The 72,089-nt window shown below is 37.7% G+C and overlaps 1 protein-coding gene and 1 non-coding gene across 5 annotated transcripts; one reads left to right on the top strand and one right to left on the bottom strand.

The window, feature by feature from the left end:
* The first annotated feature begins 6,370 nt into the window (after positions 1 to 6,370).
* Positions 6,371 to 6,481, top strand: LOC121974041. The gene has a single exon (XR_006109919.1). It is a non-coding gene; the product is annotated as a small nucleolar RNA R71 (small nucleolar RNA).
* A 25,820-nt stretch (positions 6,482 to 32,301) lies between these two features.
* LOC121969931 lies at positions 32,302 to 61,612 on the bottom strand. Of its 4 annotated transcripts, XM_042520256.1 has the most exons (8): positions 61,326 to 61,612; positions 60,809 to 60,987; positions 60,301 to 60,692; positions 58,276 to 58,334; positions 58,135 to 58,180; positions 44,466 to 45,046; positions 33,404 to 33,789; positions 32,302 to 32,996 (listed from the first exon to the last, which is right to left on the bottom strand). In XM_042520256.1, the coding sequence occupies exons 6-8, from the start codon at positions 44,545 to 44,547 to the stop codon at positions 32,547 to 32,549; spliced, it is 918 nt and encodes a 305-aa protein (XP_042376190.1). In that variant the 5' UTR covers positions 44,548 to 45,046; positions 58,135 to 58,180; positions 58,276 to 58,334; positions 60,301 to 60,692; positions 60,809 to 60,987; positions 61,326 to 61,612; the 3' UTR covers positions 32,302 to 32,546. The 4 variants fall into 4 exon arrangements, with proteins under 4 accessions (XP_042376190.1, XP_042376189.1, XP_042376191.1 ...); XM_042520255.1 differs by lacking the exon at positions 58,135 to 58,180; XM_042520257.1 differs by lacking the exons at positions 58,135 to 58,180; positions 58,276 to 58,334 and having other exon boundaries at positions 44,466 to 44,663; positions 44,749 to 45,046.
* Between the last annotated feature and the right edge of the window lie 10,477 nt (positions 61,613 to 72,089).

The raw sequence follows: 72,089 nt of genomic DNA, 5'->3' as shown, positions 1-72,089 counted from the left end.
TCTTGGAAGCAAAGGAATAATCTTGGGTGGATTTCATCTTGGAAGATCGTCGCCCACACGATGTCCAAGAGAAGGAGAGGAATACAGCAAAAGATCAAGAGGTCTATAAGCTACAAAAGGTATAACTAGTTATTAATTTCCATATCATAACTAGTTCATCTTTTGTATAGATCTTGAAAAACCAAACACAAGAGGTTATCGGTTTTAAGTTATCATTTTTTGTTATCGATTTTATTTTTTGATTTCATGTTTTGATAATGTGTTTCTAATGAGGTCTTTGTAGTTAAACCTAGTTTACTATAAGAAGTTAAATATCTGATTTCTTTGAAAGGCTTTGTCTAGGAAGTGGTGGATGATCCCATACCAAGAAGGTCTAGTGTCTTGCCATGTTTAACCTGGAAGCCGATCTTTGAAATAGATATTTGATAACTTCTGTAATATGGTTTAACTTAGGAAGATCACATCGATTAAACTTGGAGTAAAAATGTTAAGTATCGTTTCCAATCCAAGTTTAACTTCTGAAGGACAATTTGGATTAATAATGTTAAGCATCGTTTGCAATCCAAATTTAATTTCAGTAGAGCACATGGGTAGTTAGGATAGTTTTATGCTTGTACAAAATTTTTGTACAGGGGAACTAGAACGGTATTCCGAGTAGCAACCAACAACAACTAGCGAGAAGGTCGGTACGGGGTGCGACCGAGGGACGAAGACTGCAGATGAGTACGTTGGCGGACTAAAAGGAAGCACACAACGATTCCGAGGGACGAGAAGCCAGAGCGGAAGCCTGCTCGAGAAGGCCTAGAGTTGGGTTCGGGTGAACCCTATTCCGGATGGTAGAGATCACCCAAGCGAACGGAGCCGGAGCGGAAGACCCGGACTGAGGCGAACGGAGCCGAAGCAGAAGACCCAAGCTAAAAAAGTCCCATCCGAGGCGCCCGGAACTGTCCGACGCACCCGGAACTACCCGGGGCGGTCGAAACCATTCCAGGCACCCGGAAGTTGACTTTTGACCAGATCGCGTCAAGCGCGATCCGTTGCGTTGGGGATAAAGTTTTATCTCCCCAGGGCGCCTGGAACCCTTCGGGGCGCGCCCAGAACTGCCCGGGGCGGTCGGAACCATTCCAAGCGTCTGAAAGTTGACTTTTGACCAGATCACGTCAAGCATGATCCATTGCGTTGGGGATGAAGTTTTATCCCCCCAGGACGCCTGGAACCTTCGGGGTGCCCCAACCAAGGCTATAAATATAGCCTTATTCCAGAAGATTTCAATCAATACAAGCAATTCATTTTCCAACACTTGTACGCTTCAGTTTAGTTAGCTTCTTTCTTTTTTCGCTTCATCGTTGTAAGAGGTTTCTCAACCTGAAGGAGATACTAGTGTGACATCTTCCTTGGATTAACAACCTACCCAGTTGTAACCAAGTAAATCTCTGTGTGCCTCTTCTTTTCTTTTAGTTTTCTTTTATCATTTATGCAAGTGTTATTCTGTTGGAAAGTCGAGAAGGGTTTCGTTTTATTTTTGCAGGCTATTCAACCCCCCTTATAGTTGGCCGCCACAATCCAACAGTTGGGAACCATATAAGGAAGTCCTAGGTGAAGAAAGTCCAAGAGAGTCAGCTGGAGTTGAGGTCTTGATAATAAGTCAAGAAAGTCAACTAGGAGTTGAGGTCTTAGTAACTAAGTTTCGATAGATCAACTGGTAGTTGAACATCTAGCAAAGGTACGTAAATCACTTATAATACTACTACTTATACTTATTAATGTTTATCGTGCAAGGAGTTACTCGACAATTCTTGGCAACCAAATGGAGTTTTGGGCGACTAGCTAGGGACTCAACTAATGGAGTCAAGAGGTTCTAGGTGACCAAAGAGAGGAGTTGGGTGACCTAGGCATCTAGGGGACCGAAGATGGCTTCCAAGAAACTAGAGATAACATTATCCAGTGATCCAAAGGAGACAATCAAGATCGTTTTACCATAGTCCAAGAGCCTGGAGGGAGTCCAGCCAATCAGAGACCGCGGAAACATTATTATTATGAAGCTGCAAGTGCACGACCACATTGTTAGTAATAAAAAGATACTAAACCATAGGGACTATTGATTAAGCACTAGAGATTTTGTACGGTGGATTATCTAGACAATCATAGGTTAGGAAGATGATTTAATAAGGGGGAGAGAGAGAGAGAGAGAGAGAGAGAGATCATCTTGAGAGGGGATGAGCTTAGGGAGATGATTTCTAGGATTTCAATTTCATTATGATACTGATTAATGTCCCTAGTACATGTTCACTTCCTTACCTTCATGTCTATAAACATGTAGGAATTCTAACCTAATTACTAGTAAGCTACAATTTTTTCAACATCATTTAGTAAAGAAATAATTCTAGAAAATCTTATTAAAGGGATACCCTCTATCACTAAGGGCTCCCTGGTTGTACAATCTCTAAAGTTATCTCAGTTACTTCCTAATAAGGATTAAAGGTACCACCTGAGTGTTGACATCATTCTCATTAAATGTTACTAAGTAGAAGAGGTAATATAGAAAGTCCAGTTAAAGGGATACCTTCTGTCACTAAGGGTCCTTCGGTCATACAATCACTATACTATACAAGTCATTTCCTAACATTAAATTAGTGTAAACCTATTAACTCTTAGTTAGCCAATCCCTTGTGGAGGATTAGCTCCTAAATACTCTAGAAAGTCCAGTTAAAGAAATACTCTCTATCATTGGGCCCTCCAGTCATCTGATCCAAAGTATCTCCTCTACATGATAACTAATCCCTCACATGTACATGTTTACACCATTCACACATTTCATCAAATACTTACAAGGCACAACATACAAAGAACATGGCATAAATGTTTTATTGAACAACGAAATGACATATACATAGTTTATACATCAATAAAAATATCATAATTACTTCCTACTCCTAGAATCTAGAGGTCTACTCCATGGAGAAGGAATAACAAACTAAAGACATGAATAACATTCTTACAACCCAAATATAAGAAATGAGGAAAAGAAATGCTTAGCGATGCGTTGTCGATGTCTTCATAGTGTCTCTTTGCTCTGGAGGTGGACGAATCATTGATGCCTCGAACATGAAGGCTCTAGGGTTTTCCTTAGAGGGAAAAATCCTTCCCCAAGGAGAGGGGTGGAACCCAAAACCCAAAATAATTGAAAAGGGGGAGCGAATCCCCTTTTATAGGCAGGGGTCATGCCCCCTCATTTTCTCCGCCACATGACTGTGCTAGGGGGTATGACCGTGGCATGTGTGTTGTGGCCCAAGGCAAGCACGGTTGTGCCTACTAGCATGGCCTACCCATGGGTGTTGCTGGAGAAATAAGGCACGACTGTGCCTTTTGGCAAGCCCACCCGTGTCTTTATCTAGAATAAGAGGCACGGTCGTGCCTCAAGGCATGGTCGGACCATGTATTGCTCTAGAGGCCAGGCACGACCTGCCTGTGGTTCTTTCTAGAAGAGGTACATGGTCGTTCCAAGGGGAAAGGCCTAGGTTACAGATTTTCTCCGATGCCCAATTCACTCCATTTTGAGCTCCAATTTCTATCATGTCAATCAAAACAAGCAAGTCACAGATCTCCAAACAAAAAGAGTAAAAGTATGACAATATAATGAAATAGAGTGCAATAAACATAGATTATACTCATGAAATACAAGTAGATGTATGTCAAAGAATGCCTAGAACATATATAACCTACGCACATCATACCTCCAGACTTAAACTTTTGCTTGTCCTCAAGTAAAAACTACAATCTAAACTCCTGTAATTAAATAATGTTTCATAATCTCTAGTGAATCAGTCTAATCCTTTCAAATAATTTCACTGGTGAGCAAGATACAAAAGTTATTTGTGTACGACCTAAGGAATAATTTTCTGTGCTTAGTGCAATAGTGGCCTAAGTTTATCAAGTTTCAATCCCTAAGCCTAGTCAAGTTGTCATATCTCTATGTTCCTTATGCTCCCAGCGATAGGCACTTACCTACCACATACACGATTCATATCTCTAAAACTATACAAGATCTCAAAGGATTACTTGGAATCAAAAGAAACATAACGTTTATTTCCCCAATAACATAACTCGGTCTCAAAAAGGTAAATTATTAGTTTCTACTCATGACAACTCTTTTTATATCCCTTATTAAAATGATTTTGTATTATTTTAAATTTTTTTTGGGTGATTTAAAGGTATAGCACTAACATAAATGCAAATATATAAATACAAATACAGGAATTTTAATTTTTTTCAAGTGAGTTGCCCTAATCTAAGATCATCCAATAACCAAAATATAATTGAGAAGTCACCTTAGAAATACAAATACTAGCCCAGTTCTATGAATCATGACTATTTTTTAAGTTATTTACCATCTAAACTAGGCCAAGTGTAAAGAGATCCTAAAATAAGGTCAACACTAAAACTGCTAATGTAAAAATATTGCTTACTTCATACTATCATGGATAGAAAAAGATAGATCACTTATCACCATAAGTCAACAATAAACCACATGAAATCTAAAATAAGCATGCTAGCATTTTGATATTAATGAACAAATAATCATGATGTGATGAATGATACAACTAGAAATATTTTATTATTTAAAAAGAAATATGACGAAAATTAAACTAAACCCAACATATACACATCCAATAGACTTAAATCTTTCATTGCCCCAATAAAAACTAGAAATATAATATGGAGGTTTTGAAGTAAGAGAAGTTACCAAGTGATTAGCTCCAAGTGGATGAGACATTCAAGTGCTTGAAAATACTCTTCTATTTGATGTTCACATTCTTCCATAACTTTGAATCCTACTAAAAGAAATTATACAAGAACAATTAAGTAGAGGGATTTGGGTTATTATGAAGAAAGAAAAGAAACTAGAAAGAAACTAAAGCTTAAATGAAAATAAGAAGGAACTTGGGTTGTCTCCCAAGAAGCGTTTGTTTTAGGTTATTAGCTCGACCCTTATTTAGGCTTTTCAAAATCTTACTCTGGCCGAAGTGAGAAACTTCCAGACTTTTCTTCTAATCACCCGTTTTATTATGAAGAGAGAAGTTGTCATATGATCAATATATTGTAGCACTGCTCTCTCCATCTTCGTCTCCTTGCGAGTTCTTTTTGGGAGATCGAAGACGGCTCAGATTGAGCTTCCAATTATAGGCCTTATAAAAATTGCACACCCAAAGAAAAAGAACACCTCCTACATGCATGTTAAATAAGTAAGAACTAGATCCATATCAAGTTTAGTTGAGCACTTATCATAAATGGAATCATATCCAACAAAATCTAACCTAGGTACCTCTATGATATTTTCTAAAAGATCACAAGAAATACTTACCTCAAAGTGATTAAAGGAACATGAAAGTTCCAAACAAGTGGATGTGATTTCTTCTTGATCAAGTAAGGTCTCTAGCTCTAGCATTGGTGGTGATGCTTCAAAAGGTCATGATTCGTGGGGCTTTGTTTTTCCTACACAAGTACCTACACTTTAATCTTCAACAATTTCGATCATTGCAACTCAGGAAATCATGAGAAGTGATTCTAGGGGCATTGCTTGTATAGCGCAAGTCCCTACACTTTTCTCCACAATATCATCACTAGTAGAGAAGAGTACATTGATATCAATGTCATCCACAGGAAAGTTATTATCTTCATTGGTGGTTTTAAATTGATTATCCTCATCAAAATCATCATCTGAAAACTCTATCTCACCATTAACAAATATAATCCCCAGAGGGAAATCCAAAAATTTACAAGACACCACATCTCCATCACCATCATCATCACAGAATTTACCAATTTCTTGATCGTTCATGGTTTCCACCAACTTTTGTGAAAAAGAAATTTGTGGTGCATGAGTCCTTAGTGGAGGCATTGGGATGAAGCCATTTTCATTGATAACTTGAGGCAAATGAATCACACGCTGAGGAAACTATGCTTGTGGTGTATAAATCCCTATTAGAGTGGTGGGTGAGTGGAGTTTTCTTGAGGGTTGTAGTGGAGGTCCAATGCATTGTGAAGTCACTCTATCTGACTTAGCTTCTAACTATCTGAAGCTCTCATTTTGCTTGATTATAACTTCTACATGGTTTTCAAGACTCTTGGGGGCTTGCAACGGCTCTTGTTCATCATTCACATTTGCATTCATGGTTTGCACTTCTAAGATTGTTTGGGAAGGTTCCATCCAATTTTGATTTAACCACTGTTGGAGGTTATGTGTCACTTGATCAATTAACTCATATGCTTCGTTCAAACTTTTATTCATCAATGAACCTCCTGTAATAGAATCCAATAAAGTCTTGTTTAAGAACAAATCCCCACATAGAATAGGTGCAGCCATTTCTCCACCCTAAGATGAGGACACTACTTCAATAAACTTTTGAATCTCTCCCATGCTTTGAACAGTTATTCTTCATATATTTGAGCAAAGTTCATGATTTGGTTTTTCATTAATGTTGTCCTACTTGGTGGGAAAAAGTAATTTAGAAGTGTTACACCAATTGTTCCCAACTCGTTATGCTTTATAGAAGAAAGGAATTCAACCAAGTCTTTGCTCTACCCCTAAGGTTGAATGGAAATGCCAAGACTTGAATAGCATTTTCTAAGACTCCTTCACACTTCATTGTACAACAATATTCTTAAAATACCTCAAGGTGTAAGTATGGATTTTCAAAAAAAATCCTCCAAATTTGTAACCTTGAATCATGGAAATCAGTGTTGGGTTAAGTTGGAAGTTGATAGCATCAATCTATAGTCTTACAATAGGATCGAGTCCTATTGCAGATATTGGTATGAAAAATTTTCTTAAAGGCCTACTTGACATATTAGTGTTCATAGAAAAAACAAAAGTGCTTAATTAAAAAAAAATAAGAAAGAGAATGAAAAGATATGAAAAAGAAATTGTAAGATAGAAACAAAATAAGAGAATGTAAAATTTTAAAAAGAAAAAAATATCTAGAGTAATTCATTTGCTAATCAACTAATGTTAATCAAAAATAGTCCCCGGCAATGACACCAAAAACTTATTACAAAGCCGCAAGTGCATAACCACATTATCAGTAATAAAAAGATATCAGACCATAGGGACTGTTGATTAAGCACTGGAGATTTCATATGGTAAATTATCTAGACAATTGAAAGTTGGTTGAAAGCTCATGAACAAGAGAGAATGAGAGAGAGAGAGAGAGAGAGAGAAAGAGAGATGATCTTGAGAGGGGATGAGCTTAGGGAGATGATTTCTAAGATTTTGGTTCTATTATGATGCTTGGTTTTATTATGATGTTGATTAATGTCCCTAGTACATATTCACTTCCTTACCCTCCGTATCTATAATCATGTAGGGATTCTAATCTAATTATCAATAAACTACAATAATTTCAATATCATTTAGTAAAAAAGTAACTCTAGAAAATCTAGTTAAAGAGATATTCTGTCTCACTAAGGGCCCCCAGGTCATACAATCACTAGTGTTATCTCAGTTATTTTTTAATGAGGATTAAAATCTACACCAGAGTGTTTGCACCATTCTCATTCAATTACTAAGTAGAAGAGGTAACATAGAAAAAGTCTGGTTAAAGTGGATACCCTTTGTCACTAAGGGCCCCCCCCCCCCCCGATCATACAATCGCTATATTATGCAAGTCTAACATTAAATTAGTGTAAACCCATTAAGCTCTTAGTTAGCCAATCCCTTGAGGAGGATTAGCCCCCAATTCAAGTTGATATTCTGAAAAATCCGGTTAAAGGAATACCCTCTGTCACCAAGCCCCCGGTCATATGATCCAAAGTATCTCCTCTACATGGTGACTAATCCCTTAAATCTACATGTTTACACCATTCACACATTTCATCAAACACTTACAAGTCACAACACACATAAAATATGACATAAACACTTTATTGAACAAGGAAATATCATATACATAGTTCATACATCAATCAAAATATCATAATTACTCCCTACTCCTAAAATCCATAGGTCTACTTGATGGAGAAGGAATATAAAATCAAAGACATGAATAATAGTATTCTTACAACTTAAATATAAGAAGCGAGGAGAAGAAATACTTAGCGATGTATTATCAATGTCTTCAGAGTGTTTCCTTGCTCCGGAGGTGGACGGATCATTGACGATATGAGGATGGAGGCTTTAGTGTTTCCTCTAGAGGGAAAAAATCTTTCCCCAAGGAGAGGGGTGGAACCCCAAACCCAAGATAAGTGAAAAAGGGGAGCAAATCCCCTTTTATAGGCAAGGGTTGTGCCCCCTCATTTTCTCCGTCACACGGTCGTGGTGTATGTGTAGCGCAAGGCAGGCATGATCGTACCTCCGGGCAAGGATTGCCCGTGGGTGTTACTAGAGAAATAAGGCACTGTCAGGTCATATCTTTGTCTAGGATGAGAGGCATGGTCGTGCCTCAAGGCATGGTCGGGTCGTGTTTTAATCTGGAGACCAAGAACGGCCATGCCTTAAAGGCACGACCTACCCACATTTCTTTTTCGAAGGGACACACGATCATGCTAAGGGGCACAGCTTGGGTTACAAATTTTCTTCGACACCCAATTCACTTCATTTTATGCTCCAATTTACATTTTTTCAATCAAAACAATTAAGGAGCAAATCTCTTAACAAGAGGAGTAGAAGTATGACAATATAATGAAATAGGGTATAATAAACATAGATTGTACTCATGAAATATAAGTAGATATCTGTCAAAGAATGCCTTGAAACATATATAATCTACGCACATCAATTATCAATGGAATAAAGTTTCCAGCCATGACAGTGTGTTTTAGGCAACTGAAAGGGGCTTCCAATCAATCGGAATATGTGTCATGTCATCATCGATAGGATTCTATAAATAGAGGCTCAAGGTAGTGCTTTCAAAAAATCAATCAATCAATCAATTCTCTTGTCTCGATACTCTATTCATTGTCTTTTGCATCTGTGTGCCGACGTGTTGCTCATGCTTAAAGATCAATGACAACTTTGATCTTGTAATTCTTACCTTTCATGTTTCTGGTTTTTTGTGATTTAAATTCATGCTTAATTTTTATGTTCTTGTTAAGAGTTTTCTCCACCTCTAGAGACTTTTTGAGAAGGATAAATTTTAATAAGACTCAATTTTTTATTAACTTAGATCTTGCACATTGATCTTATTTAATCTTCTAATAAATCTTGCATGCTTAAAAACTTATTGAATCTTACAAGTTAGTTTGTTCAAGTGTTCTTTAAATTTCATTTCTAATTCAAATCAAAAGGGTGTACCTTTTCTAACGAATCATTAAAGGGATGTCCTATGTTGATTTATTATCGAAACGGTATCTCACCCATTGTAAAGTGACACAACTGTCCTCCATTATAAATTAGTAGACTATTCTCATTATTATATCTCTCTTATTTTTTTCCCTCCTAAATTGGCATGTCGTAGTAGCTATGAATCCATAGTTACTACACAATTGTAGCAACAATAATATCATAACTGCTATAACATATAAAAAAAATTAAGATTAAAATTGTTTGGAGCCTTCAAAAAAATTTAAATAATTTTTTTAGCTTGAAACCTGCCCATTACAAGTTTCACTTTTTAACAAGTTGTAGATATCTGAACGGGTTTCGATTTGATATATTGTGCATCTCGTGATTCAACCTGAGTTAAAAGCTATGACCACTCAAAATTTAAGATTTAATATTCATGTTGTAACAGCTATAATTTCGTAGCTGCTACAACTAAACTGTCATGCAATTGTAGCAGTTATAATTTTGTAGTTGTTACAACATGAATATCAAACCTAAAACTTTGAGAGGTCATAACTTTTAACTTAGGTTGAACTATAGGATGCATAATATATCAAAATTGAAGATTTATGAATAAGATTCGATTTGATATATTATGTGTCCTATGGTTCAACCTGAGTCAAAAGTTATGACCTCTTAAAATTTACTTACCATACACATTATAGCAACTACGAAACTATAGATACTACAATTATAAGTTCAACTTTAAGATGTCATAATTTTTTTATTTGGGTTGAATTATGAGATTCACAATATATCAAATTAAAGCTCATTTAGAGATCTTCAATTTTATATATTGTATGTCTTATGATTTAATCTAGGTCAAAAGTTATGACCTCTCAAAATTTATCTAGTATACATGTTTTGCAGCTACAAAACCGTAGTTGCTACAACTACAAGTTATAACTTTAAGAAGTCATAACACTTGATTCAGATTAAACCAAGGGACGCATAATATGTCAAATTAAAGATCTCTAAATGAGTTTTGATTTGATATATTATACGTCTTGTGGTTCAATACAAATCAAAAGTTATGATCTCTCAAAGTTTAGGGTTTAATAATCACATTTTGGTAACTATAAAATTGTAGCTACTACAACTACACGACAATACAATTGTAGCAAGTATTTAAACTATAACTGCTACAACTACATGACATCTCAATTGTAGCAGCTATGAAACTGTAGCTACTACAACGTGAATGTTAAACCTTAAACTTTGTGAGGTCAAAACTTTTGACTTAGGTTGAACCATCTAATGCTCAATAAATTAAATCAAAGCTCATTCAGATATTTACTTCTTATTGGGTGGATCTTGTAACAACCAGGTCTCATGCTCAAAAAACATTATTTAAATCCTTTTCGGAGGCTCCAAAAAATTTTAGTCTTAAAATTTTTTTCATGTTGTAGCAACTACGAAATCATAACTACAACAACTGTGTGATAACTCATTTATAGCAGCTACAGGTTAGTAGTTGCTACAACGCATTGATTTAAGTGAGGAAAAATAGAAGAGAAATAATAATGAGAATAAGATACTACTTTATAGTAAAGGACAGTTGTGTCATTTACAAGGATGAGTCGCCCTTTTCATAATAAATCAACATGGAGGCCCTTTGATGATTCATTAAAAAAAGGCACCCTTTTGATTTTTGCCTTTGATTTTTTATCAAAAGGGTGCCCCACCCCCTTTAAAATGATACAAATACCCTTTGACACATACACTCCCACTTATATTCCCATCTAAATCTATCGTGTTGTAGCAGCTATGAAACCATAGCTGCTATAACTATGCAACATCTTAGTTGTAGTAACTACGAAAGCATAGCTTCTACAATTATAAGTTCAACTTTAAGAGGTCATAACTTTTGATTCCGGTTTAACTATGGGGCAAATAATATATCAAATTGAAACTCATTTAGAGATCTTCGATTTGATATATTGTGCATTATGTGATTCAACCCTAATCAAAAAATTATGACCTCTCAAAGTTTACCCAACATATACATTGTAACAACTATGAAATCGTAGCTATTACAATTGTATAATAACTTAGTTGTAGCATCTACAAAACTATAGCTACTACAACTACAAGTTCAACTTTAAGAGGTCATAATTTTGATTTAGGTTGAATCGCGAAACCCACAATATATCAAATCGAAGATCTCTGAATGATATTTGATTTGATATATTGTATGTCTAGTTCAACCTAAGTCAAAAGTTATGACCTCTCAAAATTTACATAACATACACATTGTAGCAGCTACGAAACTATGGCTGCTAATATATTGTACGTCTCATGATTCAACCCAAGTCAAAAATTATGACCTCTCAAAGTTTTCCTATCATCATGTTGTAGCAGCTATGAAACCATAGCTGCTACAACTATGTGGCAACTCAGTTGTAACAGCTATAAAATCATAACTGCTGCATAATTGTTGCAGCTATGAAACTGTAGCTGTTACAACATGATCCGATTTAGGTGGAAATATATGCAGGAGTACACGTGTTAGAAGCATGCAGTATGTCAAAGGGTATTTATATCATTTTACAAGGGGTGGGGCATTCTTTTGATAAAAAATCAAAGTAGGGATACCCCTTTGACGATTTGATAAAAAAAGATGCTCTTTTGACTTTTGCCCAATTAGTTTTGGTTTTGGTTTTGGTTTTGGTTAATCAAGTTAGTTTTATTTTTCTGCTACTTACTTTGTGTTATGTTTAAAATTTGTATCTATTACTTCGTAAAATTATAAATACTATTTGCCCCTCCCCCTCTAGCATCAATTAGATCCTACACTCACGATTGAGACATATGTGGAGTAGGGACATAAGGGTTGCCAAACCACTTTAAAAGTTGGTATTCTTTCTTGTTTTGTTTTATTCTTTATTATTCCGTATTACTAACACTATGATAGAAAATAAAGATGAGAAAAAGTAATACGCTATTCACCTCACCTCCCCTCTAGCATTAATCATATCCTACACTGCAATCCCTCGGATGCCTCATATCATTTTTCTATAATCTCTATAGATCTCGAGCTAATGAATAATCACCAACCTTGGGCATGCCAAATCGTATTTATGTGTATCCATCGAGTCCTTGCACTTTACCATGCAAATGGCACTCAAGTGAAAGTTTCATGGTGTGGGTTGGTTTGGCCATATTTGGAGAAAATATAATTGAAGCCTATTTAATAACAAAATTTAGAGGACTTACAACTTAACATGTATAAACTAGCTTAATTTGCAACAATGCTAAAAGTTATACTAAGATTTCAAATTTCAAATTTGCCTTTATCCATATGTAAGTGCTTCAAATTCATAGCTATCTTTTCAAATGACATAGAGGAGCTTGAATCTTCAATTTATTAATTATTTACTGTCAGCATTACTTATTATTATTTCGTTGATATAATCTCTTTAATTTTTATCTCCTGCATATTCCTTTTATTAGTATAGTTTGGGTTGATTACAGCTAGGCCGTCGTGTCAAAGAGCCACTGCAAATTAGGAGAAAGGCTGCCCACCTATAAGATTTGTCAGGCCAATGGTCGGGATTCCTAGACTAACAACAAAAACAAATGACGAGTATAGTCCTACAAAACTAATGTCCATCTCTCATTAAGTTTGTCAAATATGGGAGATTATTACTAAAATTTATTGTATAAGTAGACTTCATTAAAATATGATCATTGAGTTAGTTAAGGATTGCACGTAGATTCTAATGTGTTAATTGTTCTAGTTTCTAAAAGCTTGGACAAAATTGAAGGTTCAAGTCAAGCAGTTTGATATTCTCTTTTACTGTAGCCCCTAGTCAAAGCAATTGAAGATGTTTAGAGCTAATCATTCACTGTTATGTTTGTCCTAATTCTCTAAAGTCATTGTAAACTTCAACCTCAAATTCTACTCCTTTGAAAAATTGAAAGAAGTGTCTTAATTCTCCAATATAAATGGCTTTTAGGAGTGTAACGCCCCGCCTCCTACTAACTAAGCTGTAAGGCCGGGGGTTACATTATACTGTTGCTAACTACTCTTAGTGTGCGGAAAACTGAGTTAATTAAAAATTTTGCTAACTAATACAATTTCCTCTGCTAATTGCTATTAGATCTGAAAATTCATGTTTAAACTACATCTTGAATGTTGTTCCTATGCTAACGGAGGTCATCTAGGCTTCACATATGATCAAGGGTTGAAATGAGGGGTCTCCAGCTGTTATCAGGTCTCCCAATCGATCATTGGATCGATTGGAGTGGTCTGATCGATCCACTGATCGATTCAGATTGCTACTGTGCACGGGGTAAATTCTGGATCTGTAACGACCCACCTTCTACTAACAAGGCTGTAAGGCTGATCGTCACGTTATGCTGTGCTAAACTATTCCCTGACCATTACTAAATCTAAATGCGGAAGCTGTACTAGTTAAAATTTTACTAACTACTGACATTTCTTGGTTCTATACATGCTAAGGGAGGTAAACTGACTACTCATAACATGTTTTACCTTCCCCATGGCCAAGGAACTGAACTTAGACACTTCCCCGCTGATACCAGACTTCCCAATCGATCCACGGATCGATTGGAATAGTCGGATCGATCCAGTGATCGATCCAGCCGGCTACTGTATGCGGGACATAGGTTGGATCGATCCAGTGATCGATCCAGCACGCTACCGTGCTCGGGCAATAATCTGGATCGATCGACTGATCGATCCAGGTTGGTCAATCGATCCAGTGATCGATCCCAGGGCCTTCTGTTCACGATAGAAATGGCTGGATCGATCGGCTGATCGATCCAGACGCCTGCTGTTCGCGATCCGAATTGCCCAGTCGATCAGTTGATCGATTGGAGACCCTCGAATCGATCCGAGTTTCTGATTTCGACAAAAGGTCTGATTTCAGCACTTGTTCGTGCCAAAATCACCTACAACAATTCTAAACCTCATACCAAACGTTCTAACAACATTTAAATGACATTCTAAGCATGGTTACTAACAATCTAGACAGGTCTTTCATAATTCATGCATTAAAACAACTAAAAATGCGGAATTCAAGATGATATAAATCTCAAGTGTTAGTTTGCTAGTTTCTCCAAGATCTCTACTCCAGGTTCCTTCCACACACATCTTCATCATGGCATTGACCTCCAGCCTCCGCTAGTCCATCTTTCCTTTACCTTTATCTGCAGTATAAGGAAAAGAAGTATCTATAAGCTTTCGCTTAGTAAGAAACCATCTACCTCACAAAAACATGCACACGATGCATTTATGCTTTTAAAAACATGCTATTAAACAGATGCTGAACTTGCTAAAACATGGTATACTGAAATCACTGAATATGAACGCTAAAGCATGGAATACAAAGCTAATCATAAACAATCATATGCATCAATAAAGGAAAAGCTGAACTGAACATGAACTGATTTAAACTGGAGCTGAATTCAAACTCAACTAACTTAACTAACCTTTGTGAGTTTTGAAAAGCTAATAACGTACTAGATCAAAATACATAATCATACTGCTAATGGGCCCGGCAACTGTACATGCTATGTGCGCATCCTTAACTAGACCCGGGGTTGCAAGTCCCGAATTTAGTAAGGTTTACTAGGTTATCTAAACCTAGGGACCGACTATGGGAGCCCGGCCCAATGGATATCTAATCCTGTACAGTGCCACTGAAAGGTAAAATACTGAACACTAGCTAATAAATATTGATCTTGATCTTACTAGGTTGTCTAAACCCAGAACTAGGTTATCTAAACCTAGAGGCGACTGTGGGACCCCACCCATTGGACATCTAGTCCGGTAAAAGCTGAAGCAAGACTACTAAATAATCGGTAAAAATGCTTCTATTGCATTTATCCAAGCTACTAAAATGCCTAAGTTGCATTTTACTGCGATAAACAATTTAATCGAACACTTGGTGTGCGCTAATTCACATCCCTTGTGTCGAAAGTCTATGTACTGCTAAACTAAAACATAAAATCCACACGGAAGCTACTTATACTACAGGTGAGGGGTTTCTTACCTCGTACACTAGTTTCCTTACGGTTCTAGTCGCTAGGTTTCCGGTGAAGACAATCCTTTCGATAGTCTTCTTGCGCCAACACGTTCCTCTCGCGGGGGGGAACGTCCTTGTGTCGGAGTTGCTGCCGGAAGATGTCCCTGGGCCCTAGGCTTGGTGCGCCAAGAGAGAAAGAGGAAGGGAGGTGGGCGGCGGTGGTGAGGGTTTGAGGGAGAGGAAAAGTTACGTTCAAATAACTCTTCACCTATTAATTCCCTATTTATATTAAGTGGTTAATTCCGCCCAACTATAATATAAATTTAATTGTTTCCGTTTCCTTTCAGCACGGCCCTGCTGGGTTCAACTGGTTACTAGAATTATCCGTAAACCATAGGTCTCGGGTTCAATTCCCGCTTTGGCCGTTTTCGTTTTCTATTTGTTTTTGCTACTTCCGCTACTCTAAAAATTCAGTAAAAATATCCTAAAATTCCAGAAAAATCATAGAATATTTCTAAAGAAATTCTAAGAATTTTCAAGCATTACAGGATCGATCGGCTGATCGATCCAAACTTGCCAATCGATCCAATGATCGATTCCAAAGCTCTCTGTTCACGAGAGTTAATTCCCCGATCGATCGGTTGATCGATCCATTAACTCTCTGTTCGCGACAGAACTCTACCGGATCGATCGGCTGATCGATCCAGGAGCTTACTATTCACGGAACGAGTTGCCCAATCGATCGGCTGATCGATTGGGGAGCCTCCAATCGATCGGCTGATCGATTGGGGTTTCTGATTTCGTATCAGAAGTTTGAATTCAGCATTGTTTCATGCTCAAATCACATATGTCAACTCTATAAGCAAAAACAAAGCCACTAGACCTATCATTACTCATGGCTAGCTAACTAAGATCATGACAATCAGTAATCTAAACATAACTATCGCAATTCAAGACACTTAATTAACTAGAAGTGCAGAAAAGTAACACTACAAGAAATACTAAGTTCTTAAGTTGCTAGTTTCTCCAAAGATCTTTATTCCAAGTTCCTATCCACACACATCTTCATTGCATTGTCCTCCAGCCTCTGCTAATCCATCCTTCCTTTACCTTTATCTGCAGTATAAGGAAAAGAAGTATCTATAAGCTTGGGAGCTTAGTAAGAAACCATCTACCTCACAAAACATGCATACGATGCAATTTATTCTTTTAAAACATGCTATTTGAAATATGTACTGAACATGTTAGAGCATGGCAAGGCATACTATCATACAAAACATAGAAATCGAAAGCTGATCATGACAATATCTTCTAGTGTCAACAAGATAGAACTAAAATGATACAATAGTTAACTAAAATAATGCTAAGCTGATACAAATTCTGAACTTTAATCACATTACTAAATTGTGAAGTTTTGAAAAACTATTTATCATAAATAGATAAGAATACTAATCATGTTGCTGATGGGTCCGGCAACTGTACTTGCTATGCGCGCATCCCTAACTAGACCCGAGGTAGCAAGTCCCGAATCTAGTAGGGTTTACTAGGTTATCTAAACCTAGAGACGACTATGGGAGCCCAACCCAAGGACAACTGAAGTCCAGTACAGTGCTACTGATAAAAGTAAAATACTGTTTTATAACTGAATTATCTTATCTTGCTATTTCAAGGTTATCTGAATCTAGAGCTAGGTTATCTGAACCTAGATGCGACTGTGGGAGCCCACCCATTGGACCGTAGTCCCATATAAGCTGTAGCAAGACTAAATATGCTATTTTAAATGCTTCTACTGCATGTACTGAATTATTAAAATGCCTACTGTAGCATTTTACTGAGCTAAACATTTTATCAAGCAGTTTGTGTGCACTAGAACACACCCTACGTACTGAAAATCTTCATACTACTAAACTAATGCATAAAACACACGAATAGCTACTTATACTGTAGGTGAGGGGTTTCTTACATCCTGCGCTAGTTTTCCGTACGATCTGATCGCTAGATTTCTAATGGAGAAGATCCCTTCGTCGATCTCCTCGCGTCTACGTGCTCTTCTCTCGGAGAGGAGAGTTCTCGTGCCGGAGTTGTTGCCGGAAGGTACTCCTATGGCCCTAGGGATGGAACCCTAGGTTCTTCCTTTGGACTTGGGCGCCGAGAGGTGAGGAAGGGAGAGGGGTCGACGGGTGAGGGTTTGAGGGAGAGAAAACTATCGATCAAAATAATCCATCCCCACTTAAATCTCCTATTTATATTAAGTGATTAATTTCACTCCAACTCAATCATAAATATTATTGTTCTTCTCTTCTTTCAGCACACCCCTGCTGGGGCCACATGATTACTAAAGCTATCTATAAGTCGTAGGGTTCGCTAGGTCTCGGGTTCGATTCCCGCTTAAGCTGTTTTACGTTTTTATTTATTTTTGCTACTTCTGCTACTCCAAAAATTCCATAAAAGTATCCTAAAATACAAAAAAATCATAGAATATTTCTAAAATTAATTTGAGAATTTTTGGGCGTTACAATCCCCCATACCTTATAAAAAGTTCGTCCTCGAACTTAGAATAATTTTGGGTACTTCTGTCTCATACTGGCTTCTGTCTCCCAAGTTGCCTTTTCTGCTGTGTGACTTTGCCAAATAACTTTTACTAATGGTACTTCCTTATTCCGTAATTTCTTAACTACTCGGTTTATTATCTGAATAGGCCGACTGTCATAGCTGAGGTCTTCGCGGACTTGTACCGACTGGGGCTCAATCACCTGGGTAGCATCTGGGATATGCTTCTTCAGCATAGAGACATGAAATACATTATGGATAGCTGACATCTCCTGAGGTAGCTCTAACTCATATGCTACCTGGCCTACTCTTCTAGTGATAAGGTATGGTCCCACATATCTAGGACTCAGTTTGCCCTTCTTCCCAAAACGCATCACTCCCTTCATGGGAGCTACTCTGAGAAATACTGTATCCCCAACTGAAAACTCTAAGGGCCTGCGCCGTGTATCAGCATAGCTTTTCTGGCGGCTCTGAGCTATCTCTATCCTCTGGCGGATCTGCTGTATAGCTGCTGTGGTATCTGCTACTAGATCTGTCTGAAGTCCTAGCTCTTTCTGTTCACCACTCTCATACCAGCAGATTGGAGATCTACACCTCCGCCCATAGAGAGCCTCATAAGGTGCCATACCGATAGTGGCCTGATAGCTATTGTTGTATGCAAATTCTGCTAAACTCAGATATTTGCACCAACTTCCTTTGAAGTTTAGGGCACATGCTCGGAGCATATCCTCGAGTACCTGATTTACTCGCTCCGTTTGACCATCTGTCTGAGGATGGAAGGTTGTGCTAAACTTTAACTTGGTGCCCAATGCTGACTGTACACACTCCCAGAAGTGTGATGTGAATATATTGTCCCTGTCTGATATGATGGTTCGTGGGACTCCATACAGTCTGACAATTTCCTTGAGATACAACTGGGCTAGCTGCTCCATGGAGTAGGATATCCTGATAGCTAAGAAGTGGGCTGATTTAGTCAATCTGTCGACTATTACCCAGATGGCATCAAAACCATTCGTGGTTCTGGGTAATCCCACTATGAAATCCATGGAAATATCCTCCCACTTCCATTCTGGAATCTGAATAGGCTACAGAACTCCTCCTGGTCTCTGGTGTTCTGCTTTGACCCTCTGGCAGGTCAGACAGGTACTAACATACCTGGCGATGTCTCTCTTCATCCCAGGCCACCAAAAACGTTTCTTTAGGTCTTGGTACATTTTGGTGGAGCCAGGATGCATCGCATAAGGAGTCCTATGAGCCTCATCTAGGATTTTCCTCCGTAGTTCCTCCTAATCCGGAACATATAGTCTGTCACCAAAATATAATACCCCACTATCGGATACTCTGAACTCTTCACTTTCTGATTCTGCTAACCCTTGCTTGATTTTCTGAGTTTCAGGGTCCTGATCCTGAGCTGTCTGGATGTCACCAAGTAGGGTAGAGGCTAATGTCATAGCAGAGAGTTGTCCAACTATGAGCTCGAGTCTGAAATTTGCAATCTCCTTTTATAGGGGTGGTGACATAGCTGATAGGGATAATAAGGTAGTGCTGGACTTCCTGCTAAGTGCGTCTACCACCTTATTGGCCTTTCCTGGATGGTGGAGGATGTCTATGTCGTAGTCTTTGACCAGCTCGAGCCATCTGCGCTGTCGCATATTCAGATCTTTCTGAGTGAAAAAGTACTTCAGACTCTGATGATCTGTATATACTCTGCACTGAGCTCCATACAAATAGTGTCTCTAAATTTTGAGGGCGAATACAACTGCTGCAAGCTCAAGGTCATGAGTAGGGTAGTTCCTCTCATAGTCCTTGAGTTGTCTGGAGGCATAGGCGATCACCTTACCTTCTTGCATCAGTACTGCTCCTAGTCCCAATTTAGAGGCGTCACTGTAAATATCAAAGCTGTCTGTGTTTTCTGGCAGAGTCAGAATGGGAGCACTGGTCAATCTTCTTTTGAGCTCCGTGAAACTATTCTCATAGTCCTCTGTCCACTAAAATTTCTGTTCTTCCTGGTGAGAGCTGTCAGTAGGGAGGCTATCCTGGAGAAGTCCTCTACAAATTTTCTGTAATAGCCTGCTAGTCCCAAAAAGCTCCTGATTTCGCTGGCATTCTTAGGTCTTTTCCAGTTACTCACAGCTTCTATCTTACTGGGGTCTACCATAATACCATCCTTGGAGATGATGTGACCCAGAAAGGATACCTGATCAAGCCAAAATTCACATTTCGTGAACTTGGCGTATAGCTGGTTCTGCTGGAGGATCTGTAGTACTATCTTCAGATGCTCCGCATGTCCTTCCTGAGTTTTGGAATAAATAAGAATGTCGTTGATGAACACGATGACAAACTTATCTAAGCATTCCCTGAATACTCTGTTCATGAGGTCAATGAAAGTAGTTGGAGCATTCGTCACGCCAAAGGGCATGACTACGAACTCATAATGTCCGTATCTGGTCCTGAAAGCGGTCTTTGGTATATTACATTCTTTAACTCTCACTTGGTGATATCCCGATCTGAGGTCTATTTTAGAGAACATTGTTGCTCCCTTTAACTGATCGAACAGGTCATCTATCCTGGGAAGAGGATACCTGTTCTTAATCGTGACTTGGTTTAGTGCTCGGTAGTCTATACACAGGCGCATGCTCCCGTCCTTTTTCTTCACGAACAATACAGGTGCTCCCCATGGTGAGTGAATAGAGCGTATGAAGCCCTTGTCAAGCAGCTCCTGTAGTTGCTCCTGAAGTTCCTTCAGTTCTGCTGGAGCCATGCGATAGGGTGCTTTGGAGATGGGATTTGTACCGGGGACGAGTTCTATCCCAAATTCAATTTCCCTGTCTGGTGCTAGGCATGGTAACTCCTCAGGGAAAACTGTTGGGTAGTCACATACAACTCGGACCTCTTCTAGCTTTTGGTCCCTGTTCTGACTGGTATTGACTACATGCGCTAAGAACCCCATACATCCTGAATCCAATAATTTCTGTGCTTTCAGAGCTGAGAGAAACTTCTTAGCCTTTCTCTTTGGTTCTCCGGTGTACCCAAATTGTACTCCTGCTTCAGGTTGGAATACAACTCTCTGTTTACGGCACTCTATAGAGGCACCGTACTTGATCAGAAAGTCCATTCCTAAGATGATGTCGTAGTCAGTCATATCTAGCACTATCATATCACCAAAAAGCTCTCTGTCTGCTATGATGACTGGTACTGCTCAGAGCCAGTGCGTGGATGCCATAATTTCTCCTGACGGTAGTGTCGTCAGAAATTGGCCACTGAGTACATCTGGAGGTATTGCTAACCTTTCGGCAAATGCCCTGGATATATATGAATGGGTTGCCCCAGTATCGAATAAGACAGTTGCACTTTGTTGTAAAATACTAATCTGACTTGTAACAACTGTCGAGGCATTCGCCACGTCCTCTCTGGTGAGTGAGTAGATCCTCGCGTTCGTCGTGGCTGAGGGGGCTTCTAGTCTGCCCTGACTAATGTGGGGACCATCTAAAGCAGCCTGCATCTGATGTAACTGTGCTGGGTTAACTCTGTACTGGATCGACTGTGGTGGAGGGAGGCTGGTCTTGTTTGGACATTGTTTAGCCATATGTCCTTCCTGGCAACATTCAAAGCATCCTCGTGTGCCCTTGCGACAAACTCCAGGGTGGAATTTCCCACAAGTAGCACACTTGGGATAACTAGGTTGTTTGCTGGCTGGTCCCCCTTTTGGGTAACTCCCTGACTTTCGTTTGTTACTGGAGTTCCCTTTCCAGTTAGAGTTGTGGCCCTGTTGTTTCTGAGTACCTAAGCCTCCTTGACCTTTAGACTCTGAGATAGCTTGTTTCTGCTGCTTGATGCTGTTCTGGTAGTGTTCGGTGGTCAGAGCACTACTTATCAATTCTTCTGTGGTTTGCGGCCTATGAACACTGCTAGCCACATTCATTGCTATTTCCGGCCTTAGCATTTTGAGCATCAACCGGACTCGTTCTCTTTCAGTCCTGACTAATTCAGGGCATAGACGAGCCAATCTGTTGAATTTCTTCACGGCCTCCTCAACTGAAAGATTGCCTTGGCGAAATTCAGTAAACTCGTCGTAGTGGCGATTTGTGACCCGCATGTGAAAGAACTCCTCAAAGAATTCTCTCTCGAAGTCAGCCCATGTCATCTGGTTCACGGGACGCTTCGCTTTAATTCGCTCCCACCACATACGTGCATCCCCTGTCAGGCAGAAAGAGACGCACTTCACTTTCTCATGTTCTAGCCAGTCCAGAAGCTCCATCGTACTCTCCAGTGTTTTGAACCAGGCTTGGGCATCCCATGGTTCACTGATGCCTGAGAAATTCTCTGGCTTGATTTTCTTCCACTGGATCAGATAGGCTTCTCTCTTTACCCCTGCTGCTGGGGCTACTGGTGCTGCAGGTTAGACTGGTGGAACCTCTATCACTACTGGGGTTGCTAAATTCGGTTCTGGAGTGACAGTGGGAGTGTTCTGTTGATTAGCCCTTAGGGTGGTTATCTCCTGTTGCTGTTCAGCTAGTTGTTTCTGTAACTGAGCCACTACTGCTACAAGGTCTGGAGGAGGCACTGAGCTGCCTGCCTCATGCTAGGGCTCAGTAGCTGGTGCCTTTCTAGCTGGGCGTCCTCGTACCATTTTCTAGAGAAATAGAGGACATACATAACTAATACAATCATAGGTATATAACTACTGTTATCATATATGAACAAACTCTAGTATCTATAAACATGAAAGCAAACAAAGAATAAATAAAGTGAGAGGTATTATTACTTGGAAGCTGAAGGTTCAATGCTGATGTGTGTGTGAGGAAGTATGGAACTTGCTCTGATACCACTCTGTAACGTCCTGCCTCCTACTAACTAACCTGTAAGGCCGAGGGTTACATTATACTGTTGCTAACTATTCTTAGTGTGCGGAAAACTGAGTTAATTAAAAATTTTACTAACTAATACAATTTCCTTTGCTAATTGCTATAAGATCTGAAAATTCATGTTTAAACTACATCTTGAATGTTGTTCCTATGCTAACGGAGGTAATCTAGGCTTCACATATGATCAAGGGTTGAAATGAGGGGTCTCCAGCTGTTATCAGGCCTCCCAATCGATCGTTGGATCGATTGGAGTGGTCTGATCGATCCACTAATCGATTCAGATTGCTACTGTGCACAGGGTAATTCTAGATCGATCGGCTGATCGATCCAAACTTGCCAATCGATCCAGTGATCGATTCCAAAGCTCTCTGTTCGCGAGAGCTAATTCCCCGATCGATCGGTTGATCGATCCATTAACTCTCTGTTCGCGACAGAACTCTACCGGATCGATCGGCTGATCGATCCAGGAGCTTACTGTTCGCGGAACGAGTTGCCCAATCGATAGGCTGATCGATTGGGGAGCCTCCAATTGATCGGCTGATCGATTGGGGGTTCTGATTTTGTATCAGAAGTCTGATTTCAGCACTGTTTCGTGCTCAAATCACATATATCAACTCTATAAGCAAAAACAAAGCTACTAGACCTATCATTACTCATGGCTAGCTAACTAAGATCATGACAATCAGTAATCTAAGCATAACTATCGCAATTCAAGACACTTAATTAACTAGAAGTGCAGAAAAGTAATACTACAAGAAATACTAAGTTCTTAAGTTGCTAGTTTCTCCAAAGATCTTTATTCCAAGTTCCTATCCACACACATCTTCATTGCATTGTCCTCCAGCCTCCGCTAATCCATCCTTCCTTTACCTTTATCTGCAGTATAAGGAAAAGAAGTATCTGTAAGCTTGGGAGCTTAGTAAGAAATCATCTACCTCACAAAACATGCATACGATGCAATTTATGCTTTTAAAACATGTTATTTGAAATATGTACTGAACATGTTAGAGCATGGAATGGCATACTATCATACAAAACATAGAAATCGAAAGCTGATCATGACAATATCTTCTAGTGTCAATAAGATAGAACTAAAATGATACAATAGTTAACTAAACTAATGCTAAGCTGATACAAATTCTGAACTGTAATCACATTACTAAATTGTGAAGCTTTGAAAAATTATTTATCATAAATAGATAAAAATACTAATCATGCTGCTGATGGGCCCGGCAACTGTACTTGCTATGTGCGCATCCCTAACTAGACCCGAGGTAGCAAGTCCCGAATCTAGTAGGGTTTACTAGGTTATCTAAACCTAGGGACGACTATGAGAGCCCAACCCAAGGACAACTGAAGTCCAGTACAGTGCCACTGATAAAAGTAAAATACTGTTTTATAATTGAATTATCTTATCTTGCTATTTCAAGGTTATCTGAACCTAGAGCTAGGTTATCTGAACCTAGATGCGACTGTGGGAGCCCACCCATTGGACCGTAGTCCCATATAAGTTGTAGCAAGACTAAATATGCTATTTTAAATGCTTCTACTACATTTACTGAACTATTAAAATGCCTACTGTAGCATTTTACTGAGCTAAACATTTTATCAAGCACTTTGTGTGCACTAGAACACACCCTACGTACTGAAAATCTGCATACTACTAAACTAATGCATAAAACACACGAATAGCTACTTATACTGCAGGTGAGAGGTTTCTTACATCCTGCGCTAGTTTTCCTTACGATCTGATCGCTAGATTTCTGATGGAGAAGATCCCTTCGTCGATCTCCTCGCGTCTACGTGCTCTTCTCTTGGAGAGGAGCGTTCTCATGCCGGAGTTGTTGCCGGAAGGTACTCCTATGGTCCTAGGGATGGAACCCTAGGTTTTTCCTTGGACTTGGGCGCCGAGAGGTGAGGAAGGGAGAGGGGTCGGCGGGTGAGGGTTTGAGGGAGAGAAAACTATCGATCAAAATAATCTATCCCCACTTAAATCTCCTATTTATATTAAGTGATTAATTTCACTCCAACTCAATCATAAATATTATGGTTCTTCTCTTCTTTCAGCACACCCCTACTGGGGCCACATGGTTACTAAAGCTATCTATAAGTCGTAGTGTTCGCTAGGTCTCGGGTTCGGTTCCCACTTAAGCTGTTTTACGTTTTTATTTATTTTTGCTACTTCTGCTACTCCAAAAATTTCATAAAAATATCCTAAAATTTCAGAAAAATCATAGAATATTTCTAAAATTAATTTGAGAATTTTTGGGCGTTACAAGGAGTAAACCAAGTAAATACACATGTTAGATAAGAATTTACATATTTAAGAAATAGACTCTTCTTATTTAAAACCTCAAACATTAATGATTTTAGTAAGGCGCACTTGAATGTCTTGCAAAGATAAGGATCTTAAATAGACAAGAAAGAGAACCGGGTGCTCATTGGGCCCCATCATCAAGATGCCTTCTTATCTAATTAAAGACGGATATCACGAGGTGTCTTCTTTACTGGTCAAAGATGCTTATCTTAGCACCTTTTAGTAAAGCAAGATAAGATTCCTTACTTTACTTTACAACACACACATAAAATTATAGCTACTTTATTTTACAGTACACGTAGACTGGACATAAAGTAATGATTTTACATAAAGTAAAGGATGTGATAAGATTCATCCCGTGACTCAACGCTTATACTCTGAAATTATTCATTCATCGTTCGGCATCATTGAGTAAGTCTGCTGATAGTTCCAACTAGTGGTCCACCTGTCTTGTGATAGAGAGCCATCCTGACCACCAATTATCCTTGGTACTAATTGAATGGCACTCTCGTAGTTTAAGGGAGTGCAAGATTCATAGCTGTTGTAAAGCATTTGTTGCTTGTACTGCGGCTTGTTGTTGTAGTCAGTGTAGCTCATCCCTGATTTTGTTATCATCATCCAGGGATATAGGGTATTGCCTTTGGAGTAGTCTTTGGTACTGCTCAGCTAGGTACAAAAGTGATGGAGTGTCTTTAGAAGCTCTGTTTTTGCTTCCTTGCTAGGGTGTTGTTGAACTTCCTCCAGTGCCATTAGGACCAACTCCAGTCCACTGAGAATTTGCATTGGCCATTCTGAAATAGTAAGACAAGTAATTAGTCAAGATAATGCATCAGCAAGTTGATTGTCCTTTTCGTCAATATGTTCGAAATGAATAGGAACGTCTGTTCCGATTATATAATCGGTGAAGGCCAGCCATCTGATTCTAGAAGGTTTATTTGAAGCTATTTTTTCGAAAAAAACTAATTATTGCCTGATAGTCAATTCTAATAAGTAACTCCCATTTATCAAGATAATATATTTTCAAGGCCTCCAAAGTATTCATAACTACGTATATTTCAGCGTCATTGGTTTATTTAGGGGGGGGACTTGCCACTTGCATAAGCATAGACCCTTTCTGAAGATTTTGGGTCAAACTTGCAGTTTTCCCATTTGCAAACCCCACCCCATCCCTCGAGACATCCATCTGTTTCAAGAATAATAAAGCAGTCTTCAAGAGGTATCTCTAGTTAGGGAGGTTTCTGACTATTTCTTTTATTTTTTTTTAACCAAGGCCCAATCCTAGAAATTCATCCGTTTATCACCTTTTGGGCTGGTCTTCGCATATAAAGGGCTTTGTAATTTGCCAAGATTAGGAATATAATTTCGAGCATAATTTAAAATTCCTAACCATGATCTCATGCCTTTCTTCATCATTAAGTCTTCGTCCTAGAATTCTGTAATCTTGGTGATGATATGTAATTGTAATTTTATCCTCCAGTTGCCAAGTATCGCACCAAGGAATTCTATTTCCGGAAGTGCAATCTTTAGTTTTGTGGGACTTAGGATAAGCCCGTGTTGCTGACAAATACTAAGCATTATCTTTAAGTGTTTGGCGTGTTCTGCTTCATTCTTAGAGAAGACAAGAATATCATCAATGTATACGGCAACAAATTCTTTAGTGCCTCTGAAGCAATTGTCCATTTTTCTTTGAAAAATGGCAAGTGCGTTTTTGAGGCCAAATGTCATTACTAGCCATTCAAATAATTCATCAGACACCCAAAATGTTGTCCATTTAATGGATTCAGGGTGCATAGCAATTTGATGAAAACCACTTTTGAGGTCAAACTTTGAATAAATAGAACTTGAACTGACCTTTTGGAGAATTGTATTTATCCTTGGTAGACTGTATTGGTCTTTATTTGTTAAATCATTGAGACATTTGTAATTAAAGATCATACATTCCTTTCCTTTGACCTCCTTTCTTGTAACTAGGTCAATTGTTGTGCCGGAATTGACAATTATTGTTGTTGTCCGATGGCGGCTTTTGCTGGGTCTAATAACCTTTATTTTGAGGAGAGCTTCAATATGGTTCGTGAATGAGGTCTTCTGATTTGGAGTCCGATGTTTTATTGGTCTATCCTCAATAATAAAATCAGGATTTTTTATATCAAGATAATAGAGAATCTTGCTTTTGGACCAATGCTGTAGAGGGTTTTCTCCTATAAACCCTTGTTGTTCCAATTCTTTTAATAAAGGACCAAATTGCTCTATGAAAGTTGGAGAGGATCCACCAATAGTGTAAGATATGATCTCTTTGATTTGTAAATATTCTTCTTCTTCGAGATCAAGCTCCTGTATGGCTGCTGTTGCATTGGCTGAGGGGAGGGTACTAATGGTGGTTAGATTCTTGTAAAAGATAACAACATTTCCTTCAATTCTTACCCCACCATCCATTGCTCGAATAAAGTTGTAGCATATTATCATTTGAATTTTGTCGCCAAGGACCATAGAAAGTTGTATGTGTATGGGATTCGAAAATTATTATCTCCAATGGTCATCCTTCCGGGCCGGAGCTTTAATTTTGTTGTTTGCTGGGAATTTATACCACTGAAATGGACAATAAATGAGCTTTCTTCCAACGCTTCACTTGGTAATGAGCGTTGATCAACGCAACAAGTGGTTGCTCCAGTGTCCAATATGGCTTTTAAAGAGAATCTCGGAATGTCTGGGATATCAATTTCCACTTGTAAATTATATAGCATATTTTTGACAAGTTTTGGGCACTTGCCTTCATGAATTGCTGATATATTCTCTATCTTTTCAGAAAATAACATGTGTGTGACTTCTTCCTTAGATATATCATGTCTTGTTAGATTTTCATAATCTGATCGTAGCTCGCCTTCTAATAGAAGTTGATCATAAAGACTTTTATAATAACAAACTTCCTTTTGAAGCCTCTCTATTTCCACTTCACACCAAGAAATATATTTCTACTGTTCCTGCAATAGTTTATTAGGAAAGAAAGGAGCAGGAGTAGCAGGTAAAACAGGTACCTATTTGCCAAAATAATATGGTCCACAAAGATTACATGAGGTTATAAGGCATTTAGGGCAATGAATCCTGGCCCTCTTTAACGTTTCCCTCTTGCACCCGGTGCATTTTAAAGGTTGGGGAGGGAAAGTATCACTGTTGGTTTGCCACTCATGTTGCCATGTATATTGTTCATCAAAACTTTAATTTGTGGTTTGTATCCTCCGTCAATTTGTCCTAACATAAATAAATGCTCAGAAAGAGTAAGGGTTTGAATTGACCTTTGTAGATCTCCTGTATCCTCTTCTCCTTCTGAAATACTGAAGATAGCATCACTTTGATTTTCTCCTTCCTTGACTGATAATATATCGCAGTCTTCAGAGATATCTAACTGCTCGAACATTGCTATCCTCTTTGTACTTCGCTTGTCATTTGGGCATTCTCTGGCAAAATGTCCCTCTTGCCCACAAAGGTAGCACATGCACTTCTTGTTTTTGAGGAGATGCTTTCGTTTTTCAATCCGCGCATGAGTATCATACGGCTTCCCTTTGTAAGTTTTACTTTTTCGAAGGCCATACCTTTTCTGTCCTTGTCCTTTGTAATATCCGGGTATGGGAATTTGACTGCAAAATCAAAGATCCTTTAAAGATCTTTTGAATGCAGCATCTTTGCATTCTTGTTCCAGGAATTTATAAGCAAATAAGACTCTTGGAAAGACACCTATTGTGAGACTTGAATATTTTTCCTCAAAGGCTGCCTTAATTCTGGCACCAAGATCTCTTGGCATTTTAAACCAAAATTTTTCGGATAATTCCGGTCCTGTATAAAGTCTTCCAGTTTTTTAGGCAAGTTTCATATAATCATTCATATATTGAACGATATTTTTGACATTATCACAGGAAAATTTTTCAAGGTTTCTGTATGCTTCATCTTGAATAACTGTGGAGCCCTGAGTTGGGTCTTCAGAAGAAAATACCCTTCTCATTTGAGAAATAATGTTTTGGGTTCCTTTTCTTCCATCTGCAGCTTGGATAAGGGCCTCATATTCAGTGGGATAGGTCATCCTCCACTGAATCCAGGCTAATTTTTCAATTTCACCCAGTAGATTCTCCATATATTCAATCTTTTCTGCTAGATCAATAAATCCTTGAGTTGCAACATGATTTAAAATAATCAACTCCCATCTTGAGAAGGCGTCATGGAACAGCCCCAGTTGTTCAGGGATTACAAAGATGGCCCCTCCTTGTTGTTGGGCCAGAGGTAGACTCCACATTTCATTATTGAGGCCTCCATGGAATTTAGTTCTTTCTTTTGGAAAGGTTGGTTGGATTGGCCGAGATGGTCCTGGTTCTTTGAGGACTGGTGGGTAACCAGGTGGCCCCATTGTTGTATCATTGGGTGGTTGATATGGTGATACTACTATGCTGGTGGAGTATACTTGTTGTTCTACTGGTTCTGGTAATGCATTAACCAGCTACTTTAGTATAGGATACTCCATTTCATGACCAACTGCGATTAATTGTTGTGCTTTATAGGGAGTATAAAAAGGATTTATCCAGTCTTTTACGAGATTTTCATTGTCTTCATATTCATCCCAGATGGTTTCTTTAGGAGTATTTAATGCTACCAAATATTGGATATAAGAAAATTCATCATCTTCTTATGTAGGATTCTCATCTTCCTCTATAAGAGTCTCAAGGGTAGAATCTATGGGCTGAAGTACAGTGACCCCTGGGCTTGTAGCTCCAACATAGTTTATCCCTAGATCTTCCTGTAGATGCCAGATGAGGGTTTCCTCTTCAGCAAATGCAGAAATTATTTTCTTTTCTTTGGATAAAAGGACGTCCCAATTTGGTTTATACATTGTTGAATGTGGTTCAGGATTACTTGATGATGCACCATCATCCGTAGAGCCAAAGCCGCCTGAGCTTCTAGCAGTTACTACCAGTTGTGGAACTTCATAGACAATATTGGAATGGATTATTTTTTTCAAAAATAATTTAAGCAACTGTCATCCCTTGTGTAATAATAATGTGTTGGTCGGAGTGGTTAAAAACCATTATCTTGATTTCACCCCTAAAATCAGAATCAATAACACAGGCCCCTACATCAAGGCCTAAGTTCCACGCTGCACTTGATCGGGTTGCTATGCGACCATATGTTCCCCAAGGAATTTTCAGGCTCAGCCCAGTAGAAATTAGGGTTCGCCCTCTGAGCTCTATGACAGTAGGTCTGTCAGCTGCTAAATCAAAACCGGCAGCTCCTGATGATTTTTGTTGTAGCATCACTACATGATTAGTTAGTTTATGAACTAGAATAAAAGGGAATTCTTCCTTATCTGCTGTTGTCGTGATTAGGTTGTAATTATCTTCATATCCTAAACATATATCAATGCCAGGATGCTTCTCCGTAAGGACAGTAATAAGTTCATTTTCCTCATTCTCGTCTTGAGGAGGATCCCTTGTTGCAGTGTAATTAGAAAAACTGATAGATATTCTTCCATCTATAAGGTTTCGCTGCTTACCTCTATTGGTTGTGACGAAAGGCAAATTTGAGTTGGGTGTATAACCCAATCTAACTCAAGTAGTGGTGTTGTTGGATAACGATGTCCTGGTAGAACTCGTACTCCATGACTTGTTAAATAATCCACCACGCCTTGAACTTCATATGCAAACCCAACATTCGAGGTATTAGATAGTCATCTAACCATGCCTCTTGTAATTAGTAGGTTAGTTTCTCCGTTTCGCCACTGGTCATATCACCTTATAAGGATGGATATCTGTATATTCCTGAAGAAATCATTAATAGTCATCATAATATCAGGTATAACACAAATCATTTGACTTCCTCGTGTTAAGTCAACTTCTATGATAGCCAATATAGCTTGATCACCCATCCACTGGTTGTCTCTGAAAATAACTAGTGCTAGAACACCTTCTTCTTGTCGGTGGAGTGTTTGTATTCTTACTAGGAGAATTCCAATATGAATGTACTACATCCGGCTTCTTTGAAGTCGATGAAAACTTTCTTCTTGTATAAAGTTTCGGTCTACCTGGTTAGAATTGATTACCAATAATGGTTCTTCTGATCTATGAACATAGACCCGATGATGCTCATCGTCTCTTCTGGAATGGTAAAGTACTTCCGCCGGAACTATTGAGGCCCATTCATTCATGGATGCTTGAAGTTGGACTTGTAGATCCAACTGTTGCTCAAGTGTATATACCGGAGGAGCTCTTCCCGTGATTCTCCTACCGATGCGTTGTGCAGCTCTTCGAGTATTATGCAGCTTTCGTTGATTCTATCTGTATTCTCATATTTGATCTTCAAAAAAAGGGGTTGGGGCAGAAGTTATGGTTTGACTTACTTATCGTTGTTCCGCCATTACTTCTTGAGCTTCGCTTGCTCCTATTTTAGTAATTGATATGGGTCTTGGAAGACTCTTAATTTTCCTCTTACCTCTTTAGGTTTTTCAGTTTTGACAAGGATTAAGTTTTGTAATTTTGAGATTAAGTCCTCAGGTAATGTTGTGGACAGAGGTGCCTCCTTGATAATCACTTGATTTGGCAAAGCCTACTGCTGGTGTTTCTATGGGATCGGTTGCTTGGATGGCCTCACGGTAGGGTAGAGTATTTTTGGTGATAACATAATTGCTCATAAGATTAAACGTCTAGAGGATAGTATTGATCCTGAAACTGATTATCGTTAAAAAGGATAGTTCCTTACCAAGCTAGACTCACACAAGCATTTGCTTGGACTTATAAGGTCGTTTGCCTGTGATGTCAAGTAAGACTTATTCTTTTGTTAGCTTAGTTTGCATAATATCAACATTTTAACAAAATAGTTCATGAAAAGAACTAACCTTGTTCTGATACCAAAAAGAGAACACTTGCGAAAAGAGAAGAAAAGCTTGGAATATAGATAGCTGTGGATCAAGTAACAGGTAATAAATAAGAAATAAGATTTAAGAAACAGACTCTTCTTATTTAAAACCTCATGTTGTGGAATTTTTATGTGTAGATTTTTCGAGGATAGCGTTTAGGCTTGTTTGAATGTTTCCTTCAACAATTTAAACAAGAAGCTGAATTTGGGTATTATTTTACTTAATGATAGTTGATAATGCAGAGGATCAAAGAACTAAGTTCTTATCTCATCTTTGTTTTAATTCCACTGCATATTTTATTTTGCATGTTAATATAGCAAAAATCACTAATAGCCCCTCTCTATCAAAGAAAATGACCTACAGGATTGTGGGAATGACTCTTGCCACCATATTCAATTGTTACAACTACAAACGACTGTATGATACCTGACACGAGACTGTTGGGGAATGGAACCCCAGGAATAACCAAGGGTAGTCGTATCATACAACTTTTGTTCAGTTAATGAATGTACAGTCGAGTCAATGGATGTACAGTCGAACACTAACTTGTGTTTTTTTTTGCCAGTCGGTCTTGGCACGTAGCCTCAAGGGACCTGATGTCTCAACACACTCATGTCTTCTTGCCAGCCAATCTTCGCAGCTTAAGCCTCTCACTCCTCCAGAGTTTAGGGCTTGAAGCCAGAAGCTTCTCAGTCTTGGAAGGACCACGAGTATGAGCCCTGCTGCTCCTTGAAGAACTAGATACATGAAGCTTCTTACTCTTTGGTTGAGGCAGAGCAGCAACCAAACGGGCTTGCCTCTTTTTTTTCTTGGGCTTTCGTCCTCTCCTTTTACCGGTGTAGCAGGGCTTCAGAACTGTTTGCGATGGCGTTTCAATATTAGTTTCTGGTTGACTTGCTTCTCGCACTGGCACCATCGGTGCAGTACTTTCGTTGCCGGAATGGATCTCGCTGTTTGACTTTTCCATATCCTCAAGCTTATCAGTTTCATGACTGGCATTCTCAAAGTTCTGATATTCTTCCTCAGCTACTTGGTTATCAATCAGCACATCTTCTTCATTCTGCACCCACACAAGATAGAAACCAATCAAAAGATATTCTTGATAATATATATTCAATAAATAGAAGAATAATTGACATTTTAATACCTAGTTTATTCCTAATACTCTGATTACATAAACATGGTCCAAGCACTAAACCTCTCCTCAGGTTGATAAATAAATGATTTTCAGAGCAGTAGCTATGACCAACAGTTTTCTAAAACAATATTGGGTAGGACACTGGAAGCCCTGTGGGTTCCCAGTTTTCCTGTTGAAGTGCTTCTATAAATAGAATTGGGCCAGTTTGACCTCTAGCCGGATGACCTCTAGCCAGTTCCAGTTCAACCAGTCGAACATGCTGATCTGGCACAGGTTTGAAAACACACAAGGAAGCAAAAAATACAAAGAGCAGAGAGCAGACTTCTTACGTCTTTGCACAAGTCTCTCTTGTGGTGCTGATCGAGGGTTACATCACCAGCAGACAACAAGCAATAGCTTGAGCCTTCACTCACAGGCATAACCGCCTCCGTCTCACATTCAGATTCATGGTGTGGTGGTGTACCTGGCAACCGAGTTGACAATGTACCTCCACCAGTAACATTTTGCAGAAAACTCACGGGTGGATCTCCCAGAAATAAATTGACATCTGATCGAGCTCTTACATCTCTGCCCATTACATTGTTGAGCTGAGTCTTCAACGTCACAATTCGAGATTGAACAGATTCAATGTTCAAAAGAACTTGTTCAAGGGAACCATCGCCGCCTTTCAAGCCAAGCAACCACTCATTATCATCATTGCCTATGATGTTGTCATCTGATGCAATCATTCATGATAAACGTGGTCAAAAGATGTCACAATGAATAATATAAACAATCTTGTATTTCTATACAAAAAAACCTAAATTCTTAAGAGTTAAGCAAAAATGTCTTAGAAAATTTTTAATTTTGAATTTCTGAAATACGTTATTGTCTCAAAATAAAAGATATCCGTGAAAGTAAATCTCAAGAAATAGTTATCTTACAGGTAGAATATGTTTTCACTAACTGAATTGTCTTAGGCATAACTAGTGCTCCTAGGAAGAAATGACACAAAAGCACTTTTTTTTCCACAGCGTTCCTCTCAGATAATTTCCAAAGCTAGTTATCATTCTATTCACTGGAATTGTATAAGCATGTGAAGCAAAAAGAAGAAAGACTATTTAAGGAACTAGATTAGGAGTGGAAAGAAAGCAACACCCATATTCTTCTTTTTCAGGTCCACTATATGTTGGATATTGGGGCCTTAAATGGACCAAAACGATTTAGAGGAAGGAAGCCATCAATTGTTGAAAGTCGTAATTGACTTCAAAATTGAAATCTACGATTCGCGTAGATAGATTTAGACTATTAATTTGCTCAAAACCGATTAAGGGTGAATGAGAAATTAATGTTTAAAGTCAACCCAAAATAACATTTGTTATTCATTAATAAAGTGCATAGGAGAATAGTCCCACATCGGAAATTCTCGATGTGTATTCTCTACTTATTAATGAAGATGTGTTAATGGAGTTAACACAAAAAAAATAAAAGGACAGGTGACCCCTTAGCCCAGGGCGAGCAGGTGCTCGCACCTGTGAGCCCGCCACGTGCGCACGTGCGCAATGGGCGCTTTGTAGGCGCACTTTGCACTTCAGATCGTCGCGAGGAGCATTGAGGAGCTTAAATTTATGCTCCAGGTGACATTGCAGTGCCTGCGTGGCACTCGGGTGACGTGTCAGGCTCTTACCTGACGTGGCAGTGCCTATGCGGCATCCTCGTGGGCAAAGGGAGATGACTGGACAGTTGACTTAGGGAATGGATGGCTACCGTTGATCAACGTTGATCAAATAGATATGATGGATCGCTTGTGATGCGATCTAGAGCGTTGGATCGCAAAGAGTAACGATCTGACGGCCTGGGATGAGGCTTGATCTGAAGCATCGAATCAATGGATCCAGATCCGATGGCTGATGACAATAGGCGGGATCTGAGGGTCACAACTCCTCAGATCTGATGGATGAGATTGAAGTGGGCTTGGTGAAGGGTTACAACCCTTCAGAATAGATGATCTAGATCGATCCAGCCCAAGGAACACATCCACTCACCCAAAGGACACTCAACCTCTTCGTTCAGTATAAATAGAACCCTCCAGATGATGGAATACTCACTCAATCTTCTCTTCTCTTCCTCAAGCATTCATCTCATCTTGTGCATTCAAGAGTCCAAGAAGTCTACTAAAAGGTTCGCTGGTCTCGGAAGTCGGAGTGCTACGATTCCGAGACGTTCGTCGTCGTTGTATCTTGGGAACGAATTGCAACAATCCGTTAAGCACCGTAGCGGAGCAATATCGTTTACGGAGATAGTGTCGAACACTAGCCTCGACGATCAGTTTGCATACTCCAGAAGCTACCAGAGGAATTATTTCCTGCAAACTGATATGGCTACCAACGACATTCCGACGGTCGTTCCGACCGCCATTCCGACAACCATTCCGCACGGAGAAAAGCCAGAGAAATTCACCGGAACCGACTTCAAAAGATGGCAACAGAAGATGTTGTTTTATCTAACAACGCTAAACCTTGTACGGTTTTTGCACGAAGACACGCCAGCCGCTACGGAAGGAAGTAAGGCTGCTAGCGATGCGTGGTCTCATGGAGATTTTCTGTGCCGCAATTATATACTCAACGCCTTGGACAACACGTTATATAACGTATATTGTTCTCTGGAGACGGCAAAATCTTTGTGGGAATCCCTTGAGAAGAAATACAAGACCGAAAATGCTGGATTGAAGAAATTCATCGTCGGTCGATTTCTGGATTTCAAGATGGTGGACTCAAAAAGCGTCTCATCTCAAGTCCAAGATATGCAATTAATACTGCATGATCTGGACGCCGAAGGCATGAAGCTGAACGAGACATTCGCAGTTGCTGCGGTAATTGAGAAGCTCCCTCCGTCATGGAAGGATTTCAAGAATTACCTAAAGCACAAGCAAAAGGAAATAGGGCTGCAAGACCTGATCCTGAGGCTACGAATAGAAGAGGATAATCGAAAGTTATCCGACTCGGAGGAACAGCGGACTATAGGCGAAATGTCCAACCTGGTCGAGCGAGCCAAAAAGCCGGCGGTTCAAAAGGAAGGCTCAGCAAAGAAGTTGAGCTCTCTGTTGTGGAAAGGCGGGACATATCCAAGGCGAGACGCCCAAAGAAGCCAACGAGGGCGAAGGATGTTGCGAATCATGTCGCATGACCTCTCTTGAGGACTTGGATCTCACTGCGGTTGTATTTGAAGCCAACTTGGTGGATACCAACCCGAAGCAGTGGTTCATTGATACTGGAGCAACTCGTCATATCTGTTCCGATAAAGCGATGTTCTCCAAGTATACTCCAATAAATGGCAGGAAGCTCTATATGGGTAATTCCACGACGTCGCCAATTATTGGACTCGGAAAGGTTGTTCTGAAGATGACGTCCGGAAAGGAGCTAACACTCATTGATGTACTCCATGTTCCCGACATCAGTAAGAACCTAGTTTCTGGAGCGGCATTGGTCAAGGCCGGATTTAGGCTAGTGTTCCAGTCAAACAACTTTGTACTTACGAAGAATGGTGTCTTCGTAGGAAAGGGGTACCTAGAAAAGGGTCTATTCAAAATGGTTGTAATGCCTGTACTCCGAAATTTTGATGGTAATAAAATAAATGCTTCCAGCTATGTTGTTGAGTGTTTTAATTTATGGCATGATCGACTCGGACATGTGAATAATAATACTCTCAAACGTCTCGTCAAATTAAATTTATTACCAAACGTCAATGTTGACGGAACACTCAAATGTGAAGTGTGCGTGGAAGCGAAAATGACGAAACTACCTTTTCATTCGGTGGAAAGGACGACAACTCCTCTAGAGTTAATACATAGTGATCTATGTGACTTGAAATTTGTGCAAACTAGAGGAGGTAAAAAATATTTTATTACTTTTATCGATGACTGCACAAAGTTCTGTTATGTCTTTCTTTTAAGAAGTAAAGGCGAAGCCCTAGAGGCGTTCAGAACCTATAAAACAGAAGTTAAAAACCAACTTGACAAACGAATTAAAATAATTCGAAGCGATAGAGGTGGAGAATATGGTGCACCGTTTGATGAATTTTGTACAGAATCTGGCATTATCCATCAAACAACGGCACCTTACTCACCTCAATCAAACGGTGTTGCCGAACGTAAAAATCGGACACTAAAAGAAATGATGAATGCCTTGTTGATAAATTCAGGCTTACCTCAAAACTTGTGGGGGAAAGCAATATTATCGACAAATCACATTCTCAACAGAATCCCTCATAAGAAAAATGATAAAACTCCATATGAACTATGGAAAGGCCGCGAGTCATCGTACAAATACCTGAAAGTGTGGGGGTACTTGGCAAAGGTCGAAGTACCTAAACCAAAGCAAGAAAAGATCGGACCTAAAACGTTCGATGCGATATTTGTCGGATATGCCCATAATAGTAGTGCATATCGTTTCCTAGTTCACAAATCAGATATTCCTAATATACATGTGGGAACAACCATAGAATCTCGAAATGCGATATTCTTTGAAAACGTATTCCCAAATAAAATGGGAAACGTTGAAAGTGATAACAACGGAAGTTCAAACAAAAATGACGTTACCGAACTTAGCTGTTATAAAAGGACTATTGACGATCAAAGTGAAGAGCCACGTCGTAGCAAACAGGCGAGTTGAGAAATCGTTGGGCGGATTTCATGACTTCATGTCGGAAATGGAACCAAGAACATCAGTGAAGCTCTCTCTAACCCGATGCTCGATGTGGAAAGAAGTTGTCAATAGTGAAATTGAGTCTATCGTGAATAATCATACTTGGGAATTAGTAGACCTTCCTTCCGGTAATAAACCATTAGGTTGTAAGTGGATACTAAAGCGTAAGTATAAAGGCGATGGATCGATTGACAAGTATAAGGCAGACTTGTAGCCAAGGGGTACAAGCAAGAGGAAGGCCTTAATTACTTCGATACATACTCACCGGTGACAAGGATTACGTCCATACGAGTGCTAATAGCCATTGCAGCATTGTATGACCTTGAAATACATCAAATGGATGTTAAGACTGCATTCTTAAATGGTGAGTTGGAAGAAGAAATTTATATGGAGCAACCGAGGGGTTCATGGCTCTGGAAATGAGAAAAAGGTGTGTCGACTTGTTAAGTCGTTGTACGGACTTAAACAAGCGCCAAAACAATGGCACGAAAAATTTGACAAAGTAATGTTGTCAAACGAATTGAGAATAAATGAATGTGACAAATGCGTTTATGTCAAAACACACTGAAGGCTATGTAATTGTCTGTCTATACGTAGACGACATGCTAATAATGGGCGATAATCATGATGTAATCATGACTACTAAGAAAATGTTGACGAATAATTTTGATATGAAAGATATGGGTCAGCAGATGTTATATTGGAATTAAAATTCTCGGGACATCGAAGGGATAATTTTAACACAATCCCATTATGTAGAATCAGTATTGAAAAATTCAATGCGTACGATCTCTCTACTGTGAAAACACCTATGGATCTAAGTCAACACTTAGCGAAAAACCATGGTGAGACCATATCGCAGTTGGAATATTCTCGGATAATAGGCGGTTTGATGTATCTCACAAACTGCACACGTCCGGATATTGCTGTACGGTCAACAATGAGTCGTTTTAGAGTAATCCAAACGACACCCATTGGAAAGCATTGATGCGAGTTCTCAGATATTTGAAATATACTATGAACTATGGATTACATTATGGAAAATATCCCGCTGTATTGGAAGGATATTGTGATGCTAATTGGATATCAGATACAAAAGACTCCAAATCCACTAGTGGATATGTATTCACGATCGGTGGGGGAGCAGTATCTTGGAAATCCACTAAGCAGACTTGCATTGCTCGGTCAACTATGGAATCCGAATTTATAGCACTAGACAAAGCAGCTGAGGAAGTTGAATGGCTGTGGAATTTCTTGGAAGATATTCCTAGTGGGTGAAACCTGTGTCTGCCGTACTAATCTACTGTGATAGTCAATCGGCGATTGGAAGGGCACAGAGTAATATGTATAATGGGAAGTCACGACATATACGTCGTAGACATAATACCATTAGGCAGTTGATCTCGAATGGAGTGATTGCAATCGACTATGTTAAGTCCAAAGATAATTTGGCAGATCCTCTAACGAAGGGGTTGAGTCGAGATCAAGTATAATGCTCATCAAGAGGAATGGGATTAAAAACGACTGTAGCGGTAACCCAACCTTGTTGACTGGAGATCCCAAGATCTTGGTTCATGGGACAACGAGTTCTGAAGTTGTGGTCCAGCACATTAGATAGTTTATCTCTATCCCAATCCTAGGATGAATTTGTGCTATCCTACCTCATGTAGTGAGGTTAAGCTTATGCTTTTAGTGACTTCTATACCTATAAGGTGGAGTATGGTAGGATACTCTTGATAGAAGTGTCACTATGTGAGTGTGAAGACAGGTCGCTTCAATGAAACACTCGTGAATCCAAGATGGTATCCATGGCGAAAAGGAACCAACCATGAGAACCTAAAGTAGGTGAGATAGATCTCTGTGTGGGTGTTATTGTCTAAGTATACACCAACAGCTGAGCAGTTCAAGACATCACGTTCACTGCGCAGCCTAGTATACTCGATAGCATTTCACTACGGAAGGTTCAAAGCCACAAGCTACCTCTCCCGATGCAGTGACTTATCGATTGGACTCTTGTAAAATGTCAGCATGCATACACGCATTGCATTAATTTCCATTCATGTGGGGGATTGTTGGATATTGGGGCCTTAAATGGACCAAAACGATTTAGAGGAAGGAAGCCATCAATTGTTGAAAGTCGTAATTGACTTCAAAATTGAAATCTACGATTCGCGTAGATAGATTTAGACTATTAATTTGCTCAAAACCGATTAAGGGTGAATGAGAAATTAATGTTTAAAGTCAACCCAAAATAACATTTGTTATTCATTAATAAAGTGCATAGGAGAATAGTCCCACATCGGAAATTCTCGATGTGTATTCTCTACTTATTAATGAAGATGTGTTAATGGAGTTAACACAAAAAATAAAAGGACAGGTGACCCCTTAGCCCAGGGCGAGCAGGTGCTCGCACCTGTGAGCCCGCCACGTGCGCACGTGAGCAATGGGCGCTTGAGGCGCACTTTGCACTTCATCGTCGCGAGGAGCGGAGCTTAAATTTATGCTCCAGGTGACATTGCAGTGCCTGCGTGGCACTCGGGTGACGTGTCAGGCTCTTACCTGACGTGGCGGTGCCTATGCGGCATCCTCGTGGGCAAAGGGAGATGACTGGACAGTTGACTTAGGGAATGGATGGCTACCGTTGATCAACGTTGATCAAATAGGTATGATGGATCGCTTGTGATGCGATCTAGAGCGTTGGATCGCAAAGAGTAACGATCTGACGGCCTGGGATGAGACTTGATCTGAAGCATCGAATCAATGGATCCAGATCCGATGGCCGATGACAATAGGCGGGATCTGAGGGTCACAACTCCTCAGATCCGATGGATGAGATTGAAGTGGGCTTGGTGAAGGGTTACAACCCTTCAGAATAGATGATCTAGATCGATCCAGCCCAAGGAACACATCCACTCACCCAAAGGACACTCAACCTCTTCGTTCAGTATAAATAGAACCCTCCAGATGATGGAATACTCACTCAATCTTCTCTTCTCTTCCTCAAGCATTCATCTCATCTCTTGCTTCGAAGAGTCCAAAAAGTCTACTAAAGGTTCACTGGTCTCGAAGTCTGAGTGCTACGATTCCGAGACGTTCGTCGTCGTTGTATCTTGGGAACGAATTGCAACAATCCGTTAAGCACCGTAGCGGAGCAATATCGTTTACGGAGATAGTGTCGAACACTAGCCTCGACGATCAGTTTGCATACTCCAGAAGCTACCCGGAGACAACAGTCGTAAACGATATTTCCTGCAAACTGATATGGCTACCAACGACATTCCGACGGCCGTTCCAACCATCGTTCCGACCGCCATTCCGACAACCATTCCGCACGGAGAAAAGCCGGAGAAATTCACCGGAACCGACTTCAAAAGATGGCAACAGAAGATGTTGTTTTATCTAACAACGCTAAACCTTGTACGGTTTTTGCACGAAGACACGCCAGCCGCTACGGAAGGAAGTAAGGCTGCTAGCGATGCGTGGTCTCATGGAGAGGTTTTCTCCCCTTTGTTTCAGAGGGATGTTCTAATCTAGGGTTAGGGGCTCCGCCCCTTTCCTTAGAGAAGGGTTCTCCCCTTGGGAGAACCCTAGAGCCTCCTTCACCGATTTCAACGATCTGTCTACCTCTGGAGCAAGGATTGCAAGCAAGAAGACCGACGACGCATAGATAAGCATTCTCCTCTCTTTATCTCGTGTATTGAGTTGTAGATTGTTATTCTTCTTGTCTCTTGCTTGTTATCCCTTCGCAATGGAGTAGATTCTCCAAATCTAGGATGTACGTAGTTGTGGTGTAATGTTGATACATGAACTATGTATTTGGTCGTTTTCTTGTTCAATGATATATTTTATATACTTGTTCTTATGTGTTGTGTCTTGTATATGTTTAACGAAATATGTGTGAGGTTGAGACATTTAGATGTAGAGTTTGGTCACCATGTAGAGGAAGTGTTTTAGATTGTATGACCAGGGAGCCCTGTGACAGTGGATATCCTTACTTCTAAGGCATTCTCTTAAAACGGAAATCAATTCTCTATAAGGGAAACTAATTAGAGTTTGAGGAGTTTTTTCAAAATTAATGTTAGGAAGTGACTGCATAATCTAGCGATTATATGACCGAGAGCCTGTGACAAAGGATATCCCTTAACCGAACTTTCTAGGTTACCTCTTCTACTTAATTGCATTAATCTACTGTCAGAAAGTAAGCCGGATAACTCTAGGGTATCCCGTTAATTGAACTTTCTAGAATTACTTATTTACTTAATGGTGTTAGAACTTGGATAAACTCTTCGGTGTGATCTTCATGGAGTTGTGTCGAACTTTAATTAAAAGTCCTGCAAGAATATAAGCATGGAATTAGATAGACGAACAATGCATAGGAACATTAACTAGCATCATATTGAAATTGAAATCCTAGATTCATCCCCAAATCCAACTTCACCTTAACTCACGTTCACACTCTCTCTCTCTCTACTCTCTACTCTCTCTCTCTCTCTCTCTCCCTCTCTTCTCTCAATTTCTTCTCAAACATTCATGATAAACCACCTTCTGATTGTCTAGATAATTCATCGTGTGAAATCAACTAGTGTATATCGATATTTTATTACTTGATAACTATGCACTTGCGGTTGTACAACAATAGGTACTCTTTGGATTTCCACATACGAAGACGGATGGATTTTCTCCAATAAGCATTTTGTTATTCCAAGAAGTTGTTTGTCCAATTTGCTAGAGTAATATTGGCCGTGTTTAACAAACAAATTTATCTAAGATATCAAGAGTATCTTTAACCTAAGTTATATTTGTGTGAATTGTGGAAATTAGAACTGAAGGATTGTATTTCTTTTATATAGCATAAGAAGTTAGTTCACTTAGATTGATCTCAGGTCTAGTTATTTAAAATTAATTTCTCATCTCGTGTTTCAGACTTGTTTGGCATAGTTCTGGATAGTGATAAGAGAACGGATTGGAATTTCATGCCATGCTAGGTGAACCAAGATTTGCCATTCAATGTGGGGAACAATACCTAACATAAGTTGGCACAGGTAATCTAGGTGGATCACATCCTGTGATTTCTGTTGCCAACACCCCACTCACAAAGATTGCTCATCCCATGAGTTCTGTCTTGATTTTAATTGTTGGCCATGGGTGGGAAGAAAAGAATATATAATAATAAAAAGGAAGGGATGAAGGTAGTGACGTACTGGAGGAAGTGGCAGTGACGAAGATATCACGGACACACATAAAGACATGGAAAAGAGGAGGCACTAAGTGATCTAATCAGGTGAAAGGGATCAAGTGCAGTCATGAGGGTCTACTGACAGTGTGATGTGCTGTGTTAAATTAATTGGGATGTTAACTAATTGATTAATTATATGATTTTTAACTTCAAATACACATTTAAAATTATAGAAACAAATTGATTAATCACTAGTTATATGTCTATGGGGGTGGCATTTAATAATTCAGAAAACATATTTGTAAATTATACTAATTATAATGCATATTTAATGTAGGATATATTAATAGCGTTTATATTTAATTAAGATGTATATTTATAAAAATTATTGTATTATAATAATTAATTAATTCTTAATTTGTAGTCATTCATAATTTATGATTTTGATGGGTTATATTTACAATTGAGTAACTGATTAGTTATTAATTATAGCTGCTTCAACAGTATATGCTTAATACTTCTTTTGCTTCTAATAAGGTATAATTGTTACTTAGATGCTTGTTTGTAACTTGTTTATTTAAAATTTCAATTCAAATAGCTTTCTAATTATTATAGCCATATTTTTGAAAGTAAACAAGCCAAGTGCAAGAATATTTAGGATTAAAAGTCATCTCAGAATGCTTAGAAACATGTGGAGTGCTGACACAATGCTGTGAACGGGAATCAAAACTCCAGCAAGAAGCTCTTCTATTCTACATATTTTTAATTAATTTGTTATATACTCAAAAGTCAGTTAATCAACAAAATTGAATACATTGAATATGTTTTAGTATGCCAATATTCTTTAAAAAAAATTGGTGTTTCAAGTGAGAAGTTTCTTAGTTTTTGAAAATTTAGAATTTTTAATATGATATTACAATACACGCAATCTATATTATGCATTCTCTAGGGACCTGCTTCAACACAACATGATCTCTACTAACGGCATGTGTCAAAAATTCAGGTTCCCTTTACCCTATGTTTTGACTTGAGAACATGATATGTTCAACACCTAGATTCGTACTGGGGTTCAATGCTCCTATACAAGTGACCATAAGATAGAATCCATTAGAAAAAAATTGAATCTAGAGTTCCACTATTAAAGTAACCAATTACAGTCCTTTAAAGTTTCATCTAGGCATGAAAATGTTTGTCCTAACATAGTATATCATGTCTTCATACTACTAATCTAACATGTCTCCTCTGCCAGTGACTTTCTCTTCCAATGTTCCACTCTTGCTCGCATCAATTTTCCTAAAGTTACTCAGCACCCTCAAGGCACATATATGACAGAGATCTAGAATAGTCTCCTTTATTTTAGCTCCTCATAACTTCTAGCCAATGACTTGATTCAATCAGAGTCTATAGTCCCAAAAAAGGGGGGAAAAAAGTAGATACAGTGGCATAGTTACAGATAAAATAATCGTATAAAAAAAAGAAAAATGAAAAAGTAAACACTTAAAAAAAATGATGATTGTGTCTGCAAAAGCTTACCTAAAATCCCTATTAAGCGCATCCAATCCAGTGGGATCCCCATTTGAAGGAGCAAACGGTGAATCAACTTCCATATCCCCATTCTCCTGCTTCATCTCACTCTTTAAGCCTGAGAAAGTGTCCCCAAAAGAGCTCGAATACTCAGTTGCATCTGGGTCATCAAAATTCACTGTCTTGCTATCAATGCCTTCTGTGCAACTGAGAATGTCAATTTGCTGATCCACGTCATTGTCAACCTTATTCAAGGAAGTAGAGGATCCAACACAATAATCAACGTCTTCACCTTTGTTTGTACACAACAATCCTGATGCATCTTTGTCATCCACCAACACCAATTTCTCAGATTTTAAAATGTGGTTCAGTTTTCTTTCGTCCAGGACATCTACATCCCTGGCTGTGTCTTTCAAGGAACCATCACAGAGTATGCCATCTTCACCATTATCTGAACAAAAACCTACAGCCTCTTTTGTGTCTGCAAAATCCTTGTTCTCTGATTTTACTGACACATCAGATTTACCTTGTTCATTGGCATCAGACAAAGATTGAGCAGGGGCCATGGTACCATAAATCTCTTGGACAGCCTGAAATACCATCATGATAGGGATATGAACATGTCTAAAAAAACATGTAAATAAGTCTCAAGGCAAAAATAAATATGTTTCCACAAAAAAGACAACAACTAAAGAAAATTCTCACCCACAAAAGATTATATCGAAGTCACAATCATCAAGAATTCCAAACTCCATCTATAAAGGAACATTCCACAACCAAAGCTTGTTGGAAAAGTGAACCAAAATGATTGAGAGAATAGTCCCACATTAGGAGTTTCATGGTAACAAAGCTAGTTTATATTGAATCACAGCCAAAGATGTTGTGAGAAATATGGGTGAGAGACTCTTATGCGCGTGCTTATAGGAGGTTGCAAATTGAGTGCTCAGATTACATTAAATTCGATTAAGCCTATAGAAGGTTGGCTTGTCTATGAGCATGACCTGTGATTTACCAAGCAACCCAACCTAGATCAAGAAAAAAATTGCCCAAGTAGTCCATCCAAACGTTTTGCCACTCAAGATTTTCATGTCACCTCAAACCTGAAATGGGTGCACTAAGGGTCAGTCATTGCAGTGTAAGGAAATATGTTGCTAAACATACAAACGCGCAGTGGAAAAACATATTTCCTCCAGAAGATCCATGCGAAGGGAAACAAAATTATACTAAGTTTATATCTAAGAACATGATAGAGTATATCTTTGTAGCGTGCACACGATCTCCCGACAGCTCGGATCTCAGCATGATCAAGCGTCCGTGCCTCTTTCGGTATCCACACGAACAAGTGTTCCTCCGTTTGTCTCACAAACTCACAAAGATGGAGAAGAAAAACACTTATGGTTGTGCTAGCAACCAAGAATAATTTCAGCCAAGAGAGGAAGAAGAAGAGGAAGGATAATGAAAAGTGAGAAAAAATGATAATAAAATGGCTTAAGCATTTTTCATGCAATGAAAACACTTAATGTCATTAATTCCATTAATGAGCCTTAATGAGTATTCACTCTCCATTAAGGGCCATTTTGAAACTCCTCATTTTTTCATTCAATTTCGAAAATTGAATATAATGATTCATTGAATTTCGAAAATTCAATAAATGTCTTCTCATTTATCCTCACTTATGTCTTAAGTATAACTCACTTGAGTCTAACTCAAGTTTAACTCATTTGAGTCTAACTCAAGTCTAATTCAATTGAATCTTACTCAATTAATTCTCATGCAATTTAAATTCAATGAATCACTATTTCATTAATTTGAATTGACTTCTTCAAATCTAGTTTGAATTGGACTTGATCCAATAATTAAATCCAATTGAGTCTAACTCAATAAATCCAATTCGAATTAGACTTAATCCAATGATTCATCATATGAACTCATTTCCAAATCTACTTGTTCTTTGTGTGTGACCCAATAGGTTCTCTAACGTTGGCAATGTACCCAAATCAACATTTAGATACATAAGCAATGAATGGCATCTAGCAAGGCATCATTGCTACCCAAGTGACGAGAAAGTCGAGATCCGACCTAACCTGTCCATGACTATTATCTTGAATGACTTGATCTCTCTATCCTTGATATCTAGATTGATCAATGAGGCATAGACCGTGTCATCCTCTTATCAACCTTTGTGTTTCTTGATCTCTAAGTAGACGCACTCAATCAAATAAGTTCAATATCTCATATTGACTCATTTGCGCATGGTCATGCTTTCTTCATGGCCCTTAATGGAGAGTGAATACTCATTAAGGCTCATTAATGGAATTAATGACATTAAGTGTTTTCATTGGATGAAAAATACTTAAGCCATTTTACTATCAATTTTTTCTCACTTTTCATTATCCTTCCTCTTCTTCTTCCTCTCTTGGCCGAAATCACACTTGGTTGCTAGCACAACCATAAGTGGTTTTCTTCTCCATCTTTTTGAGTTTGTGAGACAAACGGAGGAACACTTGTTCGTGTGGATATCAAAAGAGGCACGGACACTTGATCGTGCTGAGATCCGAGCTGTCGAGAGATCATGTGCACGCTACAAAGGTATACTCTATCATGTTCTTAGATATAAACTTAGTATAATTTTGTTTCCCTTCGCATGGATCTTCTGGAGGAAATATGTTTTTCCACTACGCGTTTGCGTGTTTAGCAACATATTTCCTTACAGTGGCTTCAGAGCCACTTGCGAAGGGATATACTAAGTTATTAGCAATTTTATATGTGATATAAAAAAGCATGATAGGTTTATTATGATCTTCAAAATTATGAGTTTCGGCCAAAAATTAGTGTTTTGTTGAGAACGAAACATAGTTGGTATGTGACCAGCAAGGTCTCGGCCAAAGGTGTTTTGTTCGGAACGAAACATAGTCGGTCTTAAGGGTAGTAGGGTCTCGGGCATAGCAGCAACTCATAAACGAGTATGCAAAATTAATTTTGTTTCGGAGGTGCTGCCCCCTAACCCCGCAAGGGGTGCTGCCCCCTAACCCCGCAAGGGGCGCTGCCCCTTGACCTCGCCCACTAACCGGCTAACGGGACCGCCGTGGCGTTGCGACTCATAATTTGTAGTTGCAATCATAGTAAATGGCGTTGCGGCTCATAATTTGTAGTTGCAATCATAGTAAATTTATGTCGTAGGTATATTGTGAATATATATGACATGGTGCATGGTTATGGCCCTTGAACCTCTTATGTGGTTGTGTGTGTTGTTGTAATTCATAATACGGCATGTGTGTTGTGCCTTCATCCCTTTCATTCTAGTTGTAATTTTAGACTATACTCGAATGTAAATCGAGTTTCTTTAAATTTTGTAATGTACAAATTAGAAAAGAGTTAGTCTACTAGAAGATGGGTGAAAAGGAAGGAAGGAAGGACAACAACACACGGCGACAAAAGGAGCGCTTAGCGAAGCTGCTTTGACCTAGGTGGACTCATCGCTCTTCTCATTGGCTTGAGAAGATTGTAGTTTATAGGGATCATAACTGTGTCACGTTTTGATTTATGCATATATGTGTGATGTGTGCTTTATGATGTATTCGATACATGTTTAATATATATAATTAGGTCCTTTTAGAATATGCCTACCAAAAGTTTAATACTCACATCTAGCTCGATCAATTGTAATCAGATTTTGCCAAAGCAAAGTGACTCAATTTATCTTGCTAGAGTGCGACAGGACAATTGTGATGTCCGACTATTAAACTTGGATGCGACTTAACTAAGTTGTCTCATTTAGAAGGAGAGCTTAGAGGCATATCCCATAAGATGGAATTCAAATTGTACTAGTCTTAGGCGATTAGCCAAAGCTAACTCAAGATGAGCTATAATATGAATTTCATAAGATGGGCAAATAAACAAATAATATTGTTCATCTAGCTATACAAGAGTTGCATTTGATGCAATTGGTATAAGATGCCTACCTATATTAAACGAGTCTTGGGCGATTAGCCAAACCTAACTCAAGATGAGGTACAATATGAATCTTGTCCCACATGAATATTATCGCAATTGGAATTGGAGCTAGTAGTGTGGGTAAAACCACAACCATGACTCGCTCCTACCAAGCTTTACAATTCTGTGGGAGAATCATTTAATTAAAGGCCTAATTAAATGATCGATATATGATACTACGTTCTGCATTATGTTGTTGTAGATAATCATGTCATCAAATACGTCGAACACTCTCTCTCTCTGCGATCTGTCCTTGATAAGGACAACCTCAATGGAGCTAACTTCCTGGACTAGTACAGAAACTTGAGAATAGTTCTCAAGCAATAATGAAAACTGTACGTCCTAGAACAGCCCATTCCTGAGGCACCCCTCGCTACTACCACTAGAGCTGATAGGGATGCTTACAAGAAGCATCAAGATGATGCATTAGATGTATCATGCCTTATGTTCGCCACCATAAACTCTGAACTTCAGAAGCAACATGAGAACATGGATACTTATGATATGGTTGAACACCTTAGACAACTATATCAAGGACAAGCAAGGCATGAGAGATTTGAGATCTCTAAAGCGCTGTTTCAATGCAAAATGCAAGAAGGAAGTCCCGTAGGACCATATGTACTCAAAATGATTGTGTATGTAGAAAACCTACAGCGATTGAGATTTCCACTAGGCCAAGAATTGACCACTGATCTTATCTTGCAGTCATTGCCCGATGGCTATAATCAATTTGTCATGAACTACAACATGAATGAAATTGACAAACCACTGCCTGATATGTTGAGCATGTTGAGAACTGCTAAACTCAACATTAAGAAGGCAAAGCCTAGTTCTATTTTAATGGTGTCTAAGGGCAAAGGCAAGTGGAAGCCTAAAGGTAAGGGTAAGACCCAAACCAAAGGCAAGGGCAAGACTCATGCACTGAAACCCAAAGGTGGGGTTGCTAAGGAAGGAACCTGCTTCCACTGTGGTGAGAACGGACACTGGAAGAGGAACTGCAAGGTATACCTAGCGGAACTAAAACAAAAGAGAAGTGAGACTTCTGCCTTAGGTATATATGTTATAGAAGTCAATTTATCTATTCCTTCTTCATGGGTATTAGATACCGGATGTGCATCTCACATTTGTACTAATGTGTAGGGGCTGAGAAATAGTAGAGCGTTGACAAAGGGCGAAGTGGACCTACGAGTAGGCAATGGTGCAAGAGTTGTTGCTGTCGCTGTAGGAACATATTCTTTAACTTGCCCACTGGGCTTGTTTTAGAACTAGAAGAGTGTTGTTATGTGCCCGCTTTGACAAAGAACATTATCTCTGTTTCTTGTTTGGACAAGAAAGGCTTTTCATTTGTAATAAAGGACAAATTTTGTTCCGTTTATTTCAATGATATGTTATATTGTAGTGCACCTCTTATGAATGGCCTCTATGTTCTAGACTTTGAAAACCTAATCTATAACATAAATACCAAACGGTTCAAGTCTAATGATTTGAACCAAACATATCTCTGGCATTGTCGCCTAGGTCACATAAATGAGAGTCGCATATCCCAATTCCATAAGGATGGACTTTTAGACTCATTTGATTTTGAATCATATGAGGCATATGAATCTTGTCTTTAAGGCAAGATGACAAAGACTCCATTTAGTGGACACGACGAAAAGGCTAATGATCTGTTAGGACTCATACATACAGATGTATGTGGCCCTTTCAGAATAGCTGCTAGAGGAGGCTATTATTACTTCATTACCTTCACTGATGATTTCAGTAGATACGGCTGTGTATCTGATGAGATACAAGTCAGAATCTTTTGAAAAATTCAAAGAATTCAAGAATGAAGTACAAAACCAACTTGGTAAGAGTATTAAAATGCTTCGATCAGATCGAGGTGGGGAATACCTTAGCCAAGAGTTTCATGACCATCTCATTAAGTATAGGATCATATCTCAGTTCACTCCACCTGAAACACCACAATGAAAGGTGTATCAGAAAGGAGAAATCGCACCTTATTAAATATGGTACGATCAATGATGAGTCATACAGATCTTCCTACTTCCTTCTAGAGGCATGCTCTAGAGACGGCCGCTTTCACACTTAACCGAGTTTCATCTAAGGTCGTCATAAAGACACCATATACGATATGGACTGGGAAGAGTCCCAAGATGTCTTTTATGAAGATTTGGGGTTGTGAGGCTTACGTTCGACGACAAGTCTCAGATAAACTTGGACCCAAGTCAGACAAGTGTTATTTTGTAGGATATCCCAAGAAAACAAAGGGATATTACTTTTATAATCCCACAGAAGGCAAGGTGTTTGTTGCCAGAACTGGTGTCTTTCTAGAAAGGGAATTTATTTCTAGAAAGACTAGTGGGAGTGAAGTCGATCTTGAAGAAATTCAAGATACACAAACTAGCACTGATACCTTGATGGAAATTGAACAAACACCACAAGAAGTTGTAGAGCAACAACATGTTCAAGTAGCACACACTCTACGCAGATCTGATAGGACCCGTCGTCAACTTAAGAGATATTCATTTCTCTTGTCTGACCACGGTGATGTAGAGCTTATTGGCCTTGATGAGCCTACATCTTATCAGGAAACTGTACAAGGCCCAGATTCTGAGAAATGGCTAGAGGTCATGAGATCCGAAATGGAATCCATGTACACTAACCAAGTATGGACTTTGGTTGATCCACCTGAAGAGATCAAACTCATTATGTGTAAGTGGGTCTTCAAAGTGAAGACTGACATGGATTGACATAAGCATACCTATAAAGGTAGATTGGTAGCTAAAGGTTTCAAGCAAATTCATAGTATAGACTATGATGAAACTTTTTCACCAATTGTGATGCTTAAATCTATTCGAATTTTACTTGTTATTGCAGCTTACTATGATTATGAGATCTGGCAGATGGATGTCAAAACCGCATTTCTTAACGGAAATCTACTCGAGGATGTGTACATGACACAACCTGAGGGTTTTGTAGATCCAAAACATGTTGGAAAGGTTTGTAAGTTGCAAAGATCCATTTATGGATTAAAGCAAGCTTCTAGAAGTTGGAATCTTCGATTCGATGATGCGATCAAAACATTTGGTTTCATTAAGAATGAAGATAAACCTTGTGTATACAAGAAGGTTAGTGGAAGCACAGTCATCTTTCTCATATTGTATGTAGATGACATACTACTCATTGGAAATGATATTCCTACTCTTCAATCAATGAAAACTTGGCTTGGGAATTATTTTTCAATGAAAGGCTTAGGTGAAGCAGCCTATATTTTAGGCCTTAAGATCTATAGAGATAGATCTAAAAGATTGTTTAGCCTAAGTCAAAGTACATACATTGACAAGGTGCTTAAACGTCTTGCCATGGAGAATTCCAAGAAGAGATTCTTCATATGTCACATGGTGTGAGTCTTTCGAAGACTCAATGTCCCTCTTCTAAGGTAGAAAGGGACCGCATGGATCAGATTCCTTATGCATCTGTTATAGGGTCTATCATGTACGTCATGCTTTGTACTCACCCAGATGTCTCGTATGCATTAAGCATGACAAGTAGATACCAGTCAGATCCAGGTGAAGGTCACTGAACAACAGTCAAGAATATTCTTAAGTACTTGAGAAGGACTCAAGATTATTTCTTGATCTTTGGAGGCGATGAAGAGTTTGTTGTAAAGGGTTACACTGATACTAACTTCCAAACAAATAAGGATGATTACAGATCGCAGTCAGGGTATATGTTTTGCTTAAATGGTGGTGTTGTGAGTTGGAAAAGTTCGAAGCAGGACACAATCGTTGATTCTACAACAGAGACCGAGTATATTGCTGCTTCAGCTGCAGCAAAAGAGGTTGTTTGGATCAGGAAGTTCATTACAGAGCTTAGTGTTGTTCCTAGTATAGCGAGTCCAATAGACCTCTATTGTGATAACAATGGGGCTATTGCACAAGCTAAAGAACCTTGCTCTCATCAGAGATTCAAACACATACTACGGCGATTTCATCTCATTCGAGAGATCATCGATCGAGGAGATGTGAAGATATGCAGAGTACCGACCGATGCTAACATTGCGGATCCTTTGACCAAGGCTTTGGCACAGAGAAAGCATGATGGTCACACTAGGTCAATGGGTATTCGATATCTCAGTGATTAGCACTAGTGCTAGTGGGAGATTGTTAGTATTAGCCCTAGTATCAATTATGAGATGATTGTAAATGGCTCATTTTGTATCATATATCATTATTAATAAAAGGCAAAGTTGGTTATTATATTTATTTCGGTTCAGTACCAATTGAATAAGTATAATAATGTCCTTAAGTAGTAGGTTCTTATCTACAACATATCAATTAGTTGAATTGATAGTGAGATATGTAGATATATATATAGAACACTACTCTTAACTATTCCTAGTCAAGCATTAATATACAAGGACGATATTAATGCGTCAAGACTAGCATGTAGGTCAACGGATGACTTAATCTCACAAGTCATAGATATGGGATATCAGGTTAACACATGGGTATATATTAGAGAATATATACTGAATGACCCGCCATGAGAATGTTTCATAGATCGTTATATGAGTGCCATAAACATTCTCATATGACTATTGGTATGAATAGTCCTTAGACCAGAAGTCACTACGGTTCCCTACATAAGGAGTTGTGTACTTTGGTATCGACAAACGTCACTTGTAACAAAGTGGATAATAAAGTCGATCACTGGGTATACAATAAATTATGCGGAGGGATGTGAGTGATGTAGATGGGATCTATTCCTTCCATATGATGGAAGTGATATCTGTGGACCCCTTGATTAGTAGGACACAAGAAAGCATGGTCATGCGCAAATGAGTCAATATGAGATATTGAGCTTATTTGATTGAGTGTGTCTACTTAGAAATCAAGAAACACAAAAGTTGATAAGAGGATGACACGGTTTATGCCTTATCGATCAATCTAGATATCAAGGATAGAGGGACCAAGTCATACAAGATAATAGTCACGGACAGGTTAGGTCGGATCTCGACTTTCTCGTCACTTGGTAGCAATGATGCCTTGCTAGATGTCACTCATTGCTTATGTATCTAAATGTTGATTTGGGTACATTGCCAACGTTACGAGAAAGTCGAATCGACCAACTAATCTTATATGATTTGGTCCTCATCTGATATCTGAATGATGAATGGCGTGGACGTCGTCTCTTATCGACTCTTGTGTTCTTGATCTCTAGTCACGCTCAATATCGTATTGTTCGTTCTTGGCGTAGTCGTTTTCTTGTGTCCTGTCGAGGGGCTGAATAAACCGTCGTATAAAGGGATGATCGTCGTCGCTCGTATCCTCGCGTGGTCGTTGATTATCTGCAATGCGGTGGCGTTTGCTGACGACTATGTGAACCGTGGTGACCGGTCAGGATTATTCGTATCGATAGTCGTGAAATGTTTGTGACGCCCGTATGGCGATGGCGATTCGTCGGTCGTCGTATGTATGCCGTGTGTATCGTATCCGTGACTGTGAGATTAAGTTATCGTTCTACGCTAGTCTCGACGCGTGTTGGCGTATTGTGTGTTGGGAATAGTTAAGGTGGTGTTCTCCGTATCTCGCTGTCGATTGATGATATGTTGAGATAAGAACCTACTGGACGTTATTATGCTGACGAAATATAATAACCAACTTTGCCTTTTATTAATAATGATATATGATACAAAATGAGCCCTTTAAAATCATCTCATAATTGATAGTAGGGCTAATACTAACATACAGGCCAACCATTAATCACCGGATGTTGGAGTTTTGAACCAACAGAGGCAAATAATGACCAAGTAATGGTCATTATGTTACAGAATTAATGGCTGCTAGAATTTTAAGTCTATAAATAGAGGCTTCCTTGGACAACAAAAAAACCGATCCAATCATCCACACGTAGTCGCTCTTCCACACTGCTCATCCTCCACCTTGTTCCTAGAGATAGAATTCGGATACATATTCAATTCACCATTGTATCATGAGAAACAACATACGTCTATTCAAACCTCTAAGCATTGCGAAGATGGAATGAATCTATTTTATAGAAACGATGTTAAACACGGACCTTAACTGCTCTGCAAAGTCCTAACTCAGCTTCCCAAGTTCCTTGGCAGTTGGGCTTCCCAAGTGATTGACGACTCAACCTTTCCTACTAGGTTCCGATAGGGTTGTAAATGAACCAAACGTTCGTGAACAAGTTTGGTGTTCGGCTTAGTAAGAGGTTGTTTATATTCGTTCAATACACACAAGATTAATTAAACAAATACGCTTGAACAGCTTGTTAAGCTAAACAAACATGTTTGAACACATATGTGTTCAGCTCGTTAACGTTCGTGAACAACGTTCGTGAACAATGTTCATGAATAACATTCATGAATAATGTCACGAACCATATTCATTAATAAGACTCTTTTCAATATGTTAAATAAACAATAAAATAAAATAAATAAATAAATTTAAGTTATCAAGCTCAATAACCAATCAAACAACTAAAAGTTTCAAATAATCAAACAAGCTTGAATTGAGAGCTCGATAACATCTCGAACCAAGCTCAAGCCAAACTTGAATTGAGAACTCGATAACATCTAAACGAACCAAGTTCAAGCTCATAAAAAATAAACCAAGTCAAACTTGAACAATCATTTCAAAAGTTTGGTTCATTTTAAGCTCGGCTCGGCTTGGCTCAGCTCGATTACTATATCAAAAAAAACTTGAACACCACAAAGCTCAGCTCAGCTTGGCTCGGCTCGTTTACGACCCTAGGTTCCGAGTTGGGACTTCCCTACTCGATAACTGGACCTTCTCAACTCAGCCTTCCCTACTCAGCAACTTGGCATCCCTAATTTCAACCGTCTAAGCCCATCTTAGCAGACCATATAAGTATCAATTTTTTTAGATTCAGTAATTTTCCATTTACTCTGGCACCAACAATCTTTAAACAATTCGTTTTGTTGAGATACAAGTGAAAGTGTTAACAAGCAAGCTGCACAAGACTCACAAGCCCCTTCTGCCTTGGCTGTGACTATTATAGTCAATCATAAGGAGAAGCCAGAGAAATTTTAGGTTGAACTTCAAGCGGTGGTAGTAAAAGATGTTCTTCTATCTAACTACGCTTAAATGGCTTGGCCTAATTTTTTTGATAGAGGAGCCTCCTGAGTAGGTTGAGAAGGACACCAAGGTATAAGATTGTGAGTCATGCCAATCAGCAAGAGTGAAATTTAACGTTCCACCCGTCAACCGACATGACACCGAGCTTGGAACCTCGAGATTGCAAAGGCCTTACGGCATGCCGCAGAGGCACCACGACCTCGTGTCGGGTCATAGGATTATTATTTTTCCCTCTTTTCCATCCTATTTGGATTTTTTATTTTTCACAAATATTTGTTTTTTGTCTATTAGTTTCTTTTCCCTCCCTCTATTAATTTATTTTCCACTATCCATACATGAAAGAAAAAAAATATAATTTATTTTCCTCCATTCGTCTATGGTTAATTCATCCATCCATCCATGAGAGGTAAATAGGAAGAAAATAAGTCTCTTTAAGGATGAAATATATATATATATATATATATATATATATTATTAGAAAAATAAAAATATTAAATAAATATAATTTTCAACCTTATAAAATATACAACAACAACCATACATTATCCCACTAGATGGGGTCGACTAATAAAATATACTACTATAATTTATTGTTGACAAAGGAACTATGGAATCTCTTGACCAAAAATACAAGACAAAAGATAAGAGGGCTAATAAATTTATTGTTGACCGACTCTTGAACTATAAGATGGTCAACTCCAAAACAATGATCGGTTAAGACAAATCCAAGAGCTTTAAGTAATCCTATATGAGAGTGGGCATAGTAATGAGCGAAACATTTTAAGTAGCAACTATCATTGAAAAGTTGTACCCACCTAAAAAAACTTCAAAAACTACCTAAAGCATAAGCGGAAGGAGATGAATGTCAAGGAACTCATTGTTACATTTTACATTGAGAAAGACAATAAGAGTTAAAACAAAAGAATGTTCTGCTATTGTTAAAGCCAATGTGGTCGAACATGATCAAAGAATGAAAAAAAAGACCCCTAGTTCATCCAACAAAGGGGCTAAAATGGGACCCGTAGGAGGCGTAAGTAAGAAGTCCCTTGGAAAATTTTATAATTGTAATCAAGTCAGTTACAAATCCTCGAAATACAAGAAGTCGAGGAAGAGGTGTTAGACAACGAGGGGCTAGACATGGATCTTTGTGTTGTGGTCTCCAAAGCAAACATGGTGGATTCAAACCTGAGACGATGGTGGATTGATACCAATGTTGGTACACTTGTGTTCCAATAAGAAGTTGCTCCACAACTTTAAAGAAATCAAAGATGGAAAAAGTTGTTCATGAGGAATCTACAACCTCAAACATCAAGGGCCACGGTAAAGTGATTCCAAAGATGATCTCAGGAAAGAAACTAACTCTCAATAATATATTCCAGCAATTTGAAAGAATGCAGTGTTCGAATCGCTTTAGGTATTTGAGTTGGAGTTAGTAATTCTATCTAAAAATGAAATATTTATAGGGAAGGGTTATGTATGTGATGGATTATTCAAACTTAGTGTAATGGTTAGTCAGCCTAAAATAAAAAATAAAAAAAAATAACTCATCTATTTAGTTTCTTGAGTCTTCTAACTTGTGGCATGGTAGATTAGGACATGTTAATTATACTTTACAATATTAATTAACTTAAAAAGCATGCCTACATTCCAAATTGATTTGAAACACAAGTGTAAAACTTGTGTTGAGACAAAATTAATAATGTCATCCTTTCAATCAATATATTAAAAGTAGTGAATCATTCGACTTAATCTATATAGACATGTGCAACTTAAAAAGGGTATAAACACGAGGTGGAAATAAATATTTCATCACGATTCACTTTTGTTGATAAAAGGACAGCCCGGTGCACGAAGCTTCCACCATACGGGGTCCCAGGGAAGGATCCATTGTACGCAGCCTTACCCTGCTTTTTGCAAAAGGATGTTTTCAGGATTCGAACCCGTGACATTTTGGTCACATAGCAACAACTTTACCGTTGCGCCAAGGCACCCCTTCACTTTTGTTGATAATAACACAAAATTTTATTATATATATTTTTGTAAAAGTAAAGATGAAGAAAATGAGAAATTTGTTATCTATAAAAATAAAGTTGAAAACAAACTTAATAAAAATTTAGGTGGTGCACAATGACCAAGAAGGTGAATATATATCACCCTGAGTTTTATATTAAACATGGAATTAGAAATGAAACAATAGCCTCATATACTCCTTCAAAAAGAGAAGCACAACAACAACAACAATAATAACAACCAAGTTTTATCCCATAGGTGGGATCAACTTCCTTCAAATAGGCAAGTGTTTCTGCTTAATTTCAAAGAGGAAGTAAGTTCCTCAAAACAAACATATGAAACACAAGAACAAGATGAACCCGATGAGGCTGAGCATAAATGAATAAAAAAACTCGTATAGAAAAAAAATCATTGATATGGATTTTCTTACTTTCATGGTTGAAAGTGAACCTCAAAACTATTTAGAAATTATAAGTTCTTCTAACAAATCTCAATGGAAATAAACAATTGCATTTGAAATTGATTTGATCGTGTAAAACCATACTTACTATAGGTGGATCCTCCTCAGGATGTAAATCATTAGGTTGTAAGTTGCTTTTTAAGAAAAAATGAAATTAAATAGAATCAATGATAAATACAAGGCAAGATTAGTAATTAAAGATTACTAACAAAAAGAAGGTATTGATTACTTTAATACTTAACAATAGCCTTCATCATAGTATTACTAGTTGCTGTCGCTTCATGGAATCTACAAATATGTAAAGATAATTATTTTAGAATTTAGAAGCGAAACTTTACATGGAGCAATATGAAGGGTTTCTACTTCAAGATAGGAAAACAAGATTTGTACATTAGTGAAGTCATTATAAAGCTTGAAACAAGCTTCAAAGCAGTAACATGAAAAATATAATAACGCCGTGAAAGAAAATGAATTTAAAATTAATGAATGTAACAAATATGTCAACATTAAAGACATAGGAAATAATTGTCATTTTATGTCTTTATGTAGATGACATTATTATCATTGGAAATAATGATAAAATAAAAATCCATTAAACATATGTTGAACTCAAGATTCAATTAAAAGACATCGGCCTAACTAATGTACTTTTGGAAAGGACTTGTTGTGAGTCAATCTCATTACGCGGACAAGGTTCTTGAGAGATTTAATAAAAATGATTCTATATTGGCATGAAATTCGATAGATAAGAATTAGCGTCTATTGAAAAGTAGAAGTGAGAATATTTCTCAGATAGAGTAGGATATTGAAAATCATGTACAAAGATTATAGTTGATAAGTTGTACACAACCAGACATAACCTATGCAATAAGCAAACTAAATAGATACACAAGTAATTTTGGTGTTGAATACTAGAAAGAGATAACAAGAGTATTAACGTACTTAGGATATATCCGTGACTATGGACTGCACTATCCACCTATTGTCAATGAAGGGTACAATGATGCAAACAGGATATTTGATACAAATGACTTAAAGTCTAGTAGTATTTACATTGGAAGTTACAATCATTTCATAGAAATCTTCTAAGTAGATTGTAATAACTAAATCCACAATGGAATCTTAGATTTGTATACACTATGATAAATAGTTAACTATTGGACTGGCACAGAGTCATATGTATAATAGTAAGTTTAAATATATATATATATATATATATATATATATAGTACTTTCAACTGACTGTCAACTAAGGATAATCTAGTAAATCAACTAAACAAATAATTAAATAGAGAATTAATTGTAAACTCATCAATGGGAATGTGATTAAAGCTTATATAACAAGCTAATACAAAGGAAACCCGGCTTATGATGACAAGAGATCCAAAAAACTAGATTTAAAGGCATAATATGTATAATGGTAAGTTTAGACATATATATCGTAGTTTCAACTAGAGTTAAGTCAAAGGATAATCTAGTGAATCCACTAAGCAAATGGTTAAATAGACAGTTAATTGCAAACTCATCAATGGGAATGTGATTAAAGCTTATATAACAAGTTAATACAAAGGAAACCCAGCTTATAATGACAAGAGATCCAAAAAAAAACTAAATTTAAAGGGACAACCTAACGACACCGACTTAGTAGATTACTATAGGGTAATTACCTAATGAATCAATAGTAGTCGTCTAGTGTGAAAGTTAAGTGCATGACTTTTAATGATCCTTATGCTTTCAAGCAGAGTAATGCGGGTTACCCTTAATTAAGAGAGAGAAATGGAGCAGCTTTAAAAAATAATTGTAAGACACAATTCTTAGAATCTCTTGCAGAATCAGGTAAGTATTAGGGCCAAAACAAACACAATCATGAGAACTGAATTATATCATGAAGAATTCTAGGTGAAATATGTCATCATTTATACAAACGGTAGATTAGTTCAAGAACATCGCATCCACTAGGCAACAAGTAAAGTAAACATATCTTCACAAATAAAGGTTAAAAGGGTAAATCCTACCTTTTCTATATAGGATTCAAATGTTTAATGTTATCGCCTGTACTCTTGATTTTCATTTATGTGGGAATTGTTGGAAAAGTAAATGAAAATGAATGGGTGAATAGTATCATATTGGGAGTTTCATGCAACATGATTGGTTTATATTGAATCACAAATAAAGATATCATAAGAAATATAAATGTCTCTCTTACGCATGTTCCTACAGGGGGGTGCAAATTTAGGATCTGAATTGCACTAACCTTGTTTACTAATGTAAGAGAACGACCAATGCGTTGAATGTCATGCCGATCATTGAATGTCAAGTAAAAAATTACCCAAGTAGCCCAGCCAACATTTTGCCACTCAAAATTGTTTTCCTGCCACTTCAAACCTGAAATGGGCACATTAATTGTTGTTGCCTAGAACGGCCAACATTAATCGTCAATTGTTGGTGTTCCAAGCAAGCAAGGCAAATAATGGTCGAGCAATAGTCATTATATGGTAGGATTAATGGATTTTGATCCTATAAATAGAGACTTCCCTGAGCAGTAGAAATCCAATCCTCTTGTTCCCAATGATAGCATTTGGGTACACGTTCATTCCGCCACGAACAAATATTATTTGGTTACGAATGTGGTTGGGCAGTTGTATCCTGAAAACAGACATCCATTCGAACCTCTAAGTGTCATCGGAAAGGAGACAAATTTATTTTAAGAAAACTGTGTGAAACATAGGTCTCAATTGTATTATGTAAAATCCCGATTCAACCTCATGAGTCACTTGGCAGTTCAACTTGCCAAGTGATCGATAACTCGACCTTCCCTACTCGGTTTCTAGCTCGACTTTCTCTACTCAGCAACTCGGCCTCCCTGCTTGACAGCTCGACCTTCCTAGCTTAGCCTTCCTTACTTGGCAACTTGACCTTCCCTGCTTGGTAGCTCAAATCCCTAAGTTCAACAATTCAAGCTTTTCTCAGCAAATCAGATAAGTATCAATTTTTAAATTCAGTAATTTTTCCATTTACTCCAAAACCAACAATCTTAAAAAAGCCAGCAAAGCTGACTAGGTAACAACCCCTAAACAGAAAAATATAGGCCACACTTTAAAAAGAGAAAATAACCCACATCTAACTCGACACCAAGAAAACAAATAATAGAAGATAATAGGAGGATCTTTTACTCAGAACTTCCCTCCTAAACACCAAAGAATGTGCCCAGTAGGGAGAGGGACACCCAAAATAGTGAGCTCTGAATAGAACAAGAAGAAGAAGGGTGGGAAGGATCACCAATATAATTGGGAAAGGATCGCCTGGATCTCGCAGAGAAGGAGCAGCAGATCTCAATTAACCAGATCCGCAGTCACTGGGAGAAGAACTCGGCCGCACGAGACGAGATGCTCAACCACACGAGAAGACCAGGAGGTGCTCTCCAATCGCGCGCCAGAAGCTCGTCGATGCCGGATACCTCGCAGTTGGATGTGGCGCGGAGGAAGAAGCTCGAGGAAGGGAGTGAGATCGGGAGGAGAGGCTCGAGTGGGCTTTTTTCGGCGCAGGAATCCCTCGAAACATTTTTTTATCCTAATAAAATCACTAAGAAAAACTAAATATCTTTTTTTTTAAATAATAATAATCATAACACTCTTATAAAATTCCGTGGACTGGATCCGACTCAGGATTAAGGTTTATAACTGACCAGTTTAATTAACCGGTCAGTTATAAATTAAATCTTCTTTTATATAATTTGGGGCATGCGGGCAATCGAAATTAGCGTAATTAAATTTTTTATTATAATTATAAATTCATCAATTTAAAAAAAAAACGTACCTATTATATTTTTTATTCTAAAATACTTTTACTACACTGCTCTGCCGCTCTTATACCAACCTGTGCTTATTACGCGGGTAAAATTGATCGTCACATCAGAATCTACATCACTTTTTAAATTTGCTTGATGGGATCGTCTACCAACAATTGGGTTATAAAATTTAGATATTTAAAATAAAATTCAGTTACAATAAACCGATTTAATTTTTTAGGTTTAGCTTGTTAACACTGCTACGCATGTAAATTGCTTTTCCCCCCTTCTTGACACGCGCACCTCCCTCTTTTCTCTCTCTCTCCCTTCCTTTAAATGTCCGTTCTGCCCCTTATCTTTTTTGATTTTTTTTTTATTTTTTTTTAGTTTTATTTTTAAATTTAATTTTATTTATTAATTTTTTCATTCATACTTATATATTTTTAAATTTTTATTTATTTTTAATTTTTTAATCAATTTTATTTATTATTTTCATTAATACTTATATATATTTTTAATTTATTTAGTTTTATTTTTTAATTAATTTTATTTATTATTTTCATTAATACTTATATATATTTTTAATTTATTTAGTTTTATTTTTTAATTAATTTTATTTATTATTTTTCATTAATACTTATATTTTTTAATATTTATTTAGTTTTATTTCTTTAATCAATTTTATTTATTATTTTTGAAGAAGGTTGGGTTCAAGTACGATTTGAGCTTATAGAAGAGATTCAACAAAATAAGGATCTATATGATCAACTTTATCCAGATCCAAATTTGATAATCAATCTATTATTCTCATTGAATTATTTCGAGTCGTGGGCACCAGAAATATATTGGATGGACGTTATGCCTTTGGGAATTGTCATCGCATCAAGGTACAATCTTGTACTTCATACATTTGGTGAGAATATTGGGAATTATTTTACTCACTTGCCATTAAGAACTCCTCCAGTTTCAAACCAAGAGCGTCGAGAAATAGCTATTGCTCATGTTGGCAATCACTTCGTACAAGTTTTCTTACATCCTCATTATCCTGTACCACCCATTCCAACTTAGTGGTGGCAACATTCATCGTATGAAGCTAAAGGATGGGCAACTCGTTACAGAACACGTGTTTATTTGTAGTACGAAGTAATAGGTGCACCACCACCAAACGCGTCGGGAGCAGAATTTGGAGATAATATTGATTAAGATTTCTATTTTTATATATTTTCATTTTTTTTTGTATTATTATATGTACTCTTCATTTGAAAAAATTATGTTTATTCCTAAGTTATAAATGTGTTCATTATTAATTGTTAGCATTGTTGTTAGTTTTAAATATAAACTAAAAATAAACACAAATTAAAAACATATAAAAAAATTATTAAAAAAAATAAAGCTGATAAAAAAATTAATTAACAAAAAAAATCAATAAAAAATAAAATTTAAAAAAAAAATCAATTGAAAAAATAACAGTACTATGAAAAAAATAATAAATTAAATTAATTAAAAAATAAAAACTAAATAAAATTTATATAAAACTGAAAAAATAAGTATTGATAAAAAATAATAAATTAAATTAATTAAAAAATAAAATTTAAAATATACTAAGAGTTATTTTTAAATAAAATTAATTAAAAAATTAAAACTAAATAAAAATTAAATGAAATAAAAAAAAAATAGAAGAGGAGGCTACATGCGTCCATTGGCAGAGAGAGAGGGGAGAAGGAGAGGGGCAATGTTTGGTCCTCAATCTCGATGTTTTTTTAGATTTCATTCTTAATTTCCATATCGGATTGTAATCAGAATCCGATTAAAATTGATTGTCACCTTCTCTGAATTCACATTTTCACATAAGTTATTATTTTAAATTGAGCCAAACGATCAGAGGTTACAGACGGTGGATGGGCCGCTCTCTACTAGGTACCATAGAGTTTGTCCATCGTCGACAGCTTCCAACCGCCTTAATTGACCCAAAACTATAATTTAAATGAAAATATCAACTTAAAGGAGATCACAAATAATTTTGACCAGATTCTAATCTCAATTTGACATACAACTTACGAAAAAGGACCATAAAAAATTTAAAGTTTGTGGACCAGAGGATCTGATGGTACCATACTATTTATTAACTCAAGTAAAAAAAATAATCAAAATAGTACTGATATTATTATAATAATTATGATCATAAATATTTTAATATAGAATAATTTACAACAATAATTATAATTTTATTAAAACTATAATAAATAAAATATTATACTGTTAAAATATTCTTTATTAATTTTATTTAAAATTATTTAAACTTAATTAATAAAGTTCTAAATTAGTCATATTACTTTAACATTTTATAATAATTATAATCATAACTATTATAATTATAACAACTATTATAATTATAACAACTATAATAACAATTATTATAAAAAGACATAAATAAAATTAAAACAAGGAAATCAGTAGTGTATTATATAAAAGGTTTCAGATAATCAATTAATTAACAAGGCCTAAGTTGTTATAGCAAGGTCTAAAATCCATTTATAAATGTTTTGAATGGGAAAGATGTATAATCTTCTATCCCCGTGTCCCCGAATCCCGTATCCCCTCTGTCCCACTTGTTGATCGGACAGGTCATATAACATTTTAAGAATAATTGATTTTATTTTGATTTTTTATTTAATTTTAATTTAAGTTTTTAATTTATTTTAATTTAATTTTTAAGTAATTTTAATTTAAGTTTTTAATTAATTTAAATTTAAGTTTTTATGTAATGTTAATTTAAGTTTTTAATTAATTTAAATTTTTAATTAATATTAATTTAAGTTTTTAATTAATTTAACTAATGTTTTTAATTAATTTCATGTTTTTAATTAATTTCATGTTTTTAATTAATTTTAAGTTTAAGTTTTAATTTATTTAATTTTGTTATGGTTAAATTAATTTTAATTTTAAGTTTAAATATAAATTTTAATAAGTTAAGTTTTAATTGATTAATTCTTGATTTAAGTTTGAATTTTAATTTTCTCAGAATTAATATTGATTAAATTTTAACCAACTCAAAATTAAAAAGTTAAGTAATTTTTATTAATTTGGAATTAATATTTTAATTAGGTTAAATTAAAATTGATTTAACTTATCAAAAAGGTTGTTTAACCATGTTAGATTTAAATTTAGTTTTGAGTTAATCAAACAAGCTTCCTTAGGATAACTTTTCAATAAATGGCGAGGCATATGGTCTTTTTGTGTATCAATGTTGAACTACTTTCTGAATACTTCCTAAAATAGTCTTAACCTAAAAGACTTAATACTAGGTAGGACTATTTTTTACTGGTCCCATGTGTTGACTGAAGTATGTTCGGTCAGATCTACTAAGTCTAGTACACCAGGTAGAATACACAAGATTCAACCTAGACATGCCTTCGACAAAACTTCCTTGACGTACTATCATCCCAATCCATTCTGATGTTATGTTATTAAGGTTTGTTAAACCTTTTTAACTAACCATTCTAAACTAAGCATAAAAGTAAACCTAATCCTAAGCAGACATAGTTTATGAATCAAATTGGTTGAACAGTTTTTCTATTTATTCCCCCTGAGTCATAGCTTAGATATGGTCTATCTAATTAATGAATTTGACTCTTAAGGATCAAATATTGATTTGGTTTGGTTCGGCATTTTTTAGGAACTCATGCTTGGACTTGATTTCTAACATTTTGATTGATTAAAGATAAGTATAGTTTGTTGGTTTTATTTAGTTTATAGCCAAGTTCCGATTTGTTGTACATGACTCATTCCGATCCAAGTACCATATTTAGACACTTGGATCCCAATTTGAACTTTTCCAACATTTTCTTAAGTCATTCGACTTGACCTTTTAAGTTAGAATTTTCTTCCTCAAGTTTTGCAACTTGAGTTGAAGTTCCAACTTGAACTTGGTTAGTCGAGTTACTCAAGTTAACTTGCTCTTTAAGGTGGTCTATTTCCATAAGTAGTAAGTTATTTGTTATTTTAGATTTTGTTAATTTTTTAATAAAATATTTTACTACTTTAAGTACGTTTGACTTGGAATGAAAAGTTACCATATCGGGACCTTCGGAAACGGATACGAATCTGTGGCTTCTCTCAGACTCGGTGTCGATCTCGGACTCGTATTCTTCCTCGAACTCAAAATCTTCATTTCTTGCCATAAGGGCAAGATGACTCAAGTGCTTTAGTTCTTCCGCATCAGACTGCTCAGAGGATGACTCGTCCCACATCGCTTAAAGGGTCTTCTTCCTTCTTGCTGATTTTGGTTTATCCTCCTTTTGATTAGGGCATTCATTTTTTAAATGCCCCTTCTTGTTGCATTCATAATAAATCATTTCTGATTTGTTTTTTCATTTGGTTGATTGGTGCCTTCTTGGTGCTCCTTTTGAACTTCTTTCTTGTTAGTAGTTTTCAGACCATGTTGACCAGCTCTTCTTCATTGATTGAGTCTGAGTCGGACTCACTTTCTGGTTCATTCTTGATTCTAGTCTTGGTTCTTTGTTTGATCCTGCATATAAAGCAATGCATTTCTCGACTTGACTCAAGTTAGACTGTTCATGTAATTCTAATTCACAGGAAAATTTGTCTAATTTAAGAATTGAAAGATTCCTTGAAACTTTGTATGCATCTACTATTGATGCCCACAAGGTGTTTCTCCGGAAGATGTTTAGTGCGTACCTTATCGTGTTGCGATTCTCTAGGTTGTGTCTGATCAGTTATAGGTCATTGAGAATATTCTTTAGTCGAGCGTGTAGTTGTGTGGCAATTTCTCCAGAGAACATTTTAATATTAAATAAATTATTTAACAGTAAGTCTCTCTTATTTACCTTAGATTTATCAGTTCCTTCATGTAGCTTTACCAGATGATCTCATAGTTGTTTTACGTTTTCATATGGCCTGACTCGATTTAGTTCTTCCATGGTTAGCCGCATTGAATGGTGTTGATTGCCTTATAAATTTAGTTGTGTCTTCTTGATCATTGAGGGAGTCCAGTCTTTTGGTTCTATCAGCTTTCCATCAACTATCGGAGGAGTGTAACTTTTGATTATAGTGAACCAAAGTTCAATGTCTAACTTGAGGTAGCATTCCATTCTGTTCTTCTAGTAGTTGAAGTTCTCCCTTTGAACAGTGGAGGGCGGATGATGTTGTACCCTTCTTGGTAGGAGTTCGACATTCTTGCAATCAAAGAATTAAGAGATAAAAATTTCCAAGACTCTCTTCTTGAGATTAGTAGTGCGGGAAAAAAGAAATAAGAGGAAAAAAATTTTATAGGGAAAAAGAAAAAGTTTTTAAAATTTACTCAAAAAACGGTTAAGTAATTTCATAGCTACCAGGCTCTGATACTAATTGAAAGATCGAAAGATGCGATAGAGAGGGGGGGGAGTGAATATCACACGTTAAAAACTTTTTGTTTTCTTGTAAAACAAGAGTAGTGCAATGGAAAGTAAAGAGCACGTTTCAGTTACTTGGTTCAGAGCCTAGGTTAACTCCTACTCCAAGACTCACGATTCTTAATCTCACTATTGGGTAATCCACTAAAACTTATTTTTTTCTAAACTCTTCAGAAAGAAGCAATACATACAATATAAAGAATGTAAGCTAGTAATAGACTACTATTTTTTAGAAATTAAAACAATACAAGCTTAAACAAAAGTTATACCGACACTAGGTAGAAGATAAAGCTCGATCGACACTTCTGAAAGGAGCAACTTGCGTGTGAAGGTGAAGCACATAGTAGCAGAATGAACAGGAGCTTTGGATAATGTTGACTTCAAAAAACTGGATAATTTACCTCGAACCTCGAGCTCTGCTTATATAAGCCTTGATCGATTGACTGATAAACCAATCGGTCGACTAAACAGTTCGGTCGGCCAAACCTCCTATCGGTCAACTAAACCCTGTGCTTTTCTTCCTTGCTCAGATCTAATCTTCACGCATTTATGAGCTTTAATGGTTCAGTCGGCCGATCACCTTGTTCGGTCGATCGAATAGTGAACTTTCCTTGTTCGTCGAGATTCACACTTAATTCATCGAGATATGTGTAGATTATATATGCTATTTTATATTGTTTAACGCACATCTTTCTATATTCATTTGATTATGATGTATCCTTTTGCACCCTTTTCTATCTCATTTCATCATAATTACTACTTTTCATCCAGAGATCTGTTTGGTGTTTATTTTTATTTTCAGGAGCAATTTGGAGCGGGAAAAGATTTAAGGGTGCAAAAGAAGATCACTTGAAGAAGATCTCTTCCCTGTTGTGAGGAAAGCAAAAGAGTGGATTGCCCAAGTCAAGTTCCAGAAGGTAGCCGTGCCCAATGGCATGAACAAGGAAGAAAATGAAGACAGACTGTGCCAAATGGCATGGCCAAGGAAGCAAATGAAGATAGGCAGTGCCGAATGGCACGACTAGGAAGAAGAAACAACGCAAGAAAAGGGGAGGTTGTGCCTACTTCCATAGCAGAGTTGGATTTGGTCGTGCCCTGAGGCACGATCATGCCTCCAAAAGCGAGAAAATCCCTAATTTTGAAGAACTGGACGTGACAAGAAGGCATGGCCATGAGCTTGCCCGTGCCAACTTCCAGAGTAGAATTGGACCTAGCCATGCCTTGAGGCACGACCATGCATCCAAAACAAAGATTTGAAGGTCCGGCCATGCTAAATAACACGACCAAGAGGGAAGAAGCAGAGTAAGCTCTGCTTTGGCCATGCCATATGGCACGGCCAGGGGCCTAGAACTAGAGCCAAGTTGGCTCTGGCCAAGCTAGATGGCATGGCCAGACACCCAAGGAATGGATTGGCCATGCCCAGAGGCACGACCACCCTATTCTTCACCACTATAAGAGGGGCACTTCATCTCCTCCACAAGGAAGGAAGTTTGGTGGACGAGAGGAGATCATCTAGGTCAAATCCTTACATCCGGATGCATCGTCTGGGTGATTCGAGGCTGTCGTGCTACTCCATCCTCGTCGGCACGCCAAGATCTGCATCCAAAGGCTTAACACGACAATAAAGGATAAGACTTCCTCCTCCTCCTCTTGGATTTTTGTTATTATGAGTCTTTGAATTGCTTTTCTAGCTATTATGGAGTAGATTTAAACTGTTCTAGGACATAGGAAGTAATTATAATGTGTGGATATTGTAAACTCTATTGAACTATCAATTCCCTTGTTTAATAAAGCTTGTATGCATATGTTCTGTTCAATGAAATGCTTGTAAGAAGACTTTCTTTAAGGACATAAATTTATCTATTTAGATTATATTTCTATATGCGTAAATCTCATTTCTGTAATAGATACATTACTGTGTGTCTATATCTAGGTCTGAGCATGAACTTGAATTTTCATTGGATAGAAGCATAGTTTGTTGTCTCTTCTGAGTATATGCTCTAATATAGCTCGGAATGGTCTTAGGATACTTGTTTGGAGTTGAGTATCTAAGGTAACTATCCTTCTATAGAGAATGTAACCTCCTAAGGGAGAATAATTCTATGTATGGGCAAGTCTATCACTTGACCTAATGGACTTCCCCTAATCATATGCTACGTAAGTGACCTACGTAATCTAGAGACGTAAACCCAAGGGAGACCTTATGATAGGAGGTACTCTACTGAAAACCCAGACTCTCTAGATTATTTCGTCACTTGATAGCGTACTTAGTTGCTGGCAGGGAAAGCACTCTGATACACCGTCATAGGGTGGCATTCAATAGTAATTTAGATTGTCCTGCAATCATATAAGTAGAGAACTAGGGAAGGACAAATTCATAGCACAACATTCACCATTACAATGAAACCAACAGCCTAGAACATTACTAAACTAAGGACTTTCTCAATTTACTTTCTTTTACTTTCATATTTTAGTTGAAAATCTTAAAACAAACACTTATTGATTTTATCAATCTAAATTCGAAGTATAAAACCAACTAGCATTTAATTTTCAATTCTCATGGGATCGACTTATAAATTTTATTACTTAACGATGACCATGCACTTGCAGTTTTTCACATCATCGACCGGTCACCTTGTTTGGTTGACGAAACAGTGAACTTTCCTTATTTGCGGAGATTCACACTTAATGTTTCATTAATGAGATGATCATTCGATCGCCCAATCCCTCGGTTTGGTCGACCGATCAGCCTGACTTCCTTTGCTTTGGCTTGATCTAATCTATGCTCAGTGCCACATCATCAAGGTTTGATTGATCGATCTACTAGTTCTGTTTGCCGATCAAGCTTTGATGCTTTGTTCTGCTCTAATATGATTTCTAGTCTGAGTCGATTTAGCTCAGTCGACTGATCCCCTGATTCGACCAACCGATCAGGTTGATTTATGTAAAACAGAGTTAAATAATATACATATCCCTACAAAACAAAAGTTAGCACAGTTATATGATGTATGAGTAGTATTTAACTATAATACTCTCTTGATCTCAACTTGGAAACCTTTTCGGTTTCTTCAGTTGGATCAGTGACTTAGGGTTTGTTCCTGTTCGAAACACGACCTTACTGTCACTCCTCTCCAGTTGCTTACCTCAACCAACCTGCTAAACATTGGTCCTCTAGAATTGTTTGGACTTTGTCGCTTAGCATCATATCGGTTCACTAAGACTTTCCCTCGATCTTCGGTCCTCCAGACCTATTGAGTTTTCATGCCAAGTATCAGGTCCTCTCGACCCACTTGGGCTTCTTACCTGGCTTCCATGATCTGCTAAGACTTTTCTGGTTGAGTAAATAGTCTGCACACTTAGTCAACTTGTTAGATTACAATAAGACTTAATTTGAACTTTGATAACATTAAAACTCAGGTTTGATTCTGGTGGACCCCTGCACCAACAGATATTGGTCCAATTAATCAACTTCATGGCTCATCTTTGATTCCCTATAAAAATCATGGAATAATGCCAAAATTAGGGAGAAATTATAACAATCTTCAAATTATATCCTAACTCATAAATCATGATATTAAATAATATTTAAGTGAACAAGAGGATAACAAATTACTACGTATAAGAGCTAAAATAATATCTGTTAGTCAGAGCCCTAGAGCCAATCATTTGATGATTGTTGTATGGACTCATTGTATCATATTTCTTATGTATATAAAGGCATTTGTTTATGGTTATTATACTTACTTATATTGGTGCCAAATAACTAAATATAATAACGTCCTTGAGTAGAAGGTTCTTACCTATATCAATCGATTGGTTGAATCGATAGTGAGATGATATAGGGAACACTACTCTTAATAATTCCTAGTCAAGTATTAACATTCAGGGACAATGCTAATGCGACGAGACTAGCATGTAGGTCAACTCAATGACTTGATCTCACAAGTCATGAATATGGAGATATCAAGTTGACACATGAGTATACATTGGAGAATGTATACTGAATGACCCGCCATGAGAAAGTATCATGGATCGTTATATGAGTGTCATATACTTTCTCATGTGGCTATTAGTATGACTATTAGTCCTTGGACCTGAAGTCACCATGGTTCCCTACATAAGGAGTTACATACTTTGGCTCCGTCAAACGCCACTCGTAATTGGGTGGATTATAAAGGTGATTACTGGGTATGTAACAAATTATGCGGAGGGTGTGAGTGATATAGATGAGATCTATCCCTCCTATATAACAGGAGTGACATCGTTATTCTTGATAGAGTGAGACCACTAAGTGCATGGTCATGCCCAAATGAGTCAATATGAGATGTTGAGCTCATTTAATTGAGTGAGTCCACTTGGGATTCAAGATTTAGATTGATTAGAGGATGACACGGTCTATGCCTCATATTGATCAATCTAGATGTCAAGGATAGAAGGACACTTGTCATATATTGTGAAGGGTCACAACTAGTAGTCATAAGGTGATGTTGAATCTCAACTTTCTTGTAACTTGGGTAGTAATGATGTGTTGCTAGATACCGCTCATTACTTATGCTTCTAAATGGGTTTAGGACACAAAGAGCAATTAGATGGAGATTAGGTTCATGTGATGAACCAATTTGGATTAAGAGTAATCCAAAGTAAACTAATTGAGTTAGACTCAATTTGGTTCATGTGTTAAATGAGTCTAATTTGTACTTAGACTCATTAAGCCAATTTAATTCAATGAATAGAGATTCATTAAATTAAAATTGACTTGAACCAATGGTTAGATTTGATCAACCATGGGAGAGAAGTGGTCAAGTTTGACTTGACTTGAGAGGAAGATGAAAGGTCAAGTTTGAC

This window comes from Zingiber officinale, chromosome 4A (assembly GCF_018446385.1).
Source record: "Zingiber officinale cultivar Zhangliang chromosome 4A, Zo_v1.1, whole genome shotgun sequence".
NCBI classification, from domain to species: Eukaryota; Viridiplantae; Streptophyta; class Magnoliopsida; order Zingiberales; family Zingiberaceae; genus Zingiber; species Zingiber officinale.
Note: the sequence above shows the minus strand (reverse complement) of the source record. Positions and strands in the feature narration are given on the sequence as shown.

What these genes read in the sequence shown, in the direction of transcription:
- LOC121969931 (XM_042520256.1), bottom strand. Translation starts at nt 44,547, where the DNA reads ATGGGGATATGGAAGTTGATTCACCGTTTGCTCCTTCAAATGGGGATC. An exon ending in GCGCTTAATAGGGATTTTAG is followed by an intron (nt 33,790 to 44,465) that starts GTAAGCTTTTGC and finishes TGATTGCATCAG; the next exon opens with ATGACAACATCATAGGCAAT. An exon ending in AGAGAGACTTGTGCAAAGAC is followed by an intron (nt 32,997 to 33,403) that starts GTAAGAAGTCTG and finishes GTGTGGGTGCAG; the next exon opens with AATGAAGAAGATGTGCTGAT.